This window comes from Puma concolor, chromosome E4 (assembly GCF_028749965.1).
Source record: "Puma concolor isolate L17-30 chromosome E4, mPumCon1.1.hap2, whole genome shotgun sequence".
Classification (NCBI taxonomy): Eukaryota; Metazoa; Chordata; class Mammalia; order Carnivora; family Felidae; genus Puma; species Puma concolor.
In genome coordinates this window covers 13,144,183-13,216,271 of record NC_141683.1, presented here as the reverse complement: position 1 = coordinate 13,216,271, position 72,089 = coordinate 13,144,183, and the positions used below count along the sequence as shown (strand labels likewise).

Below are 72,089 nucleotides of genomic sequence, written 5' to 3'. Positions count from 1 at the left end.
ATTGATGTCCAGTATTTTGAAAAAGTTTGTTTCCAGTATTTTGGCTTTTTTTTTCTTGGTTGTTTCAGATGAAAGAATAAATTCATTCCTTGTATTATGTCAGTGGCTGGAAGCTCCACTAAATTATCCTTTAAAGAGGTTTACCTTTCTTTCATTCTTTTTATTTACTTTTCTTCAGTGCCCTTCATTCCTTAATGTGGTTTCAGATTTCCATATGCTATCATTTTCCTTCTGCCTGAAATACTTCAACATTTATGATAATGCAGGTCTGCCACTATTAAATCTTTCCATGTATGGCTGAAAAAGTCTTATTTTGCCTACAGTTTTTTAAAGATATATAGAATTCTAGGTTGACAGGGTGGTTTGTTTTTTTTCCTTTCATTTTATTATTATCTTTTTTAACGTTTGTTTTTGAGAGAGAGAGAGAGAGAAGAGGGGAGGGACAGAGAGAGGGAGACACAGAATCCGAAGCAGGCTCCAGGCTCTGGGCTGTCAGCACAGAGCCCAACGCGTGACTCAAACTCATGAACCGTGAGATCGTGACCTGAGCCGATGTCAGATGCTTAACCGACTGAGCCACCCAGGTGCCCCTTACTTTCATTACCTTAAAGATCTTACATTACTGTCTTCTAGTTTGCATTTTTTTTGTGTTGTTTTTCTTTAAAAATTTTTTTAATGTTTATTTATTTTTGAGAGAGAGACAGAGACAGTGTGAGTGGAGGAGGGGCAGAGAAAGAGGGAGACATCCGAAGCAGGTTCCAGGCTCTGAGCTGTCAGCACAAAGCCCGATGCAGGGCTGGAACTCATGAGCTGTGAGATCATGACCTGAGTGGAAGTCAGAGGCTCAACCGACTGAGCCACCTCGGCGCCCCTTCTGCTGTTTTTCTAATCTTTTTTCCCCTGGCTGCATTTATAATTTTCCCTATCTTTAGTTTTAAGCAGTTTGATTATGACACGCTTTGGTGTTCTTTTCTCCATTTTCCTTGTGTCAGGAGTTTGTTGAGTTTCTGTTTTTTAGATCTGTGGATTTATAGTTTTCATCAAATTTAGAGACATTTTGGCCACAGCGTTTTCAAATCTTTGTCTCTCCCTCTTCTCTTTTTTGGGGACTTCAGGCTTACTGATACTTATTCCTTTTTCCTTCCCTTTTCCTTTTTTTTTTGTTTTTTTTTTTTGTTTTCCTTTTTTTTTTTTTTTCATTCTTTCACTCTGCATTTCATTTTGGATGGTTTCTGTTGCTGTGTTGTTGAGTTCATTGATGTCCTGCAATGCTTCATTTGTTATTAATCCTATCCACTTTATTTTTTACCTCAGATACTGCACATCTCTAGAAGTTCTGTTTTCTTTTATTTGTTGCATTTTATATTTAATGTGCTCATTCTCCACCTTCTTGAATATATGGGACATAATTAAAAAACAGTTGTAATATTCTTGAGTCAACCATCTCTGTCATTTGTTGGTTTGTTTCTATCAATTAATTTCTCTTTTCATTAAGGATGATATTTTCTTGCCTTCTTAGTGTGCTTCATGATTCTTTATTAGCTCCCAAATGAGGTGAGTTCTACCTCATGAAGTGCCAGACCATTTGCATTTCTATCAGTACGAGCTGTGTCACAGAATGCAATTAAATTACCTGAAAAGTACTTAGAAACAGTTTGATCATTTCAGGCTTCCTTTCTGGGGAGGTTTCAGAGCAGCGTTTCTCTGGGACTAATTTTGCCCCACCACTCAAGCAGTACATTGTGGGTAATCCAGCTGACACCTGCCGGATCCTGAGGTTTTACACTCTGACTAGTGGAACTCAAACTTCCCAACCCTTTGTGAGCCCCAGCAATTGTTCCTTCTGGTCCTTTCTGGTGGTTCATACTCCCCTCACATGCTTCCGATGGTTTGTACTCACGAAGAGGTGAGGTGTAGGGGGCGTGGGGGGGGGGGGGGCTCTGCAGGTCTGTGGCACTCCCCGTGCGGCTCTCTCATGCTCTGCTCTGTGAATTGTAATCTCCTCAACCTCTTCGGACGCAGGCTGTCCTGGCTCTGTCTCCTCTGCGGGCTCCACTGGGGTCTCCCTCCCCCCACTGCAGCCAGGACGCTCCCTTCACGCAGTAAGCTGGGCCTTTGCAGACCTCGCCTCGTTTGTTCTCCTTCTTCAGGAGCTGTCCTGTGCTGCCAGTGTCCAGTGTCTGAGAGCATGCACGTGGTTCCACTGTGTCGTCGTTTCAGGTCGAAGAATAGATCTGCCCCATCTTAGGCATCGTGGTCATAGGCAGAAGTCTCTTTATTTGAAGTTACCGACTCTAAATGTAAAGAGGGAGGGTGGGAGAGATACTGATAATTTAATAATATCCAAAATCTTTTCAGAGAAGACTGTGCAGGGTTTTAATCATCCCAAGCTTTTAATGACCTTCACCTCCTTGAAACTTTCAAGGCCTTGGCTTGAATATACACGGTATCACTCGTGTTTAGAGCCTTCATGGCTGCATTATCCTAAGAGTACCACATATACGTGGCATAAAGAAGGGCATTGGGGCACCTAGGTGGCTCAGTCCATTAAGCATTTGACTCTTGATTTTAGCTCAGGTTGTGATCTCATGATTCGTGAATTCAATCCCCATGCTTGGGACTCTCTGTCTCCCTCTCTCTCTTCCCCTCCCCCAATTGCTCTCTCAAAACAAATAAACATTTAAAAAACAAAAAAGGCATCAGGCCTATACATGTCAAGTGTATACATCCCAAATATAGTATAAGGGAAGGAATCCAGATTTTTTTTTTTTTACGAATACCTGTCCTGTCACTTAATAATTCTGGCATAAGCCTCAGCCTCTGCTATAGTATACTCTTCTGTGAAATTGTTGTCTGAGGATCAAGCATAGGGCATATGTAAAAGTCCTTAATAAAATGTAAAGGTAAACAAATTTAAAGTATTACTAGTATTGGTTAGTATGGTTATAAATCCATCTCCACAAATAGATCTATGCGTGGAAGTTATATCTAAAATTGTATGTGGATAATCTCCAGTCTAATTCTGGTCCCCTACCCATTGGGCTGATAGGATATCCATTGTGTTATCATGAGCATATGTTCCCAGGGAGGCCCTCCAGTCTCATTGACCTTGAGATACCTATTGTCCATGTGTGGGTGGTCTCTTAAATCCCGATTTTTGAGCCTGAAAAAATATACTAAGGCTGGAAACACCAGGGTTTAAGGTTTTATCCTCCTAAAGAAACCACTCAGTCATTCCTTCCACGTCCCATCCCAAACCCTTCTGTTGCTTTACCCACGTAAACATTTCTGAAAGCAAGGGAGAAAAAAAAATGGCAACAAGAACAAAACGTAAATCAGTATCACAATAAATTCTATATGTTCATGTTGGGGAGACTGGAATTTTGCAAGGGAAGAGAGAGAAAGCTAGGATATGAGTGAAGGGAGACTTGTACTTTTTACTCTATTTCTTCTGTTTGAATTTTTATAATGCACTTTATTATTTTTATGATCTTAAATTAAATGTTTATTGATTGTATTTTTTCTCAACTGAAATCTGAATAAGAAAAATCATCATCAACAATAAGGAACTTAAATGTATTCTTTATAAGAAGCTGAGTATTCCAATTGAAGTGTAACAAAATGAACTGAGAACAAAATATAAAGCAGTCTGACAATTCATGGTACTTTGACACATAGGGAAAAAAAAAAAAAACGGTCCAGATACCATTTAGCCAGAATATATTTAAGTAAAGTCTTTATCATATAATATGTATTTCTTGGGGCGCATGGGTGGCTCAGTTGGGTAAGCATCCAACTCTTGATTTCGGCTCAGGTCATGATCGCACAGTTCTTGAGTTCAAGCCCTGCATCCGGCTTTGTACTGGTAGCAGCACAGAGCCTGCTTGGGATTCTGTCTCTCTCCCTCTCACTCTGCACCCTCACTCACTCACTCACATTCTCTCTCTTCCTCTCTCAGAATAAATACTTTCTTTTTTAAAACAGGCATTTTTTGGTATAAGAGGACAGAATTACCGCAGCCATGCAAACATTTCAATACCCACAGCATGCAAATATCTCAAGAAAATTCAGATTATAAGATATATAAAGACAGTTGGTTCACAAGACTTTGACTCTGAGTAATCTTAACACACAAAGAGTTAGAATTGTATTTAGAGGGAAGACGTGTTGTTGCTGTTACGTAGATTATAATTTTACTTTCCAATTTGCCCTTTGGGGGCGCCTGGGTGGCTCAGTCGGTTAAGCTTCCGACCTCGTCTCAGAACATGATCTCATGGTTCATGAGTTCGAGCCCCATGTCGGGCTCTGTGCTGACAGCTCAGAACCTGGAGCCCTGCTTTGGATTTTATGTCTTTCTCTCTCTGTCTCTGCTCCTCCCCCACTTGTACACTCTCTCTCTGTCTCTCTCTCTCTCAGAAATGAATAAACATTAAAAAAATGTTTTTAATTAAAAAAATTAAAATATGTTTCTGTGGATGTGTACATGCAAACTCCTCTCAAGTAGCCTTAGCATATTCCTACACTGAAGGTCAGGTGCAAACCCATGCATGTGATATCTCTGTCATATTTGTTAACTTCTGCCATTTAGCTGCAACCAAATCAGTTCAATTTGTTCCATACAACACTGAATTAAGACAACTATGAACAGGATTATAAGCACCAGAATGAGACCACCCGGTAGCACTGAACTCAAGTGTGCACCCCAAGTTTCTGGTCCCATCTACCTGAACAAATCCCATGGACCATTAAGGGTTTACCTTAAGAGGCCAGCTGTCCTCCTTAAGTTTCTGCATTGACCTTCCCACTTGGCCATTAACATTAATCCAGGCGTCACAGGATGTATGAGCAATTACATTGACTCCGCCTTGGCCTACAAGGACACCACCTAGGACAATGTGTCCTCCACAACCCCATGGCCATGATTTGAGTTGGTACTGAATGTTTCCAGGAAAAGGAGGAATATCATTGATCATTTTAGCTAAAGACAGGCAAAAAATTTTACCAGCTTTTCTAATTGGATGATTCCCATTGTACAGATGATAGCCCTTAGGCTATACATAAATAACAATCAATTATCCTCTGTAGAAAGCTTTCCCCACCCCACCCCCCCACCCGGAACAAGAATAGCTTGGGGCATGTGGGTGGCTCAGTCAGTTAAGCTTCCGACTTTGGCTCAGGTCATGATCTCTGGTCCATTGGGCTCTGTGCTGACAGCTCAGAGCCTGGAGCCTGCTTTGGATTTTTTGTCTCCCTCTCTCTGCTCCCCCCACTCTCAGAAATAAATAAACATTAAAAAAAATTTTTTTTTAAAGAATAGTTTAATTTTGGAGAGATCTCTATAGTCATGTGAAATCTATGTGAGCCATTTGTGGTATTTCCTAAAACACTTGAAAATCTTACAAAAGTTTAAGAGTCACCATTTCTTCCAGAGAGACAAGTTAACACCTACTTTATAATCATCCGGCCTCCTAAAATGGGACCAATGTTAGTCAAGGGCACAGATGACACGGTCTCCAGCGGAACTCCTTGCTCAGCTGGTAAGCCTTACAGTTTCAAGTGCAGTTCAGCAATTGAGTCTAGTCCTTGCTTTTGCAGAGAAGCCCAGAGGCGGTCACCCTGTGCTATTTGTGCACATCGCCAGCTGGGTGGCATTTGCCCATACCATAGAATGACTAAGTGATGGCTATGGGAATGTGTGTGGGGAATATAACTGAAAAGTGTGTTGATAAGTGGTTTTTGTTTTGTTAAGGGAAGGGTTTGGAACTGGGGCCATCCTCTACTGTTTGCTTAGACTTCTTAGTAATGTTAACAAGAATGGCAACCAAATTTAGTCTTCTGTTGAGAGATGGCTGACCCAGCAGTCAATTAAATTTAAGGTGCTTATAACACTTTGGGAAAACGACACCAGGGTATTTTCCATCTTGAGGAAAGCTCCACAGGTGGTTCTGAAAGACAGTGATCATTTCTGTCCTTTTTTCCCCCAGAAGTTTCTGGGGTCTGAGGAATTCTCAATTTCCAGAATTGCTGCTTTCCCTTCTCTTAACATGTAACTATGTCCTAACCCAGTAACTGTCACTCTACCATTTGCCAGCTGTTGCCTCCTCCTACCCATATCTTTTGTCCCAGAAGAATTGGGTACAGGAGGGACAAGGGTATTTTATAAAACTTACAGAGACCCATTGTGCCCCACAACTTGGGCCCACATAGCCCACAGTAAGGAGACTTGGCAAGCACTTGTACTCAAAGAGTTAGTGATTATCTTTTTGATCTAAGACCATATCAACACAGCAAATAAATCCATATCTGTGAACCAAAAATAAGTTTGAATCCCCTGCCTCCTTTTGGCTGAGCGGTCTCCTAGAATGTGTACCAACAAAGCCCACCTGGGGTTGTCATTAGGAAAAAGAAAAAGAATCATACTCAAGAATGATCGGGGCGCCTGGGTGGCTTGGTTGGTTAAGCGTCCGACTTCAGCTCAGGTCATGATCTCACGGTCCGTGAGTTCGAGCCCCGCGTCGGGCTCTGTCCTGACAGCTCAGAGCCTGGAGCCTGTTTCAGATTCTGTGTCTCCCTCTCTCTCTGCCCCTCCCCCATTCATGCTCTGTCTCTCTCTGTCTCAAAAATAAATAAACGTTAAAAAAAAATATTAAAAAAAAAAAGAATGATCAGGAAGAATCCTTGAATATTCAAAAGAGCTCTATATAATCACCCAACCCTTTCTTTCTGACTCTAATCGAGAAAACCTCTGAGAAGAGATGATCCCTTTCTGCGGACAGTTGCATTCATTAACCAAACTGCCTTACTAAGGTGTGTGGATCAGAATAGAGTGAAAGAAGTAGAGCCAGACATTTCTGAGTCCGTTTTTGAGGAGAATCCCTCAATGCTCAAGAGCACCAGATCCCAGCGAATTGCAGGGAATGTGAAAAGCCCGTTGAATACCTATCAGCCCATTGTTGAGTTGTTTTGTGATAAAAGGCACACCATTGTCAGACTGGATGTGGTCCAGAAATATAAGCCAAAAGTGTAACACAGATTAGTTTCACAAGTCACAATAGTGTGGCCAGTATAAACTTATCTGACTGGAACAGCAACACATAACCTGAAAAAGTGTTAATAGCAATGAGCCACCACTTATAAACCCCAAGAAGAGGTCAATTTGATCAGGTGTAATTAATGTGTTAGAAACAAGTATGGGCAATGCTCCATACTTTGTGGTTACCTTCACTGAGAGACAACCGGGTCACATTTTGTTGGGACTCAAAATTTGGCAATGGCCGCCTATGCTTCTCAAACAGGATCTTTTACTGTGTACCCAATATAATGGTTGATGTGTTACCATGTCTGGTATGATGATGGTTCCACTAAGCAACAGTTGCAGTCTGGGTAGTGCAGACTCGATCAGCAGCTTAATTCCAGTTAGTTTCAACAGAAAATGGGTCCATCTACATGAGTGACCCAGAGGATTCAATTAGCAGTCACTATTTGTTTCCTTAATTAGCAGTGCCAAAGAGGGTATCTTTAATCTTCCAATCTCTAGTTGTTTTTTTGTTTTGTTTTGTTTTTTTTTTCAAATTTTTTCTTAACGTTTATTTTTGAGAGACAGAGAGAGACAGAGCATGAGTGGGAAAGGGGCAGAGAAAGAGGGAGACACAGAATCCAAAGTAGGCTCCAGGCTTTGAGCAGTCAGAACAGAGCCCAACACGGGGCTCAAACCCACGAACTGTGAGATCACGACCTGAGCCAAAGTCGGATACTTACCGACTGAGCCATCCAGGCACCCCAGTCTGTAGTTTTCTAAGTAACAATCCAATAATCAGGCCATGGCAATGACCCAAGAATCAGTAAAAATATAGTGAGTTTTACCAAGGGTAGTATTTGTCAGAGCTATAAGAACAGCCTTGAGTTCTGCCTACTGAATGAAATGACCATGTCCATTTTCAGTTCTGAACAGTTGGCCCTGAGGCTGAACAGTTGCAACTTCCCAGTGGACACCATTGGATTTCAGCTTAGCCAAACCATCAGTGAAACAACCCCAAGCATTATAGACAAACTCTGTGAACCAAGGGCCCCACTGAGCCAGCGACTTTGCTGCAGGTGGTGGAATGGAATAGCCGCCATTTTTTTTTTTTTTTTTTTTTTTTAATGTAGAGCCAAGATGCCTCTGAGGCCAGACCAGCTGCATTCTTGAATGTACCATTCCCATTACTGGATGCTTTTCACTTTGTTAGTCATTGAGTCTGAGTCGACCCACCCCAAAATAGAAATATCAAGTTATGGTCACAGTTCCCCCAGAGGTCAAGCATTCAGTTTCAACAAGAGCCCCAGTAAACTAATAGCTGCTTTTCAAAAGAGGTAAAACTAGTAGCTATGATGAAGAGGCAATGAGTCCAAACCCCAAGGGGCATCTCCAAGTGGAGGCTACCTCCCTTTGCCAGAGGCTCCAACTGGCAACAAAGTCAATCATGGAAACGTGTAGCTCAAAGGGACTGTTGACGATGGAGGGCCCCAGAAGTATTAGCACTTGTCTACATCCAGATCTTCCCAATCAGGCGAAGCCCTTTTTGTTCTTACGAGTATTTGCATACAAGCATGTAAAACACTAACACCAATTCTATATTCAGCAGTGGAACCCAGAACAGCAATACATTAAATAACACAAAGGGTTCCACCCCAGGGTTCGTGTTAACTTCCCTTTCCCACTGTGAACTCTGCCCCAACCCCATTAGTTGAATGTGGGCATACCCTCATCACATGTGCCTGTGTCCACAAGAACCACAAAAATTTGAATCCCTTACTTTCCCCGTTTTCCCCAACACACTGGATAGATTGTGGCCTTTTATCCTCTTTCAGAACAGGGAGATATCACCCTTGCTCTAATCTCCTTTCTCCTTAAACCAGCTGAGGTCAGTGAAAGAAGGGATGGGTCACAGGGGAGCAAAGAGGGCGAGGGCTGCACGTGGTAAGCAAATCACGTCCCAGTTTGGAGAGGGATGGCAGCTGCTTGCAAAAATTTATTTCGATTTTAGTTTCTCACTCTTCATGGAATCAGTCTGCTCGGCATTGTAAACCAAATCAAGGATGATAAGAGCTTTAATACCAGTCAGTCAATGCCCTCTCTGTGGTTTTCCATGGGAAATTGTTTCAGGAAAATTTTCTGAGGGGCCCAAAGCTTCCATAAAGCAAGTAGATCACTGCCCACTGCAAAACAAAACAAACAAACAAAAAGCTCTGAGGCCTTTTACCACCATCTTCAAACGGATCTAGGTTGACATGACGGACCACAGGACAGGCTGAGTCATAAGGTGGCCCCAAGATTCTACTTCTCTTTAACAAGCGTCCTGCACAACTCCCCCCAGTCTTCCAGGCAAATGAGCAAAGGTTCTAATGATTTGCCTAGGTTCTGCTTGTAGGGAGTGCGATTTTCCCTGCCTTCACACTCAGTGTAGGTATGTGCCTCTGTAACTGTGGTCAGAAAGAGGGCAGAACCTTCTGCCTGTTCAGACCGAATGTTAGCGCTAGTTCTTCTGAAGGGGTGGGCCTGAGGCTGTCCTCCCACTTGGAGAATTAGCAACAACCAGGGCACCATTTGGCTAGTGGTTTGGACCCCTTTCCTCAGCCTATAATTGCTTCTCTAAATTCCCATTAAGAAGAAATAAGATAGCAGGCCATTTATTGCCCAGTTGACCATACAATTTGATCAACATGTTTGCAATCATTTCCCATGAGCTTCCTGAAAATTCTGTTAACCACCCTGCAAAGCCTTCCTTCCTTTCTAGTACTCCAGTATTCCAGAAAGTGAGTAAAATTTCATTTGAAATATTGAGTGCCCTTTTACAAAAGTGTAAAACATTATTTTAAAGTACATTTCCTTTACACTGCCCTCACATTACTATGTGCATTACCTTTCTTATTTTATTTAGGCCTTTGTTTTTTGGATTGGTTGTGAAGGCCATATATGATTTTTATACTGAGAATAGAATTAATAATTAATTCTGTAATGAATAGTGCACATCCTGTTTTGAAGAAATAATATTTTGGGCAAAATTTCCATAAGAGATTTTTGTTTTTGCCCATAAGTTAGTTCAGAGCATCTGAGATCTTCCTTCCTTCCTTCCTTCCTTCCTTCCTTCCTTCCTTCCATTCTTCCTTCCTTTCTTGTGAAGTGACAGGCAAATTTGATGCCTCAGCATTTTATTTTAAATTCATTTTAGGGGTGACTTCAACATAGCTTGTTACTTCATTTTTTGTTACTGTACCTAATTAATGGGGATTTTTGTTTGTTTGTTTGTTTGTTTTTTGTTTTTGTTTGGTGTTTCACTACCTAATCTTATAGGCACAGTCTTACTTTACTCAAAAATCACTCTTCATTTTCTATTTCCCTCTTTCTTCCCATCCCAATTTTTTCTAGTCAGTTGTTGGCTTGTCCGATTGTAACTAGAGATACACTTGACATATTAGTTACTTGACATATTAATTTTGGCCACTTCTGGTATGCTTTCTTTTGCCAATGAAATTATTGAAATTGAAAAATTGGGTGGGGGTGTCTATGAGAGACGGAAGTCTTTCCCCTGGGCATTAAGTATTAAGCCAGTTTCTCTATCACATAACAAGAGGGAAGTGTTAAAACCAAAGTTCACGGCATGCAACTGGCAGAAGCAAATAAATGGCTCTCTTTAAAAATTTCACTTCAACAGCAATAAATCTCTAGTTAAATCTAAAAACAGGATTTTAAAATGGCAAATGAAAAATGTATCGATTTCAAATAGTAGCTCAAATGCATTTTTTTTTTTTTTTTTTTTTTTTGGTTTCTTAATTATCCTGTGAAATGTCAAGTGTGTTTCAGGGAAGCTGGTTAACATTGTCTGAGTTCAGCCATGGAATCAAAGAGTTTTTATTGCTGGAGGGGAATTCAGAGATTATCATTTTACACATATGGAAACCGAGATCCAGAGAAATGATGTATGTATAGTCCTGAATAAGCAGAGCTAAAACATAATTCCTCTTTCTTATACTCTTTCCACAATGATGCAATGCTACTGTGGTGACGTTCAGAAAGTAGAGCTGCAAATTCACATAAATTTCAAATATTTTAATTTTTTTGATATTTATTTTTGAGACAGAGAGGGAGAGAGAGACAGAGCATGGGGGAGAGGGGCAGAGAGAGAGGGAGACACAGAATCCGAAGCAGGCTCTGAGCTGTCAGCACAGAGCCCCATGCAGGGCTCAAACTCACGAACCATGAGATCATGACCTGAGCCGAAGTCAGATGCTCAACCAACTGAGCCACCCAGGTGCCCCTTCATCCCTTTGCAGAGTGCACGTGGGGGAGGGGCAGAGAGAGAGGGAGACAGAGGATCCAAACCAAGCTCTGTGCTAACAGCAGAGAGCCTGATGTGGGCCTCGAACTCACCAACCTGTGAGATCATGACCTGAGCTGAAGTTGGCTGTTTAACCGACTGAGACACCCAGGAGTGCCTCTCTGTCTCTTTCAGTGGCTCCTTTACTGTTAGTCCCTCAATGTGGAGGCTTCCTGTGGTTCTGTTTTTCTTTTTTTCTCTGAGTAAACTTGATCTTGCATAGCCTCAGACTGCTAGCTTTATCCCTAGCCCTCGATATACTTAGCTCTCATGCTAGCTCCACACCAATGTTCTGGACATCCTGCTGGAGCCCTCCAGCTCCTCCTTGGTTGTCTGGCGGCCGCTATATCTTTAACATATTCAAAACAACGCAAAATGTTCACATTTACCAAATGCGTGATTTGTGTTAAAAAAGAAAACTAAACTCTCCAAGTTTCTGTTCTCTCTCACCTGCAAAATGGGTTTCTTATGAAATTAAATGTGGAGAACCCAGCAGCTGAGAAGTATTGCTTTGTTGTCCGTTCTCAAACTGCTTCTCCTGTTGTGATCGGTTTTAAAGGTTTTTCCTCTACATAATGCTATCTTTGGGTTATAGTCGGCTCTTCCCCACTCTCATCTTTGCACCATGTCAATTAACAAATCCTATGATGTTCTATCAAAGAAGCTTCTTTCCATTTTGGCCTTTAAACCATCCTCAAGGTCTCTGTCTTAGTTCTGGTCTCATCATGCCTTTGGGTGGGTCTCCTTGGCTCTGTTTTCTTCTGTCTCTTCATTCCCCAGCATGGTATCAGAGTTATTGGCCTGCTCCACTACCTAAAAACACCATGCTGGCTTCCCAGTGTCCTCAGAATAAAATTATAATGTTTAGAATTCTCTAGCTAAGCAGTAAATTCCTTCACAATCTGGGCCTTACCTACTACTTCAGCATTATTGTTTGTCCCTCTTTGCTCTCTTGTCACAGTGCACCGGAATGGACGCACACACACACACATACACACATGCACACACAAACTCCCAATGTTTCTACCACACCCAAATCCCCTTGACATACCAAACGTTGTCAAGACTTTGTCTTGGGGCGCCTGGGTGGCGCAGTCGGTTGGCGTCCGACTTCAGCCAGGTCACGATCTCACGGTCCGTGAGTTCGAGCCCCGCGTCGGGCTCTGGGCTGATGGCTCAGAGCCTGGAGCCTGTTTCCGATTCTGTGTCTCCCTCTCTCTCTGCCCCTCCCCCGTTCATGCTCTGTCTCTCTCTGTCCCAAAAATAAATAAAAATAAAAACGTTGAAAAAAGACTTTGTCTTTAGTATACTATTCCCTCCATCTGGAATGCTCTCTCTTTCTCTCTCAACTGACAAACTCCTAACATTTAAGACACCAGTTTTAAGCAACCCAGTGCCTGCCTCAATTATCTGGGCAGAAGTTGCTCTGTTTACATGTTTCTGTATTGATCCTTTACATGACGGTCTTCTACCCACTCCAAATTTTGAACGCAAAGGCAAGGGCTATACATTTGTTTTCCCCTTTAGTACCTAGTACTGTGATTGTCACACAATAGACATGTAATAAACAGGTCACATAACTGTCATGTCCTGCTGGCATCTCAACTAAGATTTCTTTGGATGTTCTTTTGAATTTATTTTATAACAATCTAAGGATTTGGTCCTGTCCTCCATGATAGCTTCCCCTGAGGTTAGATTTAATTTTTAGGGAAATAATGTTTTACAGTCAAAATGTGGGGACAAAAATAAAAAAACAACAAAACCCACTCGTATGCATTCTGCCTCCCATCCGACCCATAGAAGCCAGGTAGATCCTTCCTTCTCAACACAGTGCTCCAAGAGCCACTATCAATGTAGGAAGTTGGCAGCTGATGTTTGGGATAACAAGTCATTAGAAAACTCAGGGTGGATATCACATGACCTGAAATTCTGGTCCCACTGTGTGGCTGACAACTCTGAGATGCAGGTGGTGGCACTTTATGTGGTGTCTTGCATGACATAAATATTTAGCAATTAATTGTCTATTAGTGAATGATGATTACTGAACTATTTTTGCCTCATTTTCTCTGCCCAAACAATAGGGCAGGTAATTTCCAAGCTACTTTTGATGGTTGGTGTAAGAATAAATATAACGAGCAATGTGAATTACCTGGGAAAAAGTTTAAAATCATTATAAAAAATAGTTTCATTACATAAAATATTATGTACAATGAAGTATTCAACTTGTAAAACTAATTTAGTGTCCTACAGTTGAGTTATAACAACTGGAAACATAGGAGATACTAGCATATTTTTTTAAACTTCGAATGTATATAATAAACAGCTGTAAGTAGAGTACAAAGAACTTTTTTTTCTGAACTGTTTGCAAAGAAATTTGCCAATAGAATGCCTCATCATGCCAGAATACTTTGGTGTATATTTCGTACAAACAGGAACATTCTACAGTTCCATGGCACAACCATAACAATCAAGAAATTCAAAATAATGCATTACTGCTATCTATTCCTCATGACATTAGATCCCCATTGACACTTGAAGCTTTTAGGCCAGTTATTTTGGTAAATTGGATTTTTCTGATGTTTCATTATGATTATATCTGACTTAATTACTCTCATGCAGAAATATAGAAGTGACAGAATATACTTTCCATCGTATCCTATCAAGCAATTCATGGTTTCAATTTATCTCATTACTAAGAATATTCACTTTGATAATTTTATCAATATGGTGACTTCAGGATTGTTCACTATAAAGTTATCCTTTTCCTTTTTGCAATTAATTCATAAGTATTTTGTGATGAAGTACTTTGAGACTATTGCAGTATGTATTTCTTCATGAAAGTTTTAATTTGTTTATTTACTTATGTCGGAATCAACTCCTGGATTCCTATGTGTTCAATCGGTTGTAGTATGCTGCTGTAATATGTTTTATTTTGTTTTTTTGACACTGGCATTGTCCCAGAATTGGCCATTTGGAGCCTCTCTGAGTTGGCTTTGGTGTCATTTTTACATTTCATTCTTTGAAAACTGTATTATTTTACAGCTAAAATAAATGTATCAGGCTTATCTTGTACTTCTGTTGCTCAACCCCTGAATCAATAATTTCTCCAAGGAATCATTTCTGGTTCTAATTAATGAAGCACTAAGTAGATTTCTTCTATTGGGGAATTGCCATTCCCAGGCCCTCAGTGGAAAAAACTGGGGATGAATGTATGAATACTCATGTACACGTATTTACAAATCTTATATATTATGTACATATTTATATATATTCTATATTATGTAAATATATTTATATTGTGTGAAACCATATGTACCATATGTGGAACCATAAAATGTGGAATATATATAGGTTATATATACATAGAGAGAGAATATACACATACACGTATATATGTAATGAGTTTGTATATGTACCTCCAATTGTAATAATAGTGATTATTCTATTCCTGAGTTGTTTTGGAAACAGCTTTTACAGACCCCCAATTGTAACATTTTCAGAATTTCTGCAAATTGGTTGTTAAACCACTTGTAGCTTGAAAATGGCCATGATGGGAATCTTTACACCATGGAAATTGTCAAACACTCCTGTCTATGTGTTTGATTTGCATATTTACAACTGATATATCCAATCTTATTTTTGAAGAGGAGACCAAATTTTCCAGTGACTTGCTATATATCTTCTCTTTGATATCACTGATATCATCCCATGAGCACCAACACCAGAATAGATAACCTGATCATCATCTCCCCTAATTCTGCTTCTATCCCTAATGTTCATCTTCTTATCATAGCTAAGAAGGCAGCTTTCCTCTCAGTTCCACAGACAAGGAATAATGGAATCATTTTTGATTTCCCCTTCATCTTAATCTTCCTAAATCTAGCCCCCAGGTTGTGTTGAGTCCATCTCTAACCTGTTTCTTATGACTCTTTTCTTTTATAATCCCAGTTATTCATTGGCTTATTTTAGGCTTTTGCTTTTTTCTTGCCCAGTCAATTGAATGTTTCTCTTTCATAAATTTCTTACCTTGAATGAGAGATAGGTACAATAATCAAATACCTTCTCACTTGTCTGAAATATATTCCAAATGAAAGTTATCAGTACAGAACAATATGGCTACACAAAACCTGATCAAGTATGACTTAAACAGTAAAAACAGTTGCTAACCTCACATAGGAAAGTTGGAGAAGTGTTCTCAACTTGGTATAGCTGTCCAATGCTATCATTAAAAACCCAGACTTTTTTTTTATCTGTTCCCTCTGCTATTCCCAACTATTGACCTTTTCCCTGACACTTGGCATTCTGTGGTCACAAAATGGCTGCCAGAGCATCAAACAATCCATCCTCACACCACAGAAAAGTCATGGCATAGAAAGTAGCCTCACTTGTCTGTCTGTCTTTCTTCAGGCAACATAGTCTGTCTCAGAAACTTCCCAGCTATCTTTTCCCTACCTCCTACTTTTCATAACTATGTTACATGGCCCCAGATCCCTTAAAAAGAAGTCATAGTCAGCCAAAGTTCTTTGGCTTTCCTAACACTTTTTTTTTTTTTTTCAAGTTTGAAGCTTATACCAACTCTACTGTGTTTCTACTGGGTAATGATACGTGGAGAAAAACCACATCTATTCTTTCTAAACTTGTTCATACCTCTTCACAAGGACCCAATTCCACCAAGATTACAAAATACGTGTTTATTAATTCAATGAGCATTCAATGAGTATTATTTTAAATACTAGGGTAGGGTAGTTAACAAAACCGGCAGAAATTCCTGCCCTAAAAGAGCTTACATTCTAGTGACATATCTGTTCTCCATTAGAGGAAATCTAAATCTAAATCAGCAGTTCAGAAGACTTTCCAGAATTACCTTAACTTACTTCCTGCCACTATGCTTTACTCTTTCAAAAACAGGAGCTGGGTGTTGATTCTGGTGTGTTTTGATTCCGACCTAAATTCTATTTTTCCTGGCTAATATTTCTTAGTTTGTGAAATGAACTTGGGCTTTTTCCTATTTTTAAGTACTAACATTCGCAATGCTATTTTTGCATTTTTGGGTTCATTTTGGTCAAGTATAGTGTTGAGACTTTTGTAGTCTTGCACTTTGAACAGCCACTCTTCCTTAAATTTAGTGTGTCCCACTTGAGAAGAAACTTATACTTTAAATGGAAACTTTTGCCGCACAACATGGATTTGGAAAAGTGCCACAGGAATGTTTTTAGATTGTATAGGACTTGGCAATGAAAATAACTGGTTGAAGAATGACATTAAAAAATAATCTTTGGATTTTGACACCTTATGGAAGAAAAGAGAAAATGTTATTCTATCGCTCTTTCTCCATGATATGGTTTTCTTAAAAAGGAGAACTGTATATGTTTAACTAAACAATAACTTACCCCTTAATGTCTACTTTAAAAGGACATTTTATCAGCTTGGATGCTTTGGAACAGCATGTAATAGAAAACACAGACTCTGTCTTAGTCCACTAGGACTGTAATAACAAAATACCACAGACTGGGTGGCTAATAAACAACAGAAATTTAGTTCTCACAGTTCTGGAGACGGGAAGTCCAAGATCAATGTGCCAGCATGGTCAGGTTCTGGTGAAGAGTCCCTTCTGGGTTGCGGACCGATGACTTCTCTCTGTGTCCTCACATGGTGAGAAGGATGAAGGAATCTCTGTACAGCTTCTTTTAGAAGAGCACTAATCCCATTCATGAAGGCTCCTCCCTCATGGTTTAATCACCTCCCATGGGGCCCATCTCCTAATATTACCACATGGGGTCTTAGGTTTTCCATGTATGCATTTGATGGGGGGCTAGGGAGATACAAACACTTAGCCTATAGCAGACTCAAACTGAGTTAAGAAATAAACATGTTACTTCACATAACAAGAAGTCCACAGGTTGGGCAGGCTGTATGCAAAGTGTCGTCCACCATGCAGCCAGGCCGTTGGGGACCCAGGGGTAGGACCACCTTCCTGTGACGCAGGTGGCTTTGTGGCGAGCCGATACCTCAATAAAACTGTATTCTTCCAGGAAGGAAGAAGTTGGAAAGAAAGAAAATGGTTGCCTATAAGTCAACAAAAAGTCCCAGCACACCTGCAACAGTAGAAAACGTTCTTCTCAATAAGGACCGCTACACTTTATCAACTAAGATACATATGATTGCTTTCCCCACATGATGTAATTCAATTTATTATTTCATTTTCTACAGTTACATGAATGTTCCCCAAGCTTCAAGAATAGGACTCATGCCTCATTGGATCTCTGTGATAAGTAGTTATCTGGCAGTATTTTTTTCTTTCTTTTTTTTTTTTTTTTTTTTTTGGTATTTTTTTTTTCAAGTGCATTTCTAAGCACTTTTTAACTCTTAATCTTGGCAACAACTCTTTGAGATAAGTAGTATTATTATCCCCAGTTTATGTGTACGTAAACTGAATGAATAAAATGAATGAGTAACTTGTCCAAGGTCACCCAACTAGAAAATGTATCTTTAACTGTTTGGAATAAAGGAAAACCAGAGGTATCTAAATATTAGTCAGATCATTTGCCCTGAAACAAGTATTGTCAACACACAGCAAGATTTTTGGAGAGCGTAAAATTTCCCTTCGAAAATTGGAAGAATCTTTTTGAAAAGTGAAATTTAAATTTATCTTTAGGACAAACTGATGCTATTAAGACTGCAATCCCAAAGGCTTTTTAGCTATGTAAATAAAAGATGGAAGATCTTTCTCTGAAACAGAGGCTGTTAAGGTAATTTAGCTCTGAGGAGTGGCAGTATTATGCAGGCATTACATTCCATACCATAAATATTGACTGAGTGAGTCCTCTGGGCCAGAGGCCACACCAGGCACTGGGCTTACAGAGCTGAACAACCAAGATGTGGTTCTTGTCCTCATGGAGCTTACAACCTAGTGGGAGACACAAAAAATACACTCGTCAATAAATGTTAATATGTTAGACGAGATGTTCCTACTATCTAGATATTTTGCCAGAAGTTCCAAGCCTGAGATATTACACACTCTAAAGGTGCTACTTTCTTGTTCAGAGAAGAAAGACAGGGTTTGAATTAGTGGTGAGTACATATAATACAAAACAAACAAATAAGGTAATTGTTAATTCCAAGGATACAAGTTATGTAAGGAAAGAAATGTAGTCGTGGAATATTACATATCTTGGCTCTAAACAGAGTTTACATAATTAAAATATTATAAGCAGCAATCACTGAGAATATACAAATGTTACTCAAAAGTACATAAATACAGTAAGAAAGAGAGACAAAGACAGAGAGGAGAGACATAGAAAGACAAAGAGAACAAAACAGATGAAGGGAAGATGGGAAGGAAATAAATAGACAAGACGGATGATAGGCAGGCAGACAGACAGATGGAAACTAGGGGGTGGAAAGAGGAGAAGTATACGTGTGGTGGGGACAGATAATAAAAAAAGCTCAGGTAAAAGAAAAGGATAAATCCACTCTTGCCTCCTGAGAAGATGATAAAATCTAAAATTTAAAAAAATAGTTAAAAATATACTATCTAGAGATGTGTAGATAAAAATCAAAAGAATCAAAAGAACTAAGCAGGGACTAATATTTGTGTAATGAGCTTTATAAACTAAATTTGAAATGTTAATAAAAATAAAATGAACTATGGGGCACCTGGGTGGCTCAGTTAGTTAAGCGTACAACTTTGACTCAGGTCATGATCTCATGGTTTATGGGTTTGAGCCCCGCGTTGGGCTTGTGCTGACAGCTCAGACCCTGGAGGCTGCTTCAGATTCTGTGTCTCCCTCTCCCTCTGCTGCTCCCCCACTCGCGCTCTCTCTTTCTCAAAGATAAATAAACAGTAAAAAAAATTTTAAAAAGTAGCAGGTGCTTTCTTAGCACAGTGGGCAGTGCATCAGTCCCATAAAAAATTAAAATAAATAAAATAAAAATGAACTAAAGGCAAATAATATATGAAAGTATTTTATAGCTGCTAAGACATTGAATCACATCAGTATTTTAAGTCATTAGAATTTTATGGAGAAGTCATGTTTCATTGTCCAAGAGAATCTTTGTTGTTTTTCCTTTTGGCTAATATCTGAATCTGTGTAACACCTACTAATTTTCCAAGTTTGCTCTTATGAATTGTCATGAACCATCACTTACTAACTGCCAAGTAGGTTCCTTTGGCCATGTGATTGGTTTAGCAATGTCAATCCATGATCAAAGGAAAACTAGGTTAGCTAGAATTGTATTGTCTTAACCATAAATTTTCAATAGTGTCCAAAAACAAAGGGAGTGCTGGGTGTATGGGTGGCTCAGTCAGTTGGGCATCTGACTCTTGATTTTGGCTCAGGTCATGATCCCAGGGTTGTGGGATTGAGCCCTGCGTTGGGCTCCGCACTGAGCGTGGAGCCTGCTTGGGATTCACTCTCTCCCCCTCTGGCCCTCTCCCCAGCTCATGCTCTCTCTTTCTCTCAAAATAAATAAATAAACTTTAAAAAATAAATAAAAATAAAAGCAAAACTTAAGTAAACTATGTATTAATTTCATATAATTAAAAATCTTGTGTAATTGTAATTAAAGTTTAGTAGGTGGCCTCCAATCCTCAAATGCAATATCTCTCTGTCTCCTTTAACTTCATTCAGTTACCTCAATTGCCTTTTGATGCCTGAAGTATTATCTAAGTGCTCAGCAGGGATCCACACTTGTTCAGTTTAAATTCCTGTGAATTGGTGCAAAGAAACTTTTTAGGGTGCTAGTGGGAAGTTGCTCTCACTAAGGGCAGTTCTAGGTGGAGAGATGAATTCTGCAGGAGAACGATGCCCAGGCATATTTCAACCCAACATTTATGCCATACTCACAGAATCCCACTTGGCCACCCACCCAGGTGGACAGTATTTTGAGTCAGAAGTCATTTTAGAGGTCCTTTTAAGAAATAACTTGTCAAAGTTTAGTTATATAAATCCTTGAAAATAACTAATAAAACTACTAACAATGACAGCTAACTTGTATAGGACATTTCTAAATAAATATAATTCTGTTTTTAAATTAGTCCCTCTTGCCAGTATATTGAAATGCTTGGAATTTTAAGTAAATCATCCTTAGGATCCCTTAACAATTTTGTACAGATGGAGGGCCACGTGGGTGAATATCTTGCATGCATGGGGATAAGATCCAGATGGCGAGAACGTAGAAAGGGTTGTTAGAAACATGTTGGAGGAGAGCATTGAAAACATCAAACACCGTGATTGTAAGCTATGGAAATAACTGTCCTAAACTCTAAAACAATGCAAAAATATGAAGATGTCAAAAACTCATGGCATTTTCATTTAGGCTCTCTGGACTGAAAATATTTGTATTTTCTGTCAAGAAAAGACTTGCTTGAATATATAAATATATTCATACAAACATGCATATTAGTAAACATACATATGTATGTAATCTATATTACATGTACAGTATATATTACATATATTACATACATTGTGTATACATATGCATACATATGTTTGTGTGTGTATTTGGAGATATATAGGCTTTTTAGAGGAAAATGTCATTAGTAAATGATAGAAAATATTCATTATTAAAATTTTATTTACTAATTTTCTTAATACCATCACCAAAGCTAGAAAATATAAAAATAAAAAAGATCATCATTTTTTAAACAGATGGGAAAACACTCTCTGGGGACATCCAACCAGACTGATGTTTTGTCTGCACCAATTTTTTTGCAAACTATTTGGCATTCCTTGACAAGCTTGGCTTGCTTCCCTTACATGTTCAACATCAATATCTATGGGCAACTACATATATGTTCACACAGGGGTAAAGGCTATGTCAAACATCTACCAATATATATCTGTAATTATTTCTATGTGGCATATGCTAGCTGCCTTATTTTCACTAAATACTAAGTTCTGTCAGAAATAGATATTTTTCTTATGTTCCCCATGATACACACATAGAAAATAGCACAGAATTTTTGTGACACTGTAGAATCAAATATGTATATATTTGAAATTATTTGTGTTTCCAACCACAGTTATTTCCATAAAACTGGCCATTAGGTTTCAGGAGATAAGTTTTCTCTTGAAATTTTAATTTCTTAGCTGTCATAATGTATTTATTTCAGAAACATCTTTCCTTTTAAATAAACAAGTATTAGGATATCATCTAAAGTCTGTGAGGTTTCAGCAGGATATTTATTACACAGATTTGGAATAAGGTGGTATTCTTTACATCAGATGACTTCACTCTTCGGTAACCCAACAGTAATGTCCAAGGTCAAATAGCCTCACTGTAGTTCATTTAAATACACACTTTTTCAAAAATAGTATGACATGAGGTTGGATCCTGATATTACATCATATAGAAAATTAACTCAAAATGGGTCAAAGACCTAAACATAAAAGCTAAGCTATAAAATTCTAGAAGAAAACATAGGGGAAAGCTTCATGACATTTCATTTGTCAATGAATTCTTGCAAATAACACCAACAAAGCCAAATATAGATAAATTCGACTATATCAAAATTTAAAAAAAACTTCTGTACATTAAAGAACACAATCAACAGAGTGATTTCCAAAGGCAACCTATGGAATAGAGAAAATATTTGCAGAGTTATTATCTCATAAGCAGTTAATATCCAGAATATGTAAAGAGCTACAACTCAACAACAACAAAGAATTAAAAAAATGGACAAAGGATTTAAAGTAGACATTTCCCCAAGAAGATTCACAAATGATCAACAAACATATGAAAAGATACATAACATCACTAGTCATTCAGGAAATGCAAGTCAAAACAGTGAGTAATCACCTTACACCCATTAGAACGGCTACTATCAAAAAAGAAAGCGAGTGTTGGCAAGGATGTGAAGAAATTGGACCCTTGCTGCATTGTTGGTTTAAATGTAAAATGGTGCAGCTGCTGTGGAAAACAGCATAACGGGTCCGCAGAAAATTAAAAATAGAATTACTTTATGATCCAGCAATTCTCCTTCTGAGCATATATCCAGAAGAATTGAAAGCAGAGTCTCAGATATTTTTGTACATCCATGTTCATAGTAACGTTATTCACAGTAGCCAAAAGGTGAAGCAACTCAAATATCTGCTGGTGGATGAATAGGTAAATACGATATGGGATATATTTACAATGGAATTTTAAAAGGAAGAAAATTCTAGCATATGCTACAACATGGATGAACTTTGAGGACATTATACTAAGTAAAATAAGTCAGTCTTAGGGGCACCTGGGTGGCTCAGTGGGTTAAGTATCCAACCTCAGCTCAGGTCATGATCTCATGGCTCATGGGTTCAAGCCGACAGCTCAGAGCTTGGAGCCTGCTTCGGATTCTGTGTCTCCCTCTCTCTCTGTTCCTCCCCTGCTCTCACCCTCTCTCTCTCTCTTTCTCTCAAAAATGAATATTTAAAAAAAATTTTAAGTAAAATAAGTCAGTCATAAAACAATAAATACTGTAAGATTCCTCTTAAGTGAGGGATCTAGGATAACTAAATTCACAGAAACAGAAAATCGAGTGGAAGAGAAGGTATTGGAGAGTTGTCTAATGGATATATAATTTCATTTTGCAAGGTGAAAAAGTTCTGGAGATGGGTCGCACAACAATATACTTAACACTACTGAACACTACAAATGGTAAATGTTATTTGACTACATTTTTTAAAAAACAAAGATACAATGAACAAGTGCTTTCCAAGGGAGTGATAATCCTTGCCTGTACTGTACTCCCATATACAGGGGGACAGAGGCTGTGATAGGCATTCTGAAGAAGAGACCTGACATGGTTTGGGGGAAAGCAAAAAGGAATACAGCGGAAAAACTGTCACCTCTGGGATCAGTTAAACTAGGGTTTAACCATATTAAGCATTGTTATGTGGAGCCAAGGTCGCTGAATAGAACATTCTGGTTCCTGGCTCTTCTGTGTTAAAGAGAGGCAAAAAGGTAAACCTTATAAGACTGTTTTGAAGATGAATTGATATGAGTTTGCTAATACAGAGCCTAGAATACAGTTCCCAATACAGAGCCTAGAACAAAGAAAGTACTAATATATCGTTGCTGCTATTGCTATAATTACTACTGTTCTTCAAAATGATCTGCTTCAAATCAAAATTGTTTTGAACTTTGGAAAATAAAGTAATAATATACCAGAGTTTATATTTAATAGATGGAAAAGTATGTAAGTTATTGAATCAATAAATTAGTGGTGAGTCTAAAAAAGTATAAATCCATCTCTGTTAGATAACTTTCTTAAATTAACAGTTTCTTTCCCTAATCAAATAAACAGTACTCATCGAAGACTAAGTCCCACATTTACTTATGCACAAAGGATAAACTGAAGATAGTCAGAAATGTTATAAATTTTGCGGCGCCTGGGTGGCTCAGCTGGTTAAGTGTCTGACTTCGGCTCAGGTCATGATGTCACGGTGTGTGAATTCAAGCCCCGCGTCAGGCTCTGTGCTAACAGCTCAGAGCCTGGAGCCTGCTTTGGATTCTGTATCTCCCTCTCTCTCTGCCCTGGCCCCCCTCGTGTTCTGTTTCTCTCTCCCTTTAAAAAATAAAATAAAATAAAATAAAAAAATAAAATAAAATAAAATAAAATAAAATAAAATAAAATAAAATAAAATAAAATAAAATAAAATATAAAATAAATAAAATAAAATAAAATAAAAATTTCAAAAAAAGAAATGTTACAAATTTTAAGTTAGTGAACATTGAAAGTTATTTAAAAAAATGATCATGAAAACCTGCACATTAAACTAGAAAAAAATGATTTCTCCTCTGTTAGTAACCGTTAATAGCTCAGCTCTGTGGTCTTTCCTACCTGCTGCCATGGAACAACTGGAGACCTCAGTCATCCTCTTCCCGTAGAATTCTTACTAATTATTGAAATACCTTTTATTAGGTTCCTTTGTAAAACATAACACTTGATTACTGAGCTTGTATTTATGTCACTCAGGGACCTGGGTTGGGTGTATATTTGGAGTCTCTAAGAGAAGTTATATTTGCAAGCAGATAATGGATGATGTCATATCCAGCCTCTAGTTGGGAGGTAAAATGACAGTTACATCTTTTCTGTATGGGTTTAAGATTACTCATTTCTTCATCCTTGCACTTGATAAAAATAAGATTGTGATAAAGATCAAAGTCACTCAAAAGGATTTTTTTTTAAGTATTAAGTTTTCACACTAGCTTTCTATAAAGTTCTTATATAATGTAATACAAGATCTCTCATTTGTATACATCACAATTCACTTTTATTAAGATGTCCTGAGGAAAAGATTAATTTAATTAAAATATTACTGGGGCATGACTGCTAAACATATGGTTTTAGATGGCTGACAAGATACTTTGCAGAAATTGAAACAACTACACCATTAAATCATACATTAACTGATGTATTTGCTCATGGCTACCTCTGTAAGCAAAAATGTAAACATCTGAAAACATAAAGGTGACATTCTTGAAGCACAAAACTTCTTTCACTGAGAATGTACACTTTCTAAAGTTAATACTGAGGCATCTTTGATTACTACCAGACCACACCGAATGAGAAAGTCAAGTTGTCAAGCCAAGCCTTTGTTTACAGAGCATAATCTAATTACCCAAGGATCAGTGTGGGAAAATAGGCCAGGATCTGACTTGACATCAGGGCACTTTTAATATTTCAGACAATCTATTTTACGTTCAGCCTCAGAGTGTGTGACTCGACCAAAAATGTTTTTGCAGAGTAACACAGAAATCAAGTTTGCCATCACTCCTGTGTATGTGTACCCACAGGGCCTTCACAAATAAAATTACTTACTTCCTACATGGTTTTCTAAGACATATTCATTATGCGTGTGAGCCTCTGAATTCAAGTAGAGTCTTGGCATCAGGAAGACTTCTCAAAGCCAATATGGAGATTAAGTACACCATGCTTGTTTTATATATGAATTGCCAGCATTTAATAAAGTTCCTGCCTACCTTCTGGACATTTATGTAGGGAGCCAAGAGAATAGGTTGACACTGCGAAGTCCCATCATCAGGGAAAGGACTGAAGGCATGGCTCTAGGGTTCAACATTCGTTTGGAGTTCCACCAATACTGTTTTCATTATAGTGAGCTTAAATAAGCATTAGCGGCCTTTCTATCAAAGAAATTAGTTCTTATGTGAATGGCCTATAAATAAGATTGTTATACAGTGGAATAATAGGAGCATATAATGAAACTTGATTTCCAGCCAAACAAACATATGGACATTAAAAATTAAACAAAGGAAAACGTGCATTATATGGGTCCCATGTGGGATGATTGAAGTCATCCACTAACATGTGTGTCTGGATTCTATCCATTTAGGAGCACAAGATTCTTTCAGGCAGGGGACTGCTCTTACTGTCTAGCGGTGTTGGATGTGAGAAGATGTGGTTTCCTGTGGGGAGAAAGAAGGGTGAGGCAAAGTTTTCAACAGTTACCACGGTTTTGTTCAACACATTTTTTTGGATAATGGGATACTAAGAATCAAGGCAGTATTAACAATTACAGCATTCAATGCTGTGTCCAAGCAAGTAATGATGCCTCTATCTTGTATGAAGGGTTATCTAACAAATACCTCCATAGTTTTAGTTATCTACATCAGGCCTCCTATTAATTTCATATATTCGCTTATAGACATTTATTCATTCAGTCAAAACCTGTATTGAGTATCTACCAATAAGACAATTTCTTAATAAATAAAAAGGATCACTTTATGTATCTCTACCAAAATAGTCCATTCATTCATATAATCCTACTAACAATACCTAGAAACACATACCTAATCTTCTGTGATAGCATAAAGGACCAAAATAACGAACTGAATTATAGTTGAATAATCCACTTGAACTTTTTATGAACTTTAAAATCCATGAAATGCCAGTTGAATATAAGAGAAAACACTTTATAGGTTGTTTATTTTTTTTCATTTAACACCTAAAACTATATGGGTTCAGAGAAAACGCTATATAGAAAGTGATGCTGCTAATTGAGTATTTTGAGAACAGAGGAAATTAGTGGCTAAAACAAAATAAAGTCAGGTCAGCACAAATGAATATGCACACCCGCTGGAAATTTTCTACTACAATTGAGGTTGAGAAAATTTTGAGTGAGCTATTATGCTAAATAAATCATCAGTGGAATAAAACACAGATTTTATAAGCCTCCAATTTCACTATTTTATATTTTCTTTCCAGTACAATGGAAAATTCTTTTTATTTTTTTCAGGTAATGTTATTTTGGGGATTATATTGACCAAGCCGTAGCTCTTAACAAAGACTCAGACCTTTGTGTGGGAGAAAAAAGTGGTAGCGAGAAACTGACTACACTTACCAAAGATTTTGTCAACACATTTTATTGGATAATGGAATGCCATACATCATGACATTGGCTGTATTAGTAATTACAACCAATGGCCTTATCTCAGAGCTGTAATGATGGCTCCATTTTATACACAGTCATATTAGTTGTCTTACTGATGGGTCCAGTTTGACCATAAACTTTCTACTACTCTTTTCTCCATCTCCCCTCTTCCCTTTGGTCTTTTTATTCTCTAGATTTTTCTCAGCTTAGACTTTCCTTCCTCCAGGAATTTTGGGAGCACCAAGACTGAGTTGGGCTTCCCTGGATTTTCTCAGAGTACCTTGTACTTCCTCCTTCATTTCACCTGTGTTCTAATTTCTTGTTTAATATTTGCTCACCTGTCTAGCCACACACTCCCCGCTGTATGCTGTATGAGGGCAGAACTATCTCATTTACCACTCTCTCCTCAGCATCTATCACAATTCCTGGCACATAAACAGTGCTCAGCATATGTTTGCTGAATGGATGAAATAATGAGTGAATGAAAAATGAATGAATTGATGTATGAATGAGAATCTGTAGACCTGGCTTCTAGATGCTGCTATTAACCATTTGTCTGGCTTTTGGCAGATCACTCACATCTCTCTGCCTTTGTTTCCTCAAGTTCAAAATGAGACCAGTAGGCAAAATGACTTCTAAAAACTTTACAGACCTCAGTGTATTTGGTCCTGTGATGAACACTCCCTTCAGAATACCACTTCGCTTGCCTGATGAATGTTGTTCTGGACTTCATATGCCACATCGAGGGAGAATTGCTTCCATAAGCGAATGTGTAGTTAATAGCCCAAGTGCACCCCATTTGCTTAGCTTTTGAAGCAAAGTCTTGAACTACCACAGACTCTGTACATAGCATCTGCTGTGCAATGTTGAGACTACCACAGAAAATCAAATCGTAGTTAATAAAATACAGTGGGGTCCTATTTTACCTATCCCAGAACAGATAAATTACAATGTAAACTTCATCTCATGTATATTTTTCATTAGCCATTAAAAAAATAAGTCTACTATAAACAAGACAATTGGAGTACGAAGATGAACATATAATCTCATTGTCATCATCAGATAAATATGTTTTGGCCACTGTCTATATGAATTCAAACAGAAAAAAAATAGAAAGAAAAGAATAATATGGTGGATATTGAGTATAGAGAGAATGACCTTGAGAGGGTGTTCAAATATGCATGGATTATGTACTGGTGAGGGTCTGTCCCAGGAAATTAGTACATCAGGAGAATTATTTTATCTTTTGATTTGTGTCTTAACTGGTCTGTTCCTGACCCAGCCAGGAAGACTGTCAGATAATAATAGCTAATCATTCATTCAGAGTTTACTATGTGTCAGGCACCATGACAAGAAATGTATTATTATTTCCAGTTTGCACATTAAGAAATTATAAAATATATGGGAGTACAGTACAGAGAATTGAGAAGAAGTTATCTGAATAAAGCCCAAGCATGTAGTTACCATGTGTAGTGCCTCTGCTAACTGCTTGCTATGGTTATATTTCCAGCATTCAACATAGTTCCACTAATCATATATATGATTAGTGTTAGTAAATGGATGAATATATGGGATTCCAGAAGTAGACAGAGGCCAGAGAAGGCCTTTATCAGAGAAATCAGAGAAGCACTCTTTTACAGCATAGAGAAAGGATTTTGTGACAGATGTACATTTGTGACTTGCAATGTAGGGTGTGTGTGCATGTGTGTGTGTGTGTGTGTGTGTGTTCTCTTGTGCTAGCACATGTAATAATCTTAAAATGATAAAGTCTAAACTTAAAAGTGAGATTTCGGTATTATATTCCAATTTATAGCCAAACCAAATGTGACAGGATATAAACTCCTGACAAGTTAGGATTGTAATGGAAATCTTGGCAGTTCTTCAAGTATGTTTCTAGAGTATATTGTAATATTTTAACTCTTCGTATTTATGCCTGGAATACAGTTAAATTACAGCATTTGCTCCACAGGCATTTAATCCAATAATTATAATTGAATCTATTCAGTTGCTCATTTTGATGTGATCCCTGGGCTTTTCTCTACTCACCAGACAGTATTCAATAGATTTGCAAAAGATTCATTAATATAAAATATTTTTAACCAGGGCAAGAAAAGGGTCACAGTTTTTCCAGTATCATTAAGCACTTGTCAAACAATGACTCCGAATGGGAAAAGATAATTCGATGTACTATGAAATCTAGAGGTCCTAGTTTTAAAACATATGAACAAATATAAACTGGATTCTGTGGCATACCACACTATAGTATAGTTCGTATGGCTTCATAATGCAGTTGTGAAAGAATCACTGATGGTAAACTCTGATATTACTAGTTCCTTTGTATATCTTTCTGGGACTAAGAATTGGCAATGTTAGTAAATTAGTGAAATGTACCATGAAAATAGCCTAGAGGTGGGGCGCCTGGGTGGCGCAGTCGGTTAAGCGTCCGACTTCAGCCAGGTCACGATCTTGCGGTCCGTGAGTTCGAGCCCCGCGTCGGGCTCTGGGCTGATGGCTCAGAGCCTGGAGCCTGTTTCCGATTCTGTGTCTCCCTCTCTCTCTGCCCCTCCCCCATTCATGCTCTGTCTCTCTCTGTCCCAAAAATAAATAAACGTTGAAAAAAAAATAAAAAAAAAAAAAAAGAAAATAGCCTAGAGGAAGTACAATTTATAAATGTGTGCATACTGAAATTACATGTTTTTAAAGAAGCATAGAAAAACCCTTAGAATTATCAAGGCATTACTTTAAAATGAAACTACCCATGACACAATGATAGACCTAGGGGTTTACACTATTTTAAAAGATCTTCTATGAAATGTATCAGAGTAAAAATTCCTTGTAAAGTGGCACAACTATGGCCCAAATGCTTAAGCTGGGACATATTCAGATTCTTAAGTGTATTTGCATATAAATAAATTCTCATTTTTATTTAGGGTTTTTGAAAATATTGTTAAAATATAAACAGAACTATATTATCAAGATGGAAATCAAGTGGAAATAACTTTTCCTCTCTATGATTTTTTTATGTTTTTTTAATTGTTTTTTAATGATTTTTTAATGTTTATTTATTTATTTTGACAGAAAGAGAGAGAGTGCATGAGCAGGGAAGGGGCAGAGAGAGAAGGAGAGAGAGAATCCCAAGCAGGTTCCATGCCCATCACGGAAACTGACATGGGGTTTGATCGCACAAACGTGAGACTGTGACCTGAGCCCAAATCAAGGGTTGATGCTTAACTGACTGAGCCACCCAGGTGCCCCTACTCTATGTTTTTAAATTACAAATCCCAAGTTCCCCAAAATGAATATTTCAGAGGTAAGTTCTTATATTGAATTGTATTCAATAGTTCAAATAATATTTATTAGAGAGAGAGAAATGAGTTGACCTCTGAGAACAAAAAAAATGGGTAGTGTTTTGTGGTAAGACTGCCCAGATGTTTCAAATTCTGTTCTCTCTTCCTGTTCATTAAAGAAGATCACATAACCCTCCCCCAATGGCATGTGGGCACTAAAGATGTTTCATCGCTTCTAGACCTGACCTTAGAATGTTCCTTAAGATCTTTCATGACGTTTCCCCTGTTGACATGACATGGAGTGCAGACATCCATGATGGTAAAGCCTCAAATATAGGAGAATCCTGGATTTCTGAGTGTCCACTTGGAGGGAAATCACCATGGAGAACTTATCCCACCTACATAAGACTATGACACAAGTGATAAGTACGATATTATTGTATCGTCTATTGATATTTGGAACTGACTTACTATAATAGCTAGTTTTAATTATCCTAACATACACAGAAAGGCTTCTATCCAGTGGGGTGGATAGTGAGACAAAGACCTAAATTACAGGGCATTGGTTTAGCACTTGGGCATGAGCTCTGCAGAAACAAAGCAGACTGGATGGCTAGAAATTTTTAGCCTCCTTGAGCTGTAAAATCCAGTTACATTTAGAAGCTAAAGAATAAGAGATGGGACCTCTGAGCCACACTGGCTCAGTAAAACTTTCAATTTCATAAGGTGACGAATAGCTGTCAGTGGAAGAGACCACCAGTCACTACCTGAAACAAACAAACAAACAAACAAAGCTCTGAATTTATTGCTTACTAAGAAGAGGAGAGCGGTATATAATCCATGAGCAGAGACTTGCCTCATGTACACAGAGTTTAGGGCAGCACTGAGTTCAGGAACTGGCAGGCCTTCAGAAACAGAAGTTGGAGATTGATCCCTAGTGGCAAAATGAGTAATACTGTTGTTGACTGGCTATCTTTTAGAAGGGTGTGCATTGGAGTGAGGGTGTTGTAGATTGGCTTTCCAAGTGCGATTACAGAGGCAAAGTTGTCATTTCACTGATTTAAAACCAGTACAAGTTGTTACTCCTTGCTATGGCCATAAAACAATTAATCTTTTCCTAGGGGATTAGGAACTTTTTATTTTCAGTCTAAGATGAAATTTTTAAAATATGTTTTTCTCACTCATGGATTTCCATAGTCCTAAAATAATCACTATTCAGTTGAGAGACAAGGGCATCAGATAGAGGAAGCAAAATAAAGCAATCTAAGGACTATATCTGGAAAAGAACATTAGGTATGCTTATTGACAAGTTTCACTGAAACAGGACCAACTGGATGTAAGTCAAATAGGTTAAAAGCCTACTAAGTTTTTGAAGGAATTGTATTGTGAGAGAAACCATGAACATGGCCTTTCATCAACCCTAGTCCTCCAACTTTCCACGACCACAAGGTTGGCATATACCTCAATGTCCACCTCCAATAAGTCCAAGGAGAGATACAGACCACAAAGAACATACAGGAGAGCAGAACCAGGGTCCACGGAGAATAATAGACAAAGCACCCCCTTCCAGAGAACAGAAGCAGGGCCTATTTAGACAATTTCGACAGCAGGGACTTTCACAATGTTTGCCTTGCTGAATTTTATCACGGCTATGGAATAGCAATTGTCATGTGCCTTCCACTCTTTCTTTTTCTGAATGGGAGATTTTAATTATCGTTTACCAGTCCCTGCTCCATCACTATATATTGGTTGAGGGCATGGGGTCCCCACAAAATTGATCCCAAGTGAGTCTCTTCATAAAAACTATTAGAGAATAATACTGTAGAAAAAAATATGTATATATCCATGAGGAAGAAGAGGGATAAAAAAATATGTTAAGGAAGTAAATCAGTAAGAACTTATTGTTACAACTAAGTATTGCTTGGGCATCCTTGGGTGGCTCAGTCAGTTAAGCATCCAACTCTTGATTTCCGCTCAGGTCATGATCTCACAGTAAATGAAATTGAACCCACTTCCAGCTCTGCACTGATAGCCTGAGCCTGGCCGGGATTCTCTCTCTCCCCTCCCCTGCTCACACTTATGCACACACTCTCTAATTCTCAAAAAATAAATAAATACACATAAAAAAAACCCTAAGCATTGTTTTAAAAAAAGTTCTAAAACTAAAATCTCATGATATTCACAAGTTATTTAGAGATGGACAAGTAGCAGTGGAAGTTAAAAGGAAGTTTGTGGAACAATTTGTTGTTGCATTTACAGTTTTTCTCCATCAGGCATGCAATTTGGGGCTTTGTACTGCAAAGGCACCCTAGTCCCATGTGAAGTAAGGAGCACCAATGTGTGTCAGACCAGGCATCTGCAGGTTGTGTAGACCAGCTGTCCCATATTGTAGACCTCTTTACAAAAGCAACGAGGGACAGAGAAGAGAATTGGTGGGAGGGAATGCTAACCTCTTGGATCCACATGGTTTGACTATCGGTTTTGTGCTCCCTAAACATGTGGTCCTGAGATGGTTTTACATTTATTAATTACATGTGTTCTGATCACGGCTTTAAATTTTCGAGAGGTAAAGATTGGCTTCATCCACTGCTATGAACTGAATGTTTATAATCCACTCCTCAAATTCATATATTGGGGTCCTAGTCCCCACTGTGATGGTATTTGGAAGTGAGGCCTTTGGGAGGTAATTAGGTTTAGATGAGGTTATGAGCATGGAGCCCCATGATGGGATTAGTGTCTTCATAAGAAGAGAAAGAGACCAGACCTCTCTCCCTTTCTCTGTCTGTCTCTTTGTTTCTCTGTTCCTCTGTCTGTTTCTGTTTGCTTCTCTCTCTGTTTCCTCCATGTGAGGATAAAGCAAGAAGACAGCCAGCCATCTATAAGTCAGGAGGAGGGTTCTTACCAGAACCTAATGATGCTGGCATCCTGATCTTGAACTTCTAGAAATGTGAGAAATCCACTTTTGTTGTTTAAGCCACCTATGGCTTAAACTATGGAATTTGTTACAACAGATCAAGCTAACTGAACACTCACAAAAGGATAATGAACTTTATTTACAAACAAATTAAAATTAATGGAAATGTCTGTTTTTTATGATTGAAGCAAAGAAACAACACAGTAAAATTTTTGCAAACCCAAAAGCAACGGAGAAAACTGAAAAGCCTGATGTCTGGAACACCTGTCTCTAGGAATCAATCTTGATCACAAAACTAAATGAAGCCTAGAGTGTTTTAAGACTTATATTTCCATCTTACTATCAGAAAGGAGCAATGGAGCAGTGGAATGAAAGCATAATAAAGGAAGACCAGCTTCATTAAGCTAGAAGAAGAAAGGGATTTCCTTAGGAAGAATGTTGAGATTTTAGGCAGATGAGGCAAATGCAACAAAGAAAATGAGATCTGATAGCATGGGCTAGAATTATGGAAAGGGAAAACATATCCAGGTGTAGCTACTTAAAATAATAAAAAAATGTGGGGAGGGAGAAGAAGGATTTTAGTTACTTATATATCAGAAAGAGTGATTAAGGCTCAAAGAAATCTACCAGAGAAAGGCAGGCAAGATCTCATAGATCAGACTAAAAAGAATTCCCTGGAGGAACCATAATCAGGAAACTATTGGTATGGATCCTCTTAAAGTTATTGATAGAGCCAATAAGTCCAATTGGAAGACGAGCCCTTGAAAATTAAGCATTATTAAGGGACATTTGGATGACATGGTTATAGTAAGGGGGAAGCAATTATTGCCTATGCCTCCAAGAACCATGCCCAATAAGAAGGACAAAGGAAGGCACAGGGAAGTTAAAACACTCAAAGGAAAGCCAGGCAGTGTAATGACTAACAGAGTGGGCCTGTGTTAGAAGTGGGTTTGAGGGAGGGTACCTCCTGAGTAGAATTACTCAACTTCTGCCATTAATGTAGCATAAATTATTTAAGCCCTGGAACATTCCAAAATGGAGGGGGGTTTCTGCCTTGTGGAGGACATGGTGGAGGGATAGGTCCTGATAGGCAAAACCTCAGAAGCATCAAGAGCCCTTTTGGTGAGGAATGTGCAGAAGGGGATTCTCCTGCTGATACACATGGAGAAAATGTCCCTGAGAGTCATGTTTTCCTGTTCCTACAATTTCATACAGAGGCCACTGAAACATCCATGATTCAGGCCTTAAAATGTTTATTTGCCATAAATTTATTATTCATTCATTCATTTAGGTATAGACCTTGAGAGAGCTCTTCAGTATTGCATTACAATTTCAGAATTACAGGGCAAAAAGGGGAAATCAAGTTACAACTTAGAAGCATTTGAATCCACTGGGCAGAGAGGATTTAGCATTCCAGGATGGCTCAGACAACTCAACTTCTGGAGTCCTAAAGGCACTTCATCAATGCTCTGCTGTAGTTGCAGATGGAATCCCAGTTCCACTCAGGTGCTGGAGTGAGAGGAGTAAACTGGGGCGAGTGGTTTTCAGATTTAATGATTGTGAACTTAACCTTTTCCTGCATTTTCACTTAGAGCAAGGAAATTTTTACTTTATCAATTTTATCAAACCCGCAGATTTGATAACAAAAGAAATTTCATCATCAAATTTGAAGCATCTCTACATTGACTTACTATGGACGACCAGAGAATCCATTATTGTATCATTTTGTTTTATGCATTTGCTCTGGTAAGCTATATGGACCTACGTGTCTCCACATAATTTGGAATAGGGAATAGAGTAATGGTAGAGTGATCAGATCACTATCTTCAGATAGAACCGGGCTTGCCGTTAGTTTGATTAGTACAAACTCCGACCCATGTCAGCAACAAAATCTAAACTGCACACTGTAGAATGAGGTAGATACACAAGAGAGGTTAGGGGTCCATGAGGACAGGAGCTGGACTATCATGAGGGAGTGTGTGTGTGTGTGTGTGTGTGTGTGTGTGTGTGCGCGCGCACGTGTGTGGCGAGGTGGTGGCTAGTCATACCTCTGGTTTATTTTAAGCTTAATGGTTAAGAAATGAAAGTACCAGAGAACGTTCGAAAGGAACTGCTTTTCCCTTTGCCTTCTGGTTCTCTAAACCCTTTGGCTAGCACACAGTTCTGGCAGCTTGCCCATCTCTTTCTTACCTGCTCCTGAAGGAAGACTGAGTTATCTGATTGATGGATGGCATCCATGGTCCGGGTTTGTCAACTGAAGGGAACTGATCCACCGGCGGGGAGCCCCAGATCAATTTGAGACAGGAATTCTGCTCTAATTCTGGATGTTTCCGCAGGCAGGCTAGCCCAAGTTCTCAACTTGAAATGGAGGAGCGAGTTCTTTTCATCAAGAGATGTGAAGTCGTGTTACCCAACTGATCTTATTGGGAATAAAGCTGATATTTTCATCTCCATCTGGGTCTGATTTCTCAAATGCATCTGAACGTGAGAGGGGAAGAAAACAATATTAACTGCTTCCCTAAACATCAACCCCCCTCCCTATGTATCCTACGTTATTGCCTCAGCTTGGGGTGACTGACACCAAAACTTTCCCCCTTTAGGACAAACAAATGCCTAACTGACAAGTAGACTTAACCCTAATTTACATTTTCCATAAAAAAGGAAGAACATGCAGTGGAAAGGCAGAAACGTACGGTGAGTCACAACTACTTCGGAACGCTGGGTCCATCGCTATGTGAGCATGCGCACAGCAAACCATCTCTGAGCTTTTCTCTAAAAAGCAGCTAGTATTGGGCACAGTTCAACAATTGATTATTCTTTTTAGTATTAGTAATAACTTCTTAAGCAAAAGCAAATTTTTGAGATAACGTTCCATAGTTTCTAGGTCATCATATTAATTCCTTTTAGTCCAGCCTTTGCCCCTGAAGAACGAGTAATCGAATCCGAACTAAAGAAGTTTTGCTTTATTTGCTAAAAAAAAAAGTGCAATGTAAAAAATCGTATAAAGGAACATCTGTCAAGGGAAAGTCATACGTTCTTTACTTGGTAAAGTTCTAGTTTGTGCTCCGTTATTTATGGGACAGGTTTAAGATCATGTTGGGTGGCCCAGCTGTTCCTCCTGTGCATTAGGAATGTTGGGCCCTGCATACTTCTTAAATCCAAAAGCAATAGCTCTTTCCCTTATGATCCAGCTCAAGATGGAGTTAGAGTTGGTTGGACCAAAAGTTGAGCAGGGCCATAAACCAAAGCTGGGCTTTGCTTCTTCTGGTTTGCATGCTTTCTGTGGTTTATAGCGTGATCGGTAACCAGGAGAGCTCCATACAAGCAGCTCATTGCATCTGGGTAAAAATGTATGCAAAATTATAAACACTGGCAACAGCCTCAGCTGAGAGGAGGCACCATGTTTATTCAAGGATATGGCATGATAGTAATCCAACTTCTGGCATATGATTTATTTTTTAAGGCCAAAAGTCAAATGACCCACGTTAGAAGGCTTTTATTGAAGCCTCAGGCATGTAGTGCTCATTTGATTTTTAGAAGAAATCAACAAGACGCGTAGGTGAGTAAAGGGGGAAAGGGTAGAGAGGGTTAAAAAAAAAAACCTCTTGCTAACATGAAATCCATTTTAGAGATTTTTTTTTAATCTTTGAAAAAGTGATATTACTGGACCAAAGGATAGCCTCTCCATAAAGAAAACACTATACCACTTCTCAAAGTCATTCTTAATATGCATCTAAAGTTTCATTGTTAAAGAGTCAAATTTTCCAAATCAGAGAAAAGTATTACTTCATGGTTCCCAAGTTTCCAATCACTTAACGTATGAAACATTGAAGTTTAAGAGTCAAACGCTCCAAGTGAAAAGCATCTGTTTGATGTCGGCAAGGTCTCTGACAAATTCAGTGTTAAAAGACTCTTTGTGCTGTTCTTTGAAAATATATCACTTTGTAATAAATCTCTGGGCTCTGACACACTCAGTGATGAGGTTTGCTTTATAGACTTATGCAAGAGGATCTGTTCACCGCACCTGGCTCTCTATGAGATGAGAGTGGCAGATTTTAAAATCTAAATTAACATACAGCTTCACATTTAGGTGCTGACCTAAGGATCTGTATTTTCTTTTCATTCAGAACATACATTCCCACAAGAGTCAAAGCTCCTGGCCTTTCCAACTTTATATTTCTTTTCCATTTATGGAAAAGAAGATACCAAATTGTAAAAGAGGCAAGAGATTAAAGCTGCTGAAATATTACCTATGGAAGGGGCTGACTCCATGTCATTATGGTGCATGGATTGCGAGATTGTTTGTACAATTATTTCAGCCACTGCGGGGGCTGGTTGATTTGCACAGAGAACGAATTCAATGTGAGATATTCTATTTTGTGGTTGTTTCAAGGCATGGAGGCCATGGTAAAAATGGGTATCTTACTCAACATTGAGGAGTATTGTGATGGTCAATTAGTAACACATTTCATTAGGAAACTTGTATTCTATGTTCACTATAGAATCTTCAGATAACACAGATAAGCACAAAGGAAATGAATCCCTCTGCTAGAAATAGTCACTTTGGCATACACTGATTTCTCTTACACACACACACACACACACACACACACACACACACACACACGCTCATGAGCTGGCTCAACATGTGCCTTATTTTTTCCAGTATCTGGCCTTTATAAAAATGGGATCATCTTATTTGTAGTCTTTCTTTTATCACCTAACATCACTAATGTTTTTCAGATTCATCCATATTATTGAGTGTAATTCATTCCTGTGTAATATATTTCATAGTGTTAAAATACTACTATTTATATGCATTCTGCTGATAGCTATACATTTGAGTTGTTAAGAGGTGTGTGTGTGTGTGTGTGTGTGTGTGTGTGTGTTGTTTTTATGAACACTACTGACATGAACATTCTTGTGCATGTCTCCTGATAAGTGTACAAGAGTCCCTATTGTGATCCAGAAAATACTGGATCATAAATTACGCCAACGTTTGGCTATGCAATAAAATATCAATTTATTTCTCGAAGTGGATTATACCCAAGACTCCCACCCAAAGTATATAAAAGAGCATTAAAGTTGTGATTGTTTCATATGATTACTGGATTTTTTCTTTTTTCTTTTTGTTTTAGCTATTCTTACTTGCGGGGGTGTCATGGTATGGCATTGGGCTTCAATTAGCATTTCTCTCATGACCAGTGAAGCTAAGCACCTATTCATGTGTTTAGTAGACATTTGGATTTTTTTTTTTTTTTTTGCAAAATGTCTGCACATATCTTTTACCCACTTTCTACTGGCTTTGTATTTTACTTAATGAACTGTGGGAATTTGATAACACATTTTGAGCTTGTTGTTGAATAAATTGGTGGCAAACATTTTCTCCCGTCCTCTGATTTTACCATCCCACTCTTTTTAGGGTATCTTTCGATGAACAGAAACTCTTACTTTTAATTTAACCAGTTTATTGAATGTTCCTGTTTTAGCTGGCACATTTTGTGTCTCACCAATTGTGTTCAAAAATATATTTGCCTTCTCCAAAGTCACAAAGATATTTTCCTATGTTCAATTCTGAAAGTTTAGCTGTATTACCCTTTATAGTTAGATCTACATTTTCTCTGAAGTTGATTTTTGTGTGTGGTGCAGTAGGATTCAAGATTCGCTTTTTTCCATATAAATATTCAATTTACATAGCATCATCTACTGAAATGACTATGCTTTCCTACCACTCCCCTGTTACTTTTGTCAGAATCTGGTGCCCATACATATGTGAGTCTGTTTCCCTCGGTTCCGTTGGCCTATTACATCAGTGGCTCAAAATATTCATATTATTTTATAATAGGTCTCATGCTGGTAGCATAAATCTTCCAACCTTTTAATTATTCTTGTAGTTAGACTTGACTGTTGCAAGCCCTTTGAATTTCCTTTTAAATTTTAGAACCAGCACGTCACTATCCACAAAAAAGTTGACATTTCGGCTGGAATGTATTGAAGTTATAGTTCAATTTGGGGAAAATAAACATCATTACAATAATGACTTTTGCTTTTAATGAACATGGTATATATTCCAATTATTTAGGATTACTTTAGTTTCTCTTGATAATGTTTTGAATTTGTTTAATTATTTTTGGTATTTAATGTAGAGGTATTATATTTACTCACAGGTGTATGCTGATTTTTTATTTAAACATAGTTTTTAAATTTAATTTTGTCTTTGTTTGTTGCTAGTATACAGAAATACAATTTGTTTTATTGATCTGGTATAAGGCAAACTTGCAAATTTCACTCATTAATTGTAAGAGTTTGCTTGTACATCATTTGGGTTTTCTATGTTTAAAATCATTTTGTCTCCAAAATTGCAATTTTATTTCTTCTTCTCCAATTCTGAAGGTCTTTTATTTCTTTTCTTGCCTGTTGCACTAAGTAGGATCTCTAGTTCAATGTTTGAGCTAGAGTAGACAACAGTCCCATTGCCAATATCAAGGGAGGAATCTTCCAATAAATAACAAATAAAATGATGTAGGGATTTTATGGATACACTTCATCAGATTAAGGAAGTTTTCTTCTATTCCTAGATTCTAAGTGTTTTTAATCATGAATGGATGTTAAATTTTATTTTTCTATTAGAAAGATGATAAACATGAAAGAAAATCCACATGATCTTTCTCCCTTTTCTCTGAATGTGACACATAACATCGATTGAATTTTGAATTTTAAAACCCATTTGGTCATGATGTACTATTCCATTTATGTATTGATAGAATTGGTTTGCTAATATTTTATTTAGGATTTTTTCATCTGTTTTAATCAGATAAATTTGCCTGTAATTTTCCTTTTTATAATGTTCTTATCAGGGTTTCCTATCAAAGTTTAATTGCATCATAAAATGAGTTAGGAAGTGTTCTTTTTTTCCTATTCTCTAGAAAAGTTTTTATAATATTGGTTTTATTACTTCCTTAAATATTTGGGAGAATTCACAAGTGAAACCATCTGGGCTTAGAGTTTTCTTTGTGGGGAGGTTACTTAATAACGAATCCAATTCCTTAATAGGTAAAGAACTATTTTGATATTCTATTAATTTTTGTGTTAGTGTTGGTAGGTGTATTTTTCAGGAAATGTGTACTTTTATCTAAATTTTCAGATTTATTGGTATATAATTGTCTATAATTTTCTCTAATAATATTTTTAATATCTATACAAAGCCTAGTAATGGCCATTTTTATCAGAAGGCTAATTTGAAGTCTTTTTAGTCTTGCTAATTTTCCTTTTGAAAGAACCATCTTTGGCTTTGTTGATCCTTCTGATTGGATGTTTGTTTTCATATTTCACTAATTGTTGCTGTGACCTTTATATTTTTTTTCATCTTCTTCTTTATTTGATTTATTTGCTGTGATTTGTCTATTTGTTTTAGATATTCAACTGTTCCTTTAAGCTTTTTTTCCCTACATATATATATATATATATATATATATATATATATATATATTTAAGATTACATGCTTCCTTCTCTGTATGGCTTTAACCACATCTACAAGTTGTCATATTTTAACTACCATTTAATTTAAATTGTCTTTCAACTTCCGCTGTGGTTGTTCTTTTTAAACCCCATTTGATCATGTTGTACTATTCCTTTTTATGTATTGCTAGATTTGGTTTGCTAATATTTTATGTAGAATGTTTTCATCTATTCCATAAGATAAATTTGCCTGTAATTTTCCCTTTTGTCATGTTCTTGTTGGGTTTTTCTATCAAATTTTAATTGCATCATAAAATGAGTTAGGAAGTGTTTGAGTTAGTCAATGGGTGACAGTTTCTTAACATTTATTAAATTCTTAAATTTGGTTCTTGAATTTTTACTTTTGGGTTTAAATTTGTTTCTTTTATGTATAGATTCCAATTTTATGCTGATATCCTTGACTTTGTAATTACAACTGTTTTGATATCCACATTTGAAAAATCTCATTTTCCAATCTCTTGTGCATCTGTCCCTATTGTCTATTTGTTTTTCTCTTGATTTTCATTTGATCTTGTCCCCTGGAATGGCTGACATTTCATAGGAAATCATGAGAAATCATCTGATGCTTTGGATGCTGTTATCTTTCTCCAGAGGATTAACTCTATTTTATTAGGCAGTTGGCCTAGGGAAAGATTATCATAATCCAATCATATATTAAGCAGACTTCATTAGTTTTCAGTCTTTGCGAGATTTGGTTTCTATACATTTGATTGCTAACACTGGCGTGAATCCCTTCAAGGATCTGAGTGAACATTTTATATGTGTGACAAAGCCTGCCCCCTTGGTAGTTTCTGAAGATCTTTATTCCCCAACCTAGTAAGATTGAAAGAAACTTTGCTCACCTTAGTGGCTTCTTCATTTCTGACTTGCAGGTTACCAAACATCGTAGGAAGAAAACTGGAGATGGGTGTTTCACTCACCTTTCTGTTCTTCCCTTCATCATTGTAGCTTGTTCCCACCTGTTCATGCTGCCTTGCCAGTTCTCTAGTATTTTAGATCTGCTTTTCAAAGGTGTCCAGGGTTTCAGTCATTCTCACTTGGATGGTTGTGCTAGTCTGAAGCTATTGCTAAATTTTTAAATATGAAGGAATGAATAAATACTTCAAAGCAAAGAGCAAAAATATAAAAAGAATGATACTATCAGATAAAATGTGCAAGATCTGGAGAGTAGATCAAGGAAACTAGCATGAGAATACATTCCAGCATAAGAAATAAAACCCATGAAAGAGGGAAAATAATTTAACATGGGAAATTTATCAAGGATAAAAATGAGTTTCTTCCATATTGAAGAAAGACCTGAACCTAAAGCTTAGACAGGCTCAATGTGTTCCAATGTAGCACAAGGCACATCTTGTCATTTTCTGAACAAACTTGCTGAACTCATAGGCTAATAAAGAAAAATCTTCCAGGCTTCCAAGCAACTTGCCAGGCATGCAAATTAAAACCACAAAGATCTATCACTCGCTAGGATGGTTATCATAAAAAACACATAACAGCAAGTGTTGCAGGAGATGTAGAAAAATTAGAAACCTTCAAAGACCGTTGGTGGGAATGTAAAATAGTGCAGCTACTTTGGAGAAGTTTGGCAGATCCTCAAGAATGAAACATAGAGTTAACTGCTAGCCCAGCATCCACTCCTAGGTGTATCCTAAAGAGAAGGAAAAGTTTTGTCCACATAACAACTTACATATGAAAGTTCACATATTTCAATTTGTAAGTGAAAATGATCATTTATGCATATCAGCTACCCATGTTTTTTTTTTTTCTTTTGAATACTGCTATCCATATCCTCAGGACCAGCGTCTTTCAAGAGCCAGCCCATATCCAAGCCTGCAATCACACATTATTGGTAAACGGGTCAATAACAGCTGAATATTAATTACTAGTGAAGGTGTCAGAGAAAGAAAGAGAAATCGGTTTTTCACACTGATGGCTGTACATCTATCACTCCCGCTGATCCCTTTATCTCTGAGTCTGTCTCCATGTGACACGTAGACATGAACGTTTGGGCTGGGTGGTGGGCAGTCTGGAGTAGTGTGGGTGGGATTCTGGACTAACTTGGCCTTTTAGATATTCATTTCTCCTATTTGGTGTTTAAAAGGTCAGTGTGTGAACCACTTCAATGTCTCCCACTGTTTTCCTTTGCATTTTACAATGCCTGTGTGAGCTCCAGGAGGGAGCACATTTATTGTGCATGCCGTTCAGTTTAGATTCCACCAGAGCAAATGATTATAACAACTCAGAGGAAAAAACTGGAAAATAAGTCCCTGATGTAAAACTGGTCACAGGGCCAAAACAGTAGTGCCAATTATGAGTTCAGTGCCTTATGCACACTGCAATGCCAACAACCTTTTAAAATATATGTAATTTATTGTTGGTTTGGGCAGGCATATTAATATTTGTTCTCAAGCAGCCAATTGTCCTTGTATTAAAAGTTAATATTGAAAATTTCAATTCACTTTTGCTAATTTTACTTTCTTTTGTTCTTAAATAAAGGGTGTTAACGGCAATAAATTGGCCAAAAGAAAAGGTATGCCCAGAGGGCTGACTCAGCATGCGTGTGAACCTGGGGCACACATAGCACTTTCTATAATTTTCTAGCTGGTGTTCGTTTCCTTGATTACATGTATTAAAAACCGGTAAGCCAATCACTCAAACAATAAAAGCTTATTACATTCTTCTTTTGTTGAAGTCAGGGATCCAGGTCTCATGAAAGTCTTAAAAGAAAGAATATGATACCTGCTTCTACATCAAAGAGTTTCCAAAGACATGGGTATAAGCAAGGGAACGTTAAGCCATGATACAATACATATTCAACAGTCCACTATATAATGACCAAAACAATTGCAAAGAAGTACCTCATTGTAAAGCAGATTGCGTGTGCCAGTGTGCAAATAAAACTGAAAGGATGTGAAAGATAAATAATTCTCTAAAAATGGTCCCTGTTATTGGCTATGTCCGAGAAAGATCAAAGGGAACTTAGGGATAAATTAGTTAAGCTGGAAAAGACTACTACAATTATTCTTTGAAAACAAACTTCAAAGTTGCAGGAAAACTAGTTTTTGTGTAAGCATTCATAAACCCTGGCATTTCTTCTTAAGCAGGGCATGAATTCTCTTTTTGTGTTTCCCAAACCCAAAGAGGAATCCTCGGGAGTGACACAATCAGAGTCAAGAGAACACAGGATCATTTCAAACACAACCATTCGTTAATACCCCTGGCAATATACCACTTACTTATTTGTATCAAAATGTACCCATCACATAAACTTAGGACATTTTCCAAAGAGGTAATGACATGGAAGTACTGGCCAAAGTCAATAACAACAACAAAATAACCTGCCAGCTTTAGCCAACCCTTATCTACTTCAAGTACAGAGATTAAATAGTTCGAGTCTGGATGAAGCCCCAGTAAGCTCAGCTTTTGCCAAACCAAGAAAACTGAAATGTGGAAAGAATATGCCTCTGCTTATCTGTGAGATGCAGCTATGCCTAGGGGCGACTCGGACATTAATATCCCTTCAGTGCCTCTTATGGTTCAGCCTTTTGCTACTTCCTTTGCTGATGATATGTCCTCTGAGGACCTCTGATTATTTCATTTGTTTGGTCACTGAATCACTAAATATTTGTTCCTATTTTGCAGATGAAGAAAGCCTTCTAGAGAATAAGTGTCAACAGGTAATTTACTCAAGATCACCCAGTCAGCTAGTAAACTGCAGAGAAGAGATTGAAGCCAGATAGATATGACTCCAAAGTCATGTTCTTTCCTTCTCCATTCAGGGGCTCTCAAACAGGGGCTCCATCAGAATCATCTGGGGCTCTCAAATGTATTTGTGAACGTGATTCAAAGTTATTTAAATTAAGTTTTCTGTGGTGGGGCCCAGGGAATCTATTTCATCAAGGGTTTCATGTGATTTTGATATGTAGCCAGGTTTAGGAACAACTAAAACACAGCATTCTAGTTTTCGAACTCCTAATATAGTTACTGATCCAATAACCAACAATTTATTTGACAACTATTTATTAAGCACCCACTGTGTCCCTGGCATTGTTACAGGCATAGCTTGAGCAAAAATTCCTGCCCTCCGTCTAGCTTGGGGGTACAGGTGGGGCACAGGAGACAGACAAAAACGCGATAAACAAGAAAGTTATATATTGTATTAGGAGATGGTTTAAATGCTAAGGAAATTAAGAAACAGAGAAGTGTAACAGGATCCATGAGGGTAGGTATTAGCCAGGTGGTCAGTGTTGTCTTGACTGTAAAGGTGACATTTAAAGGAGGTAAGGAATGAGCCATGTGCGTATCTGGGAAGAATCACCAAGCAGATGGGACAGTAGGCATAGAGGCCCAAAGACAAGTATGTGCCTGATGAATCCAAGAAATATTGAGAGGGCCAACGTGGGTGGAGGAAGGGAGCAAGAGAGAGCAGTGAAAGTTGACACTGGAAAGGCAAGGAAGGGAAGAACCAGGTGGGTCCATGTTGGGTCTTACAGGCTATTGTTAAGTACTTTGACTTTTGCTCCAAATGAAAGGAGAAACAACTGTCAGGCTTTGGTTTAAAAACTTATGATGAACTAATACATGAAAAACAAAAATTCCATTTACAAAGTCCAGAAGAAGATTTTGAAAGAGGTCTGGTCCAGACTCCTAAGAAAAGGCAGGTGTTTTACTATATTATTCCAGGGAAATAGTTACAATTTCACATGAAAGGAGGCTTCATTATTCTTTAGTCACCCATCTACTTTATTCAACTATTCATTAACCAAATATTTATTAAATCCACAACCTACCCTGTGTTAGGTGCTATACTAAGTGCAGAAGGCTTTATAGGATTTATGACTTGGCCCCCAATGTGCTCCTGGGCCTCAGCAGCAGTGTATGTGGTCCAGGTTGCCTGTGAAGTAATTGTTTATTCCCAGCCTAATTACTTCCATTGTAATTAAGCCCCCTTTCCTTTGGCTGATTGCCGATAGGTGATGTGGTCAGTCAACACGGTCACCAGGTTTATGTCTGTGACAAGATATGGCTGGAAGTATCTTCTAAGGGCTTATTGGGAAGGAAAGGTGGCGTATGCACAGGTTTACCTGCATGGGAATACTGGAGATTATTGGCAGAGAAGAAGGAATATCAGAACGGAGGGCATGAGCAGGAGAAAGGGAAAAATGTCTCGTTTCCTGGGGTTGAGGGCAGGGAAGAGGGGGAGAGTGTTGCTTGCCACTTTTGGGGAGTGGAAGAGAAGCATGAATCAAACTAGCTGCTTTTACTTATACAGCATATATTTTGAATTTATTTTATTAGCATCGAATAAGGAAATGCTTTAGAGCAGTAGCAAAACATGGCATGGAGACGGGCCAAAGAAAAAAATCTCAACATAGTGACTAATTCTTTTAAGGTGATTCAGTTTGCAGACTTCACAGGTAGTGGAAACAGTGTAGTAATGCACAACCTGAGAGAATAATAGTCACCTCAGTTTTCTTACTCAGAGGGATAAACAACCAGGGACCAAAACTGTGATTAATATCTTAATTATGCTTTAATACAAGGATATTTTAGTGGCCACTTTTAAAAGATTTGTCTTTGTGTTTTACCTTTAGGCCAATAAATCTATGCTGACTTTATGACCTAATGATTTTGTTTTATAAACATGTCAGCTTAAGGAATGATTCGAGCACATCCTACCTTCCCCATCCAATTTTTTATTCCTAGCGATTTAAACTGATAATCTGAGTTTTTTACTTTGTGTGGGGCATCTTGATTATAAATATATCCTAAATCATAATTATAAACACATCATCCCATGAAGAAACAGAAAATCTCTCTGATATAGAGACATCATTTTCTAAATATGTTCTTGCCATTTTATCATTTCAAGAATAAAGGGAAATAGAAACACAATGAAAAAATCATAAAGGCACCTAACCATCCTTGATTTTTAAAAAATCACTTATATGAGATAGAATGCTTGGCTGATGGTTCAGGTCTGATAGAGTATAAGTCTCCAGCTTAGATATGGCTGATAGAAAACGGAACATAAAGTCTAAATTCAGACCTCCCCACATCACTAGCAGAGTCCAGATTAAAGAGCAGCGGAGTAAAACCAAAGCCCATACTTCACTCTGCTGGAGAAGTTGAGTGGGACCATGCTAAGGGAAAACAAAAAAAGAAAAGAAAGTCTTACCCTGTCTTGTATGTACTTGCAACTGCTCTTTATTCCCTTATTCAGTACTATTACAAAGATTCTGGTTCCCTTTCAAAAACTAGTGGGATGGGAGTAGCTTTGTCTTGGGGCCTAGCCTGTGCTAATCTCCACAGCATGAATGGGGCTGAATGCATGTCCACTCGTTCATGTTTGCTAAAGTGTTTCTCTTCTGAAGACATTTTTCTTCAGGCATTTTCCATCTTCCTGACCAGGAGGCCAGCTCCACGAGGTTAAAAGCATATCATTCTTTGTTTTGTTTTGTTTGGACTTTTCTGGTTGTGCCCTGAAAAGAATTAGAAAACTGTGGTCAGTTAAAAGACCATACAGGTAATTCAGGCATATGGTGAGCTAATGTTTGTGTTTACTATTTTATGAAACTGACTTGCTAGTCCCTTTCTTTCCTTACTAGACTCTTGTTAGGATCTTACCGCCTTGATATCTGACGACTTTTTCCAGTGCAGTATAAGCGACCTCCCACCAAGGAATGACACCCAGTACCACAGGTAAACCTTTAACATCTCTTGCAAAGAATAAGATTCTAGTATCAGGAATGATGTAGCAGTTCAGGTATAGAGGAATGAAGAGATCAACAAATCCTGATTCTCTAAAACAACTTTAGTGCTGGACAAATTTGACAAAAATAATCAATCCAGTGAACTGGAAATATATAGCAAAGCAGTCTGTGAAAACCAGCAGGTTTGCTGTTGAAGGAAGCTACCTTTATTTGGAGTGGAAGGGGGGAAAACCCAGGCCCAGAAGCAACTGAGAAAAGACAAGACTGTAGCTCTACTAGCCTGAGGTTTTGGTTTCTGTTGGGATGTAGTGGAATACCGGAGGGCTAGACAGGAAGATTCTGGAAATAAGATAGCCATTGAGGGCCTTGATAAGCATTCCATGCATCCTTGGCTGTCTGGAAGCCTGTACTCATGAGGTGGAGACCTCAGAGGGCCCAGCAAAAAGCAAGAATGGAGGCAGATATGAAAAGGGCCCAGACTTGGAATGGATTCCCCAAACCAAACACAGATCCACTAACAGAGAGTGGGAGCAGTGTAGACATGAGGTGTTTGAGCACGATGTGTGCCAATCTCATTGACTGACCACTAAACTGTACAGACACAGGGGTTACTTTAGGAAGGCAGACTCAAAAAGGACAATAATATATATATTTATTAAACTCTGAGAAGAGACATCAGTAGCCATACACTGCAGGGATGATAGTTTCTACAGATTAAGCCTAGATTAGTTCATTTTTTAAAATAAAATAAAAGGGAAAGTAAGCAAAAAACCCCAGCAACAACAGAAAAACCCAGGATAAAAATAAAATTAGAACAAGAGTTGTTATATTATCTAAACTGTCCAAGGGACACGTGGGTGGCTCAGTCATTTGAGTGCCGACTTCAGCTCAGGTCATGATCTCACAGTTCGTGAGCTTGAGTCCCACGTCAGGCTCTGTGCTGACAGCTCAGAGCCTGGAGCCTCCTTCATATCCTGTGTCTCCCTCTCTCTCTGTCTCTCCTTCGCTCATGCTCTGTCTCTCTGTCTCTCTCAAAAATAAAATAAACATAAAAAAATTAAAATGTCCAATTTTCAATAAAAAAATAATAAACATGCAAAAAGCAGAAAAATAAGACTAATACTCAGGGAGAAAAAGAAGCAGTCAATGAAAACGGACTCTGTGAAGCCCTATAAGTTGGATTTAGTAGATAAAGACTTCAAAGCATCTATCATATAATGTTCAAAAAATTTTTAAAGAACAGAAAATATGCTAATAATGATTCAGTATAGAGGGAACACTGATAAGGAAGTCAAATCTATTAAAAAGTACCAGACGAAACTTCTAGAGTTGAAAAATACAACCACCAAAACAAAATATTCACGAGATCAATTCCACAGCAGATTTGCCATGAATGAAGAAAGAGTTAGTGAACTTGAAAATGGATCAAAAAAATTTATCCAATCTGGAAAACAGAAAGAAAAACAATTGAAGACACGTTAAACAAATCCTGAGACCCATGTGTCACTACCAATCATAATAATCCTGTGTGTAATGGGGAATCCCAGTGGGAAAGAGAAAGAAAAGGACATAACAAATATTTGAAGAAACAACTGGCTGAAAACACCCCAAACTTGATGAAAAACATTTATCAATGGACCTGAGAAACTAAACAAATCCCAAAGAGATTTTTACCTAGACACACCATAGCTGAACTATTGAAAGTCAAAGAAAAAGAGATTATCTTGAAAGATTCCAGAGAAAACTCTAGTATCAGGAACCTAAATGCCTAGTAGGTGCATCAGTGATCCAGGAGGCTGGAATAGATCTCAATCCATGAACCCAGATTCCTAGATCTTACAGTAAATACAAATGAAATCGTGGGGCCCTCTTTCATCCTGATGTTCTGATGCATATCTTTGAATAAGGGGTTCTATATGTTTTTGGAAAAGACATTAGTAAAAAAGATCCATAAATGACTCTATATCCAACTTGACCTTGATCAAGTAATATGGGCAACAAGACAGTACAGATTATGTTCACAATGTTCTAAAGAATGAAAATTCTGGGGCGCCTGGATGGCGCAGTCGGTTGAGCGTCCGACTTCAGCCAGGTCACGATCTCGCGGTCCGTGGGTTCGAGCCCCGCGTCGGGCTCTGGGCTGATGGCTCAGAGCCTGGAGCCTGTTTCCAATTCTGTGTCTCCCTCTCTCTCTGCCCCTCCCCCGTTCATGCTCTGTCTCTCTCTGTCCCAAAAATAAATAAACGTTGAAAAAAAAAAAAATTTAAAAAAAAAAAAAAAAAAAAGAATGAAAATTCTACCAAGAGCAATGATGGAATCCTAGGGAGAATGCCTTGGTGACCACAGGCAACCCATTCTCCCAGGAATGAAAACAAACAGACAAAAATCAATTCTGGATAGTTTAAGCATGTGAAAATAGTATAGCTATGTCCTTTCCCAGGTTGCTAGAGTTTAATGACTGTGGCAGTTGAAAACCTGCTTTTAAATGGGTGGATGGATTATGAGAGCAGAGTGTACAGCTCGTTTCAAATAAAAGAAGAAGCTTTGTAATTAAAAAAATGCTTAAGGTCAAGTCTGTACCTCCTTATTCAATATTAACAAGCAAACAAACAAAGAACAAAAGTTCTCTGAGTTTTAATACCATGTGTTCAGATCATTTAGTGTGTTTTGCTGTCCACATGAGCTCACTTTCTGGATAATTGGAAAGTTAAGTAATTGCCTAGAAAAGGTAAACATTTGTTAAAGTCCTTAAGAGGAGACTTAACTTATTTGCTACAACTGCAATAAAATAGTAGTTTGTGTCAACATAAAATCCTTCTTGTATCTATCATATGATGTCATGTGGAACTGCCAACACACAGTTTTTGATGTAAGACTTTTTCAATATACTTCATTCATAATCAGGACTTACATTGTGATATCATTTTCCCCCTAAACTCTGAATAAATAAATAAAAGTGTGTTGACTTTGATTTATTTGTGTTTTCCTTAGGCACCTGATGATGATGACAGCTAAGGAAGATTCAATTGACTGGTGTGATTGATAGATTCAAATGGCTAATGACCAAGGAGGTGGGACATTTTCAGTTCCAAATGAATAAGCTAATTCCTTCAGTATTTATGCTCTTCCTTGGGGCTCATGTTGTGCTGCTGGACATGTGTTCCAAAGTAGTCTTCCCTTTATAAGTTTTTTCACTTCGAACAGAATTGTTTCTCTGTAAGCGAGAGCTATATATTCCCCTCCTCCCTTTCTGTACTTCTCACAGGGCTTTTTGGATGTGTTTTAGAAGTGTTGCTGACTAGCTGGCTGAAAAGGGACGGGGAAGAACTTGGATATCGAATTTGAACCAGATCTCAAAGGATTCTGAATGAAAATGCAATACAATGCGACAGCAGAGTCAATAACTCCAGGCACTGAAACCAGCAATGCCGTATACATACAGAAGGGAATGGTCACTGCTTATGTAGAGGAACAACAGCCTGACTAATTCATGCAGGAGGTGAAACTGGGGCCCAGGAGGAGACCCCGAGATTACCAATAGAAAATGTGGCCATTTACCTCACTGTTTACCTGAAGAAAACTTGAAGTGTGAAAGACCTACTTTTGCATCTTTTAGGATCTAAGTGGAATTGGCATGTTTTAGGAAGTGAGTTCTATTTCCTATATTTCATTTCAAGGATTCATCGTCTTCAAGAGCCAACAAAGGGATGTATTTTCCTTAACATTTTCATGTAAGATGATCCATAAAGACTCTTTAAAAGTTCATATGCTCACCTCGTATTTCGGGCTTTGACAAATGATTTTATTATTATGAGTTTTATATACTATTCTTCAAAGAGTAACTCTCTTTTCTTCAATGTTGTTTCATCAATAAAAGCTACTTCTTCTAAATAATTCTCATTGCCCCTTCAGTCTCATGAGAACCTGTGCATAAATCTAAAGGAAGATATTGGGATTTTCAGAGATGGTGTTCAGCGTATATTCTCAATTTTCCTCTCCTTTCCTACCTCCACCCACTTTTCTCTTCCTTACTATGGGAAATTTCTTAGGGAAAGAAATCAAGACTTTCCTGACTGTTCTTAGGCCACAGCAAGTTTTCCTCATTTCACATGTCCTTGACTTCAATGTCTGTAGCTACTACACTGGCCCTGCTCTTCTGTGTGCTGCCTGATAATTATTTTCCACATGCTTCGGGGACACCCCTCTAGTCTCTCCACCAGGTCCCAAGTTCCTCAAGGACAAGGGCTGTCCTTCACCCCTTAAACATCTCCAGTGTAATCTCATATAATTTAGAAATGATTATCAACTAAATGCACAAACAAGGGAAATATATCCATAATTTTCTATGTATTTGGAAACATGGACTACATTGTGCTCACTCTAATCTACATTATTCTCATCAAATTTTAAGTACATTTTCCATTATCCATTTTCCATTATTCCGCTAAGTGAAAATAGCAAAGTCAATTTCAGAGGACATTTTCTTCTAACAGCAAATTATAAATCTACATAAATCTTAAGGGTATTTCTATAGAGTAGGTCAAGAATGTACTATCTGTTAAGGGAAGCTACAGGTAAACAAAATGTATGTTCCATCTCAAGTTATTAACCATCATAAACATTAAGTTATTCACAGAAAATTGGATATAATATGAAATATAAAATAAAACAAATTAAAAGTATTAAGCTCATCTTATAGTTCAAGTTTCCAGACTCTAGCTTTACTCTTTGTCCCCCAAACACCACTCCAACTAAAACAGTCTTGAACCCTTGAACTTCACCTTTCTGCTGTTGTTTTTTCAAAAGAGACATAGAAGTTTTTTCTTCCAGAAAATTGGAGCAAGCAAAATCAAAGATATCATCTGTGATTTTTCATCTTGACTAGTAGAAAAGGGTAATCCTTCTGTAATTTTTTGAAACATTTGTGATGTGGTATATGTAACATTAAATTATTAATGCAGCCCCCCTTCCCCCCTCCCCTTTGGAACTGAGAGTAATTTCCTCTCCAATTTTCCTCTCACTCAGTCAATTCATTTTTAGGCTGGGTCCTCTTGAAGGAACAAAACATTAATTGGATTTGCCATTGTGTCTTGGACTGTTTTGGTGACAATTTTCCGTGACAGGGAAAAAGAGTTGCTAATTCATTGCTTCAGGAAATGAAGGGCTAATAGCCTCACATCTGGTAAATTATGGTCTTCCTGTTCATTGAGGTGGCAACAGTACACACAGCATTATTTGGAATTAAGAAAAAGCAGCGAAGGAAATCAATTTTTACCTTTGCAGTGGATTCAAAAAACGAAAAATCCAGTAACATGTCCTTTATAAAAGCATCCATTGTTGAAGACACAGAATTGAGTCAGCCACAGGGCAATTTGAGCAAAAACCCTTCCAGCATCCTAATGGGAACTTTGACTGGTTGGTGGACTTAGATCACGTGGCTTAGCTTCTTTCTTGCCCCTGAGGGCGGAGCCCTGTCTTGCCACTGGGGGTGGGGCCATGCGCAAATTACCATATTTGCACACACATAATAATACAGTCTTAAAGGCCTCTGGGGAGAATGACAAATAAAGATTGATTTTGCTTTGAGTGGGGATCATGCTGTACATTGGCTGGGAAAGTCAGTCAGTCTCACTTCTGCATGACACCCAGACTTTGATTTGCAAAAAGGAAGTAAAGAAAGGGTGGGTGAAAGTGGAAATTCCCCAAAGGACGTATACAGGATGTGGCAGCCTTCATTATGAATTACAAGAGTTCAGGAACAGAATTTGAAGTGTCTCACCCTTGTCATTGTCCCAATGGTGGTGTTGGGGGTGAATGGCTTTTATCACATCAATACCACATTGCACCACCAACTTGTGAAGTCACCCCGATGACTCTCATATTCGTTCCTGTCCAGGTCCAAGAGAAAATGAACTACGATGACCAAAAAAGTAAACTGGAGGGTTTCAACTGTAGGTATAAGGCGTTGGTGAAAACAAACCTAACATCTGAGAAGGGCACCGGTGCTTGAAAACAGGGCTCTTTCTGTCCTGACAGAGCAGTGACAGCACAGCACAGCATAGATTTACTCCCTCCTAATCCTCTGTAATCCCCAGCTTGGACAATTGATTTCACAAGGGGTCACGCACTCTTCCTATGTATTTCTACTGAGAGCTTTACAAGGTGGACATGTGTCCATCGTGATGCATTTTGACGGCTCCTTTCCCCTAGAGCTGAGACTATTCCTTGACTATGGTAGGTAAGTTTTTGTGTTGTAAATGGAGTGTAGCTAAAGTGTTCCCTTGGTCACAGATCACAGAAAACAGCATGTGCTTAGGAGGGAGAGAGAGAGGGAGAACAAGGCTGTGGATTTAGAAATCATTTTGTTTGTCTAAACCTGGGCCTGGTTCCACACAGAGGACACAAACAGGAAGTGAGAGGAGAAGCAGAGTGGGTTCAAGTCAGGATGTTACACTAAGATCTGCCAGCTGCAGTCAGAACTAAGAGATGTAGGGGGAGCACCATATTTTAGGCTCAGAAACTGGAAAACAAAACAACAGAGTCTGCCTAAGGCTTCAAACACCTGCTGTGTCTGATGCTGTTTACTTGGTTTGACTGTCACTCACGAAATGCCTCATGTTCAGATGATTGTTCACCTGAAGGTATTTAACTAATTGGCTTAAATAAATGATATGTTATATCTAACCTCATCTCTTAAAATCAGAGAATCATCACTGCGATTTTTGAAAATATCCTAGCAAAGCTTAGAAAATTATTTCAGTTGATTGGCTTCTGTCCAGAAACAAATTTGGGGCCCTCGAATAAGTTAAACTTTTCCAGTTTGATTGTTTTCAAGGAAAGGGATAATTCTTTTTGTTTTTAAGTTTTAGAAGAGATGTGGGAATGCAAGAAGATGTAAAATATATAACAATAAACATTATTCTCAAAGTTCAAATCTGGGATAATACATTTTTAAATAGTTTTCACATTTATTATCTCATTTTATCCTTCTGGCAAGCTTGTGATTTTGCAGGTGCTGACATCCCCATTCTGCCATAAGGAAATAGAGGCCAGGACTATGTAAGTCATTTTGCCAAGGCTCTCGACAAGGTCAGAACTAGAACATAACATAACCCTATGATCTTCTCCATTAACCCCATTGCTGCTGAGTTTCATCCCTTTGTAGGGGAACCGGGACTCTTTGTATTTCAGAGACTCCTAATGTGTTCCAGGCACCTTAAGTGGTCGGAAGGCTATGTGTGGGGTGGGGGAGCTTACTAGATGGCAGGCCTTTTCAAAGCACTTCTATATATATTATAATTCATTTAAACATTACCACAAGCTTGTAATATCCAAAACACTGTTTGGAGGTATTTTACAGATAAGAAAAATGATGCTCAAAGAGAAATTTGCCAAATTCCACACAATTCATAAGTGATAGAGTCGGAGTTTGAACCCAGGGAGTCTGGTGCCTAAGTCAGGGCTCTTGCCCCACCATTCTTTATTTCTTCTCTAACTTGTGAACTTCCTTTTTGTCTCCTTTGATATTGAGCACAATCTTTGCCACATAAAAAGCACTTAATAAACCATTTGTGGATTGGGACAGAAGATATGACACCTGACATTTTGTCTACTTGCCTCTGAGCCTTAGGATTGGGTTTTTAACCTCTGCACTATTGATGTTTGGGGCAAAACAATTCTTTGTTTTTTTTTTTTAATATTTTTAATCTTTATTTATTTTTGAGAGAGAGAGACAGAGTGTGAGCAGGGGAGAAGAGAGGGAGACACAGAATCCAAAGCAGGCTCCAGGCCCTGAGCTGTCGGCACAGAGCCCGACGCGGGGCTCGAACTCACGAACCGGGAGATCATGACCTGAGTCAAAGTCAGACACTCAACCAACTGAGCCACCCAGGCGCCCCCAAAACAATTATTTGTTATGGAAACTGTTCTGAGTGTCATAGGGTGTTGAACAACATCCCTAGCCTCTACCCACTAGACACCAGTAGTGCCTCTCCTCACGCCTATCCCAGTTATGATTATCGAATGTGTCTCCAGACATTGCCAAATATCTGTGGAAGTGGTGGGGATTGGAAGTCTTCAGGTTAAGTCGAGAGCACGAGAAGGAGGTACAGTCCTGAAAGGGGGTATGGCTGGTAGGGCCTTTCCAGGAATCCCATGTCAAGAGTATTCTCACTTGACTGCCTTTTCTCAATACAGCCTTGGGAAGGCAATGAAGAGCTCGTGTGTCTTTACCTCCCCTCATGGCAGCTGGGAGATACTGCTTGTTGAGATGACATCCTTGAATCTGGGCAATATTCCAACTGTAGTCAGGAGAGGATGGTGAAGGGGGGCGATGGGGGGTGGATCCCTGAAAGGGACAGGATTGCATAGTGTTACTGATGCTCCTATATGACTACATGCCGGTACATATAGCATATTTCTGAAAAGAAAAGAAAGGAAGGAGGCTTTCTGTGAAGTTAGGGGTCTGATGCCCAGATGAACTGAGAAGTACACACTGGGGAGTCAGGACCTGACTTGGAGATGATGTTGCTTTGATGTATAGCTGTAAGGGACGCTAGATGGAGAAAATCCAGAACTTGCTTATCTTTCAGCATGGGAGACATTTGTGTGTTTTCTGAGTCATCTGACACACAGAGTGTAGGACTTTCCTGATGGATAAGGAAACCTGATGTACTCATTTGTTATAACAATGAGGTCATTGGAAGACCCATAAAACTGAAGTTTGCTATCCAAGTTCGGATCTAGTTTGTTATTCAGATAGCAGTTCCAAGGTTATTTAACAAGTCAGTTTTGACAAGTTGAATTTCTTTATAGGATGTTGGTTGAATTGCAGCATAGCCATCCTGTCATGAATGGTATTTTCAAATGTGTGGAGAAAACCAAAGTTGAGAGGATTTTTCGCAGTGAGATTTATACTTTCTTCAAATGGAAACTTTTCAAATCAGATTTTCATCAGAGATGTAGGAAATAACTCCAAAATCTCCCTAGCCATGTCTAAAAATCACACCAGACCCCCCCCCCAAAAAATGAGAAAGAAGAAATTGCAGATAAGCTTGCACCTTAAAGAGAGCTCAAGATATTTGAAAATCTGGTTACAAATACACCAAATATCTTAACTTCGTTCCCTGAGGTTAAGTGGCAGAAGAGAATGAATGCTATGGAGACAGATGATTCCTAAGGGAAATCACCAACAATTTTTCAAAAGTTGATGAATGAATGTCCTTTTCATCACTCCCTACTGCAACATGGAATACGTAGGATTTAGGGAAGTTCAGGCTGTCGTCCAAATCCCTTCTGGACCTTCACTGAGCCTCATAACTTTTCTGAGCCTCATTTCCACATGTAAACATGTAGATAATACCTATTACATAAGGCTTTTTGATGCCTAAAAAAGATATTTTTGAAATTTAGCAAAATACTTGAACTGGCCACTCCATAAATAAAAGCTATTATCATAATATTATTACCCCTAATATCTTTATGACAGCATGTTTAGACAAGTGGACATCTTCTTTTCCAAGATTTGAAGTTGCATTTTATTCTTCCTGTGAAACTACGATTTTTTCCTATTTTCCTGAGATGTATACAGAAAGAAGATGAAGGGAAAATGACTAATTTTTTACAGTTATTGGAATCATGTTAAGAAGTTGCTAATTACTACATTATACATTCTGAACAATGGATATGTTTCATCACAGAAGAGCACACAAGTTGGTTTCCATAGCATCAAATCACAAATAGTGACTGAACACAATCTACTCTCATATCCATCAATTTCTTGCCAACTTAACAAAATCTCAATTCACCATTTGAGGACCCTCTGCAAAGGGATTCCAACATTTTGAAAATTCAAATACTTACAAGGTAAATGAGATTTTATTACTTAATTTTATAGGAACTACCTAGGGTGGTTGAAGTGATATTCCACTAAGATCCCCTGATCAAGATGGACCTGACCGTTTGACTCATAGGACAAAAAACATACCTAGCATCTTTTCTTTTTGTCAGGCAGCCAGATAACTAGTGGATAGACACATGCATTTAACACCATCCTTCTTTCCCCCACCTTGGTCCCCAATGTCAGTACAAGAAGAAGAAGAAGAAGAAGAAGAAGAAGAAGGATGAGGAGAAATGGAAGAAGAAGAAGAGGAGGAGGATAAGGAGCAGAGGAAATTATTAGTTCATAAACATAAGGAGAACCAGTGGAAAAAGACAGTAATGGATAAAAGATTTTGATACATTTTTGAAAACTGGAAAAGGGTAGATGTAAACGGAAAAACAGAATGGAAAATCTAAGCACCTGTCAACCAGAGAAATAAGAAGTGAGCTAATTCACTCTGCAAAACCCCAGAAAGGCTCAGAATTTGAATGATTTAGGTTCAGCAGAGGATGGAATTTAGGGGAAGATATGGATCCTGGTCTCTGCCTGCACCCCATACAAACACGTAGCTATATTAAACCACTCTCCCAACAACAACAACAACAACAACAACCACACACACACACACACACACACACACACACACACACCAGATGGATGAAAGGATGGATGGATGGATGGATGGATGGATGGAACCAGAGGATTATACTCTGGAGAAACCAAACAAGGGAGGTTCTTAATGGGGGGAATCAAGAAAAACAATGCTGGGAATGGCCTTCCCTCAGCTACTCTTTCTCTATCCGCTTCTAGGGTTTATAGTTTTCTCAGTTGTCAAACCCATGCTGCTCCCTCTACACCTACCCTCTTGCTCCATTTCTGGCAGAAGTTGATTTTTTTCCTGGATAACCACAGAAAAAAAGTTTCTAGGTAAGCATTCTGTGCTCCTCAATGGAAAGGGTAGGTCATCCACCCACCAAGGACCTACAGTGGTCCCTGTCAATTACCACCCCCCTTATGCATTTAGTACCAGCATTGTTTGAGCAGCTCATTCTTACATATAAATGAACAGACAAGAACCAGAGACATAAAGACCAAAACAAACAAAATAAGCAAATAAAACTCAGATAGACAAAGAGGACCTAGATGGATCAGAGTCAATACAGAAATCAAAAGTAAACTTAAAAAAAATTATAATATATTAAAGATGTGAAAATAAAATTCAATCCATAATATAGATACAGGTCACTTTTCAAAAAGGATCAGAGAACAAGAAATAATTCTTATTTATTAAATACAAAAACTGAAACTAAAAATTAAATAGAAGTTTGTAAGGGTTAAGGAACTCTCAAAAGTAGAACAAAATGAAAAGAAAAAAAGGAAAAGGGAGGGAAAAGATAAGAAAAAATAAGGAATCTGTCTCCAGAGTTTAACAGCTAATAATTAAGAGCTCTATAAAGAGAAGGGGAAAAAATGAAGGGAAGATATTATCAAAGAAGCAATTTTTTAAATTTCCAGAACTGAAACTTGTGTGTCTCCCTATTGAAAAGGCACAGGGATGTAGTTAGTGCAATGAGTGAAAAAAGACAAAACCTCAGGTAGGTCATGAAAAAATTGAGGACACTTGAAATTGGAAAGAGATTCTAGAAGCTTCCAAAAGAGAGGAGGGAAACAGTCAAATATGCAAGAATGGTCTTTGGTTTCTTAATAGCAACTGAATCTTAGAAGACTGGAACAAAGCCTGAAAACTTCTGAGTGATAATGTGTTTCAACCTAGAATTCTATTTCCTTCCAAACTATCAATTATAAGGACAAAACATTTGCTTTTTAAAATAATTTTGTCATGCAGGAAATGGTAAAAACACAAAACAAACACCCCACCTTCCTTTTTATTCTTTCTCAGGAAGCTATCGGTGAAAAGGTTTCAGCAAAACCACAGGGTAAACCAAGAAAGAAGATGCCACAATTACTCCTTAGCAGAGAGAGCTGGAGAGGAGCAGCAGGGTGACTGCGGACAGGTCTGGCAAATGACCCACCTGCAAGGGAAGGAAGGAAGTGGGGCTCCAAGAAAGAGGGGAGCAGCGGGGAGATGGGACTAATCTGTTTCAGCGAATGGATTATCAACAGCCTTGTGGCGGAGATATTGGGATGACTGGAAAATAATTAATATGAGGGGTACCTGGGTGGCTCAGTCTGTTGGGCGGCTGACTTCAGCTCAAGTCATGATCTCACAGCTTGTGAGTTCGAGCCCCACGTCCGGCTCTGTGCTGACAGCTTGGAGCCTGGAGCCTGCTTTGGATTCTGTCTCCCTCTCTCTCTGCCCCTCCCCCACTCACACTCTGTCTCTCTCTGAAAAATAAACATTAAAAAAATTAATATGTGGTAGCACAAGGTGAGTAATTTGCCCAATGTTACCGGTCTGGCAAATGACAGAGCTGGGATTATAACTGAGCAGTCTAGTTCCAGAGCCTGGTTCCAGGACCTGGTACAACACCACAAGGAAATGACCATAGTACGTGCTCGTTTGCATGTCATTTGTGAGGGTAACTCTACTGTTGATACGATCATAAATTCTGGCCTAACTTGGTTGGGAGATAGTGTTAAGGAAAGCTAAGAGAGAGAGATCTAAATCCTTGTAGTCCATACCTAAAATTATCAATGGAAAAACAGCAGGGCATGCATTATTTTAGAACATGGTATTAAAGGCAAAGAAGAAACAGAGAAATTGAAGATTTGCCTCTAGGAGTAGGACTCAGGTGTAGAAAAGGATGGAAAGTGAAAACATCCATTTTTCGTTGTTAGCTGTTTTATGCTATTTGAATTTTAAATTCTACACTGATTACTCCGGTTAAAATAAGATTAATGATACAACAGTTCAAAATCAAAACAAAACTTTTTAAGAAGAGGTTTTGTAGTGATTGACAATTGCCTTTTATAAGCCTTTGGGCAGAAAAGAGGCAAAACTATTTGTTGGGAATGGTAGTGTAGTTCAATCTTCAAATTACCTTGTACATCCCAGTATATATTTTTTAAAGAGTTTTTTTAACATTTATTTATTATTGAGAGATAGAGTGTGAGCAGGGGAGGGGCAGAGAGAGAGGGAGACACAGAATCCGAAGCAGGCTCTAGGCTCCCGCTGTCAGCACAGAGCCCGACATGGGGCTGGAACTCACAAACTGCGAGATCATGACCTGATAGGACGCTCAACCGACTGAGCCACCCAGGCACCCCCATCCCAGTATATTTTTAAGTAAAAGTTTATATTGCTTCATCTGTGATCTGTGGGTAATGATTTACTCATTGAGTACCAGGAGTCAAGATCAAGATCAATTTTATCTCATTATCTCAATCATATCAGAAAACATCTTGTCAGAAGGTAATATCTCATTCATAATATCAGAAGAGTGACAATACAGTGGGGAACATACGTGCTCTGTGTCTGGGCACTAGTCAGATAATGGAGACTCAGAATAAAATTGCTCTCATGGCAGGGGCGCCTGGGTGGCGCAGTCGGTTAAGCGTCCGACTTCAGCCAGGTCACGATCTCGCGGTCCGTGAGTTCGAGCCCCGCGTCAGGCTCTGGGCTGATGGCTCAGAGCCTGGAGCCTGTTTCCGATTCTGTGTCTCCCTCTCTCTGTGCCCCTCCCCCGTTCATGCTCTGTCTCTCTCTGTCCCAAAAATAAATAAACGTTGAAAAAAAAAAATTAAAAAAAAAAATTGCTCTCATGGCTGAATGAGCAGGAGGCCTAGTTATCAGAACCACTAGAGAGCAGATAACCCCAACGAACATGCTGCCATTTTCATCGGGTTCACAAAAATGAATAAGAACAATTATACATGTCCTGAATACCTATTCAGCACTGTTCTTAATGTTTTTTTATATTTTAACTGATTTAATACCACCACATCCCCGTACGTCAGGGGCTACTCTTATCTCCATTTTACAGATGGGGAAAATTGTTATCAAGGAGACATCAAAGACCTTGCGTTGGCCCACAGTTAGTACATAAGTGAGTAGATGTTGGAACCCAGGCAGCTTGGTCTGGATTGGAAACCAGACAGCTTGGTTGCTCAATTTATTCAGCAACAAAAAGGAATGGGGTACTAATACCAGTTGTAAAATGGATGAGCCTTGAATACATGCTAAGCAAAAGAAATCAGACAAAAAAAAAAAAAAGGGCTGTACATTGTATAATTCCATTTATATGAAATGTCTAGAATACACAAGTCCATATGGACAGAAAGTAGTTTGGTAGTTCCTAGGCCATGGGGAGAGAGTAAAATGGGCAGTGACTACCTATTGGGTTGAGGTTTTCTTTGGGGTGAAAAATTGTTTTGGAGCTAGATAGATCTAGTACTTACACAACACTGTGAGTGCGTGTACTAAATATCACTGAATGATAAACTTTAAAATGATCCAAAAAATAAAAAAGTAAAAAGTAAAAAATAAAATGGTCAATTTCATGGTATGTGAATATCATCTCTTTAGATAGATAGATAGATAGATAGATTGATAGATGATAGAGGATAGAAAGATAGATAGATAGATAGATAGATAGATAGATAGAGAAGAGAGATAGACAGATAGGCAGATACAGATATACACACACACATACAAACCAACCAGCAGAATGCATTTGGAAGATTACGGTTCCCACAAATAGCCAGATAGCTGAAGCTCAGGGGCCACATGTCCACCGGGGGTTTGCCCACTGGGGTGTCTGTACAACTCCCAGAGGTGCTGTCTCCTGCCTCAGGGAGCAGGGAAGGGGGCCTGGTGTATGAGACCTGTAGCTAGTGGCCTCACCTGAAGTGACAAACTGGGGAATCCTAAGCCCTGGAAATCATTTGAGGAGCTAGAAGCAGGAGCTATATACCAACAGGCAGGGACATATTCTAATATCTTCACAAGCTAATGCCAGCTGAATCTCAACTCTGATCAGAGCCAAACTCTGGGTAAACTTTCAAAACAAGCGACATACTCTCTTTGTTCATATGACACGTAAACAATCAGTTCCATATCCGTGGCTTATGCTAGGGTCCCTCATGGTGACTAAGAGAAAACATCAAAGGTGTTTTTGCTTAAAACGCCTTCTCTCTGGACTTTGCAGCGTCCTTCTGCACAATGCTCTGAACCTGAAGATTTTCTCTCTTCCCCGAGTGAAAACAAAGCCCCCAGATGTCATACTACACAGGCCTGGGACACTGGCACCTCAGCTCATTGGTCAGAATCCACCAAGAAGTGAAGCTCCATCATGAATGCAGAAAAGCATCCACTCCTTTGCCTGCTCAGGCGACACGCAGCTCCAGGAAAACACCTCTTGTCTTTTGCTCCATAAAGCCTTGCCTGTCCTACGTGTGGTAGTTCTGGCTCTCCACCCACTTTTCCACAGCCCTCCTCCCCCTGCTTTGGGATACTTCTCTGTAGTGGGTTCCTTCTGCCTTTCCCACATTCACCTGCTTTGCTGAATGAACCTGCAAAAGAATGGAAGTTAGGAGTTGGTAAGGAGGGACACAAAATGAGAGAAAAACACACTGTATCCACTTGTTCATTTTGCTCTGTGATGTATAAGGCTCAGATGTCTGACTTCATAACTTCTGGAGACGGGCTATTGGCCTCAGTTTTGCACCCGAGAACACCAGTAATCCTCTCTTCTCCTGGACGCAGGGATAAAGATGAGGAGGAATAATAAGCACCCGCTTCTCACCCCTTCCAGTCTCCCCTGTCTGTAAATAATGTAACTGGTTGAGCAGAGAGCTAACTGGTCTACAGAATCGTTTTTCAGAATTATTTACGTTGCTACCCCATGCTAAGCAGATGCCAGTGCAGATGGCTGCCAGATAAAAATTTAAGATCACATTCACTTTGATTTGTGAGAATTTTAGTAAAATTAAGCTTTGAAATCAACGTATGCTTTTAAAATACTGCATTCGTTATAAAATGCCATTACGCACACCCTCATTTAAATCATTTTGCTTGCGTTGGTGAGAAAATGTTAATGCCTTAAAGAGTCTGGCTGATAAACGTAGGCCGTTTTCCTTGGAGGGAGAGAGGGCGCGAGACCATTGGCACACGCTACTCTTTGTTTTCTTTGGCTGTTTGAACCCTCTTAGGGAGGTACAGGGCCTGGGGGTGTGAAAGTGAGATCCATTTCAGAGGGCACAAAGCTAGAGACAAGAAGGCGGTGACCAAGAAAAATCGATAAGTATCAGAGTCCATGCTTAATGCTGAAACCCGATCATAACTGAATCTGTGCACCGCCCAGTCACCGTGATTTGAGAAGCAAGAAAGGCCACGAGAGGTGTGGCGAGATTAAATAAAGCGATACGCGTGAAATTAATCTGTAAATTGTAAAGCGCAGGGTGTAGTGCTGAGAATTGCCAAGTGCCATGTATTTGTATTCTTATCACAGAAGGCGGGCTCTGTGGGGAGAGTTTTTATTAGGTACGTTGGGAAGAGAAAATAAAAGAAATAGAATGCACAGTCCTTGTGCTTAAGGATTTTGCAGATTAATGGAGAAAATGGGGCAAAGAAGCTAGCTCCAGAAAATAATGCATCAGGTGCAGAAAAAAAAGTCCATACCTATAAGCCAATAGGCCGCAGAATGTAGGAGTGGTCAGAGAGAAGGCTTGTGTTGAGTGAAGAGTCTTTAGTTCGAGAGGGAAGCACTCAGTCCTCATTCACATTCTGTTTTAGCTGTTTTTCTTTCTCTCAAGTTCTTGGTGTTGTCAAGAGCTTTCAAGGGCATTGTTTTCCTTAATTCCCACAATAACTCATGTCCCATTCATTTTACAAATGAAGAAGCTGTGGTTCAGAAGAGTTAAATAAACTTTCCCAAGATGACACGATTAAGTGACCAAACTTGGGTTTAAAGCCAAGTGAATCTCTCTGATACTGAAATCACTTGGCCACCTGGCTTCACTTTGGAGGAATATGTGTATTCATCAACTCTTCTTTAATGGAATGAGAAATAGCATCTTGGGGCCAATGCTGCTGATCCCAAATCCTCCATGCCCACGGACTCTGAGGTGCAGGGGGAGCTGCTGGTGAGCTTGGCTCTGCTCGCTAATGCCAGATGCTTGAGAGACATCTACCAAGGAGAAGTCACAGGTCACTTTGTTTTCTTGATAGAACTTGTAAAAATACTCAGGTGTGGTGCCTTGGTTCTCATGCCTGAAGAAGAAGAAGAAGAAGAAGAAGAAGAAGAAGAAGAAGAAGAAGAAAGAGGAGAGGAGGAGGAGGAGGAAGAGAAGAAGGGGAAGAAGAAGGAGGAGGAAGAGGAAGAGGAGAGGAGGAGAAGGAGGAGGAGGAGGAGGAGGAGAAGAAGAAGAGGAAGAAGGAGAAGAAGGAGAAGAAGGGGAAGAAGAAGGAGGAGGGGGAGGAGGAAGAGGAGAGGAGGAGGAGGAGGAGGAGAAGGAGGAGGAGAAGAAGAAGAAGAAGAAGAAGAAGAAGAAGAAGAAGAAGAAGAAGAAGAAGAAGGGGGAGGAGGAGGAGGGGAGGAGAAGAAGGAGAAGAAGAAGAGGAAGAAGGAGAAGAAGGAGAAGAAGGGGAAGAAGAAGGAGGAGGGGGAGGAGGAAGAGGAGAGGAGGAGGAGGAGGAGGAGGAGGAGGAGGAGAAGAAGAAGAAGAAGAAGAAGAAGAAGAAGAAGAAGAAGAAAAAGAAGAAGAAGAAGAAGGGGGAGGAGGGGAGGAGAAGAAGGAGAAGAAGAAGAGGAAGAAGGAGAAGAAGGAGAAGAAGAAGGAGGAGGAGGAGGAGGAGGGGGAGGAGGAGAAGGAGGAGGGGAAGGAGGGGAAGGGGGGAAGAAGGGGAAGGAGGGGAAGAAGGAGAAGAAGAAGAGGAAGAAGAGGAAGAAGGGGAAGAAGGAGAAGGAGAAGAAAGAGGAGGAGGAAAAGGAGGAGGAGACCAAGTGGGGAGAGGGAGAGGAGGAGGAGGAGGAAGAAGGGGGAGGAGAAGAATTGAACATTCTGTGGCTCTCTTGTACCATGTGATTTGTATATACATTTTGTTTCTCCTTCTAGAGTGTTTGCTTCTAGAGTTTGCATCTTACCTCTAACCATAGCTGGGTGAGTTGTTTTTGTATTCTTCAAGGCACCTTGCACGTGGTAGGTACTGACAAAGGTTTGTTGGATTGCTCTAGCCATGGGGCAATATGGTACAGGAGTTAAGCACACAGTCTATAGTAGAAAACATGACATCAAATTCCACATCCATTACTTACTGGCTATAAAGTCAAGCTGCTTGATATCCTTTTTTTTGTTGTTGTTATCTTATCTACAATCTGGGGAATTAATAGCACCTACTTCATGCAGCTGTTGACCAACTAAGTAAACTTGTATAAAATGCCCAAAACAGTACTGGCATATAGTAAGTGTCAGATAATTGTATTTAATATATTATTTAATACAATTATATATAGTATCAAAAAAAGAGAAAGGAAAATACTTAAATAATCTTTACATATTGGATAAATTCTTATATAATTTATGTAATACAAGACCAAATGATCTCTAATCCAGATATTGCCATTTAGGATTTGAGTCTTCTGGGTACTGATTTTGGTTTATTTGTTTGTATTATCTGGAGATGAAAGAAGCAAAAAAGCATACAAATATGTGGAGGTAAGTGCCAACTCTCAATATTCTCCACATTGTACTGTGGGGAACATTTAACATCTGACTTCCCTAATGATTCTTCTATCAGAATAGTAAGAATGTTTATTATGTTTTATGGGTTACGCATTAACCCACTCCTTCCCTAATATTCAGGCTTCACCAGGTCTCCTGATCCTTGGTGAGACTGGAGGTAAAGATGATGACGCTATCACTGTACCCCCACTCAAAGATAAGAGTTCTCCCTTAGCCTCTTAGCGCTCCAATTAGGTTCCAACTGAAGCCAAGTCTTTTTCTTTTATATACTTAGATTATAAATTAAACATATCTGTTGCAGGGTTACAAATCTCCTCCCATTCCATTTATATGTGCCGGGGAAATGCAGCTTCCTGATTTTGTGACAAAATGCTCTCATTGTCATTAAAAATCTCCACCCACTGGTAGCGGCGTTGGAGAATAAAGCTTTCCCCCAAAACAAGTTTGCTTGATTTTGTTTTCTCAAGACTGGTTGTAGTTAATACGATCACTGAAATAGTTTACACATCCCAGATTCTTATGAACACCTTTCTTGCCACTGTCCTTGCTCCATGTAAGAAGGTGCCTGGGTGTGTGCTGAAGGCCTGCGTGAGCTCCGGAACTGGCCTCTTGCTCCTGTGGTACCATAGCAATGCCCTTGTCTCTCCTGACACCACCTTCTGCTGCTGGTTCCTGATCCCCACATTTAAGCTAATTAGGGTCCAGTTTCCTCCTTGCTGACTTCTTCACCTCTCCTGACAGTGTTGGCCTCCTGAGGTCTTGGTGTGACTTTATTTTGGTTCCCTCATCCAGGTAGTCTGTCCTAGCCTTCCACCATGGAAGACTTTTCCACTAACCATGGTTTTCCCTTATGGTAGTCCCAGATTCTCAACAGTGACACATGCCCCATTGGGAGCAAGTAGGAATTGCTGAATCCTCCCCCACACTACTTGAAAACCAGTAAAATGGTTTAAGAAGAGCTGAACTTGAGCATTCTGTCTGTCTGTCTGTCTGTCTGAGCAACGGGCACTTTAGGCCCTGTCTCTACCCTCCCCTGCTGGTGCCCCGGGAGCCTGTAGGGCACTGTTTTCTCATAGTCTCAAGACAGAAATTCAAACCAGGCCCCTCTACACTCTTCAATTCCCCAGCATGCCATTTCTTTTGCACTTTCTAACTCTCTTCTAGCTGTATCCAGATCAATTAAAAACTACATCTTTAGGAAATTCAGTGAGCCCTTGAAGTGTGCTATACACGGCCAGACACGGTGACTACAATGCTGAATGAGGCACATCCTCTCTCTTCATCTACTGGGGGGTTGGGATTACATAAGGAAGGTATTATAAAAATACTTATTTTATAGTTGCATGCTGACAGAAAGGCTTCCTGGGCACCCAACATTTGACCTAGACTGGCAGATGGGGTTTCAGAGGAGGCTTCTTGGGGTAAGAGTCATCTGGTTTTCTCTGACTCCACCCAAAAGGCCTGAATTGTGAATGTCTTGTTAATATCCCAGAGGCCCCGGGCATGGGGACTTCTTGAGAGTTCTGCCACTTTGGAGCTCTGGGCCCAAATAATTTTTATCTTATAAATTCACTGATGAGGGTATGTAGGCCCATTGCCTCTGACCATCACTTTGTCAGACTAAAAAAAATATCAGTCATCTAGTTTACATCTAGGGCGGAACAGCCCATAGGAGATGAGCTCTTTTAGGAGATTCTGAGCATTCCCTCAGCAGAAGAGCCAGAAATGAGAACAGCTGTTCTCCACAGAGTTTTGACATTTCTGGTCTTAGTAAACTATACAAAAGTTGAAAAGGAAAAAAAAAAAAAAAAAAAACAGAGGAGGCGGAGGAGAACAAAAATAGGAAGGTATAGGGTCCACCAACAATGGCTTGATTCTGATATTACATAAAAGAGGTTGGAATAAAACAATTCTGTTATCCAAACTTAACAATTTTAATTATTACACTCTGGTTCACAGTTGAAAATATAGTCTCTCCCCCCACCCCCATCCTTCTCCTTTCCCCAAGTTCTGCAATTTAGTGCGATCATATCATTGGAGTCATTGTTTTCCCCATCAGTCACATGTTTTGTTATTTTATTTAAATATGGAATCAGGAATTCACATTGAAGCGAAACATCTTGTTTCCTATGGCTGAAAGCCAGAAAGAGCCTGTCTTTGGAAGGCTGATCACAAAACACAAAACAGCGTTTTTGTATAAAGTCTGTCCTTCTTGATTTCACCACGTGATTAGTAACCGATCATGACTGAGCCACTAGACTCGTGCATACAGAGAAACTAACAGCTTAGGCACCTTAATACTCTGTATATCAGAATTAGTACCTATTGAAGAAGATTGGATTGCAAATATGGCATCTGCATTTAAGAAAAACCTAAGGTTAAAGCAGAGATTTCGCCCTCGGACAAAAGGATAAAAACTTGTCTTGCACTATGGAGGTCCGACTTTTCTGTCATGTCTTCAGAGCTCGTTCAGTCTTCATATATCCCTTGCCCATCACAGAGCAGCGTGCTCTGTGGCACTGATTCTTGGGAAAATACCCAAGCTGCAGATTAACCCCTAAGCAGCTCAACTATTTTCTCAATGTCTTCTTTTTTTCAACCACCATTAAAATGGAGAGTTTGCTGGAGAAGGTTAATGAAGTAACATTTCATGAAACAGACGAATTTTGATGAACAGTTTGATAAGAGGAAGACGTCCTCAAACTCAGCCAGTCACATCCGTATTAACTCCACCGTGAAGATGTCCTAAAGAGGGCAAACATGCAACATTTCTCTAGAAGGAAACCTGCTTTTCTCCCTTTCACCCAGACTCCAAATCTCCATGACTTCTACTCTTTCCTGACTCCCCGTATCCAGTTAGCCAAGAGCCCTTATGGATTTTTAACATTAAATGTCACTCGTGTCTGGTTCTCATTCTGTTGCATCTGTCCACAGATGCCTGGTTCATTCTCTTAAAATAGCATTGACATCATATCAGTCCCCTCCTCTTCATCAAGAAGAGAACAAGAAAGAAGCTCCTGACTACAGTGTCCGAGAAGCAGCCTGAGCATAGCCCTCCATTACTTACCTCTAATAACAACAGGGACCCCTATTCTTGTCAGACTGATGTAGTCATTGTTTTTCAGGTATGCTTTCTTTTTTCCCATTATTCCTTGTGCCTGAAGCACCTAATTCTTGTCATTCAAAATCTACCCTTCCTTCACATCTGGTGGAGATTCTTTGTGATAACTCCTCTACTCCGTGGCTTGGTACTTAAGCACACAGGCATTGGAGTCAAGCTTTCTCGCAGTGCAGGTTCTCACAACACAAAGAGGTTTACTGAACTGTTCTTAGGATCAGTACCCTTGACGGAGGAGAGAAAGTAATACTGTACAGAGGGAGAAGTTGAACTGCAATGCAGTTGCTACAGAGGCTTCAGCCAATCCTTCTGGAAGCTCTGAGTCTGGGATGACTTTTTCAGAGTTTTCCAATTGAGGCAATCGTATACCCCACCCCCACCCCAGCCCAGCTACACCTTAGGTGAGGCAGCTCCTTTCAGGCAAGGACAAGGCCCGGAGATCCCTGCTTTAGGGGAAATGAGTGCCTTCTTTGGTCCTGAAAGAAACTCTGGCCAGCACACCACAGTGTCTGTCACAAAACTGTGTTCACACTGGCCCTTTCACTTACAGCTGTGTGGTTGCAGGTGAGTTGCTTTCTTTTCTTCTTCGTCTTCTTCTTCTTCTTCTTCTTTTCTTCCTCTTCTTCTTCTTCTTCTTCTTCTTCTTCTTCTTCTTCTTCTTTTTAATTTTAGAGAGAGAGAGAGAGAGAGGGCAGGGGAGACAGGCAGAGGGTGAGGGAGAGAGAGAATCCTAAGCAGGCTCCGTGCACAGCACGGGCTCGATCCCACAACCCTGGGATCCTGACCTGAGCTGTAATCACGATTCCAATACTCAGCTGATTGAGCCACCCAGGTGCCCCTGCAAGTAAGTTTCTTAACTTACCCATGCCCTTAGCTTATTTCACAAGAGTGAAGAAAATAGTACATTTTCTTTTTTCCTAAAGATTATATGAGATAATCCATGAAATGAGTGAATCAAAGAAAGAGCTCAAAAAATGTTAATTATCATTATAACATTTATCACCATGATTACTAGACATTTACATATGCTGCCTTACATTGCCCTTTAAAAGTTTTTAATTATGGCTCACTTCACAATTATTCACAGCACATAACCACTCAGAATCATTGAACTAGTTTATGAAATCTCTGAGGGCAGAGATGGTGTCTTTCTATTTTTACACTGCCTCCTACATCTCCCACACAAGAACATCTTTGTGAATTTGTTTGATTTGATATGATCTGGATTTATCTTTGAGGTCATGCATTAGCAAAGAGAGATACAGTTATAAATTCAGTACTTAAAGGAGAGTTACAACCTCCCAGCTCTGAGATCCGCTGTTTGAATCAACATTCATTATCAGAAAATATGTCTGTCCCCAAAGAGATGTGTCATGTGGTCATTTTAAGTTCCATTCTCTTCACCTTGTCTTCAGTGCCTTAACTCAGGGCCTCCCCACTGCCTGCTTCTTTGTCCTCGGTCTATCCCTCATCTCTAGTTATTTCCCAAACTGCACTATCATTTCACGTTACAAATCTCATCAGGTGATTCTTTTAGTTCTCTTCTGGCTTTCAGAATCAAGTCCAAAACCCATGGTATTTGGAAGATCATTGCAATGGGTCTTCTGAGGACTGCCCCCCCAATTCCCCAGCTTTCTAGTCCCCAGTGATACCCTTTTTCTCCAGTGAATGGATGCTGAGCTCCAGCCTCACTGACCTACTCATTTTCTGCACCATATCGGGTAGCCTTTCTTGCCTTTAAAATTGCTTTTGCCTCTTTTTTAGTGTGCCCTTGCCCTCATTTCTCCAACTGGCATATAGTTGGTGAAATCAATATATGATAAATAATGCATACATGCATTTAGAATTTGCCAAATTCTAAAGTAGTTCTGTGTCTTTGAGATACAAGGAGAGTGGCATCTGGCATTCTGAAAATACATGAATAAGTAATCATAAAGAAATAATAATTTTTAAGAACTCAGTCTACTGAGTCTACTGAGCTGTTTGCAGATCAGCTGAGCTTCAGTAGCTTGGGCCAGGAAGATGCCTTTTGTGGCCAGGGAACATGTAGGTTTCTGGTTCACATCCCAGTCATGATCCTGTGAAGAGCTCCTGGGAGACTACACATGGGTAAAGTCTTCAGTCTTAGCATGACTGGGCACCCAGTTGGCAGTCATAACCCAAGTAAAGGGTAATGCAAGTGACTGCCTTGGTGCACGGTTAGTTACTTAACCAAAGGGTTAAGCACTCAGGATTCTAGAGGCACCTGCAGAGGGAATTATCCATCAACCAGGCACATAAGCGAAAGGGACAAGCTCATGAAAAAAAAAAAAAAACATCACTCTGAAGATGGGTAGCTTGGAGGAGGTGAGGGACACAAACCAAACACCCTTCCTTTATGAGTCACTTTCGAAGGTTATTTAATTTTTTTTTTTGCTTTGTTTTAAAAAATTATGAGTTAAAAGGCTCAAACAGCCTAGGGAAGTAAATCCATGCATACTTCTAACATTAGTTAATATTTACTAAGAAATCATAGGTTACAACAAATTAAACTTTTTGGCATTCTTACTGAGCTTTTCTGGCCAACCATGTTAGTGACTGTTCCTACAGATAGTTTATAACCTTATTTTTTACCCTTCTAGAGCAACCAAAGTGCACAGAGTTAGAAGAACTCTGGGTTCACGTGGTTCTTAAGCCAGGGTCTTAAGAAAATGGATTGGAGGTTGGAGAATGGGTCAGGGTGAACAGGCAGACACTAGACATGCCCACTAATAACTGGGAAAAGTGAGTTAAATTTCTCCTTGTTTGAGGTGGAATTCCTTCATATAAACCTGGGCACCCTCAGAGAGAAATGCTTTATAGTCCAAACTGATGTTTATTTTGGACTCCGTTTCTCTTTCAGCTTTCAGTTGTGACCTTAGGAATGAGCTCACAATTGGAAGCAAATCTGTCTTCTGTTTCTACTGTTAAAGAATTACCTACCCACTGAAAAACCACATAGGATTAACAATGGCCTTGTCCCAAATATATGCTTTTTGGAATTGTACAAGCTGTATTTATGATGCTAGCAAGTTTCAGTTCAACTGCTGAAATATTTCAATAAGAGTGATTGAATTCTTAGTAAATGGAATGCTTCCTCTGTTCAATTTTGGCCTGTTGAATGCTGGAAGGTGGGTAGGTCTGACCCATTCATTACACATATCTGGGTGATAGGAAAGGCAGGCCTTTGGATTTTGATGCCATGTATGTTTTTGGCAGTATCTCAGACTGAAATACTATGAATCAAAAAATGGCCTTTAAAA

At 39.0% G+C, this 72,089-nt stretch overlaps 1 long non-coding RNA gene across 1 annotated transcript; it reads left to right on the top strand.

The window, feature by feature from the left end:
• Positions 1 to 49,805: 49,805 nt before the first annotated feature.
• LOC147572472 (uncharacterized) lies at positions 49,806 to 51,055 on the top strand. The gene is made up of 3 exons (XR_015246178.1): positions 49,806 to 50,036; positions 50,159 to 50,238; positions 50,454 to 51,055. It is a non-coding gene; the product is annotated as an uncharacterized LOC147572472 (long non-coding RNA).
• The last annotated feature ends 21,034 nt before the right edge of the window (positions 51,056 to 72,089 follow it).